This window comes from Haliotis asinina, chromosome 6, assembly GCF_037392515.1.
Source record: "Haliotis asinina isolate JCU_RB_2024 chromosome 6, JCU_Hal_asi_v2, whole genome shotgun sequence".
NCBI classification, from domain to species: domain Eukaryota; kingdom Metazoa; phylum Mollusca; class Gastropoda; order Lepetellida; family Haliotidae; genus Haliotis; species Haliotis asinina.
In genome coordinates this window covers 47230456-47291403 of record NC_090285.1, presented here as the reverse complement: position 1 = coordinate 47291403, position 60948 = coordinate 47230456, and the positions used below count along the sequence as shown (strand labels likewise).

Sequence of the window (60948 nt, the reverse complement as noted above, 5' to 3'; positions counted from 1 at the left end):
TCATTCGTTTTACCGTGGCTATCAAACACACCACCAGTATTGTCGGCTCTGTCCTTTCATCGTAGCTCTTAAACACACCACTAATATTGGATCAGATGTACCTAGTGTAGCAGATTGTGGTAGAGTGTTGGTATATGTCACTTACCGAATACTAGACAAAAGACGCAGCAGTCTACAAGCGGTATTTTTGCATAAGGCAGCTAAGCGAACACCAAAACCATTTCCAGGCAAGTCCCATCTAGTATAAAAAGATGTGCACTGTCTTGGACAGTATCACAGTCAGTCAGTCAGTCAGTCAGTCAGTCAGTATTACAAATATACATTGCTCCTATACATCTACTATACAGACATATTTCCAGTCATCCTATGAAGGCCCGGGTTAGAATATTGGCCTTCAGTAACCCATGCATGTCGTAAGAGGCGACTAACGGAATCGAATGATCAGCCTCTCTGACTTGGCTGGCACATGTTATGAATTCCAAATGCGCAGGTCGATGCTCATGCTGTTGATCACTGGATTTTCTGGCCCAGACCCAAATCTTTACAGGCCGCCGTCATAATAGCGGGACTATTGCTGAGTGCGATTTAAAACTAAACTCACTATTTTCAGACAGTGTGTAACGTGGGTAAATCGGTTACGTCCATATTACATATTATTAAGGTGATGACACTCACTCCAGTATTAATATGACATGATAAAATCGACAACAAAATTCATTCATTTGTGTACTCAATAATTCACATGTTATATTGTATTATTCACATCCGGGTAAATTCAAAGGTATGCATTGTTTCAGTACGATGGCATATCTTCTAAATGGCTTTCATCAATTTAACTACTCCCGGTGGATATAAAAACCAATGCACTCCAATCTACGATCCAGTAGCAGGTGATCCCAATGCGGAAGCATCCATGAACGAACTTCCGGTTGTGATTGACGTAATATCCTATAGAGCGCAATCGGATTCCCTCGAGAGTCATTCAGAACTCGCCGTAAAAATTGCACGTCGTCTATCTCGAACGACTTGTTAGAGAAAAGTACGTTTTCCATTCACAGATTTCAGATGACTGATCAAAGGGTTCGATCCGTACCGGTGTATTTCCGTGTAGGATTTTAATAGATGGCTCTCAGGAAGAAAATTATTTAACCGCTGACCATTAGCAGGTAGTAGGGCATTACCATACCTTTGATAAAGCCATTGTCAGAGTTGTTTGATAAGCGAAGTAGAAGAACTATATTTAGATATTAATGCTTGTGAAATAACCTTACCTTATCTGCAGAATCGTGAATTATATAAATGGACAAAAGGGAGAGTTTTATAGTTCTCTTATCGTTTACAATATTTTGTTTTTATAATGAGCACGTTACTTGTATTTACATATCGTGACCACAATGTACTTGGGATATTGCTCAGTGTGACGTCAACAGCAAACGGGAAAAAAACCATAAGGTGAAAATGTATGGTTTGAATTTTCCATTTAAAGATTAAAGTCTCGATGGTGCATTTGCTTGATAATGTTAAATGCACTGTCAATGTGCCGTCATGCGGTAATGGTGACTTTATTCACGTACCAGCTGCAATTCTATGACAATAGCAATCACAATGAGTCATATTAATTTCTTCACATAATGCCATCTTCTGTCCATTTATGGGCAGGGTAGCTTAGAGGTCCCTCGTCACGTCGAGGAGCCGGGTTCAATTCCCCACATGCGCTCAATGTGTGAAGACCACTTCAGGCTTCCATGCCACGTGAAACTTAACTCACTCACCTTTACGAGCGAAACATCGATAACGAAGGACTACATCCTGGCTACATCTGAGCAGCATTTCGAGTCAAAATAATTAAGTTAAGATTACATCATCTTTGTCGCCAGAGCTAAATAAAATGGGGAATGGGTTGTCAGTGACTTGCGTAATATCATTGTACTTCGTTGATCATTCCTGTGAAATGCATAATTCCTTTGAAGGACCGCCTATGTCTTGTCACGCGTTTCCGTGTTAATTCAGATGACTCTCAGTGTGACTTGTGTGAGTTTGTGACGGTGTCACTGACGGGGGCAGGATGCCCTCACAAGTTCGCGAACACCCGTATCTGCATTGTTTGATACTGTTACATAAATACAGTGTTCCCAGAAATTATTGAGAAAATCTTTGTTTTTTTCTAATGATGCTAAGATTGGAAAAAGGGCTTTCACTATGCACTAAGCATACTAAATAAGGGAGACAACTCTTGAAGGCTTAGAAGGCAGCTCATTACGTCAAGAGTTATCTCCCTTGTCTGAGCAGACAGCTTCCTGTGATGACATGGCAGAATTTACAGCAAGAGAGAAAAGAAAGCTCATTCTAGATGATTTTGAAAGGGGTGAGGCTGATGCTAAAGTGTTAGCTTGTAGACATGGTATTCCTCTGTCTACAGTATACAGAACTTTGAAGAATATTCAAACAGGAACCGGGATAGAGCACAAAGCAGGGGCAGGTCGGCCTAGGAAATTCAGTGTTGTGGATCGCAGAAGACTTGGGCAGATTGTGAGTAGGGGCAAATTGAAAAGTGTTGAGAACATCAGAAATGAAATGATTAGCAGAGGAAGTCCTCAGGTATGCAATGAAACAGTTAGACAGGAATTACAGAGACTTAATTGGGTGAAAAAACGTGGAATTCCCTCGCCGTTGATGAAAGATGCACAAAAGGAAAAACGTTTAAACTGGTGTCGGGCTCATGAAAATCAAGATTGGGATAATGTTTTCTTTTCGGATGAAAGTTCTGTTTGGCTTTTCCCTAATTGTGTGAAAATTTGGACCAAAGATACTGTCAAACCTATCTACCAGCGACCAAAACATAGCCCGAAGTTTCACATGTGGGGTGGCATATCGGCTCGCGGAGTGACGCCATTGTGTGTTTTCACGGGAAACTTGACAAAAGAAAGATACGTTGACATTCTAAATGGTCACCTTCTTCCGACAGCACAAACATTGTATGAAGATGATTGGATTTTCCAGCATGATAATGACCCAAAACACACTGCGCGCTACACAAAACAGTGGTTGTCGGGCGAAAATGTTCAAGTTTTAGACTGGCCCAGTTACAGCCCAGACCTAAACCCAATTGAGAATGTGTGGGGAGTCATGAAGGACAGAATAAACCAAAAGGGACTGAGAAATATTGACGATATGAAGGCCGAGGTGGTCCAATATTGGAATACCCTGTCACACGATTACCTACAAACTTTGATGGGTAGTGTGCCTAGGCGTATTCAGGCATGCATTGCTGAGCAAGGAGGTCTAACAAAGTACTGAAACAAGACTGCGACTGTAAAAGGATGATGTTTTAACATGTTTATGTAAGTAAAACGCCGGAAGTTAATAAACGTAATGAGTTACATGACGCAACATGATTCTCAATAATTTCTGGGAATAGTATAAGTACAATGTACATATGCTACGGAAGGATGGATACGGATGTGGATCCATGACTTGAGCGGACACGTCGTAAGAATATGGAAGAAATCGCGAAAATATGTAAGAGTAATAGCAAAACCGGCCAAGTTGCCAACACCTGCATAAAATGTCAGTCCCATCCGAGGCTTGTACATTTATCGACCCGTGAAGGTCCCGGGGTAGAATAGGCCTTCAGCAACCCATGCTTGCCATAAAAGGCGACTCAGTTTGTCGTAAGAGGCGACTAATGGGATCGGGTGGTCAGGCTCGCTGACTTGGCTGACTCATGTCATCGGTTCCCAAGTGCGCAGATCGATGCTCATGTTGTTGCTCACTGGACTGTCTGGTCCAGACTCGATTATTTACAGACCGCCGCCATATAGCTGGAATACCGCTGAGTGCGGCGACAAACTAAACTCACCCACTCACTCACTTGTACATTTATCATCAGCTCTGCAATCCGTCACATCGTCTAAACCGGATTATTTCTTCAGTTCCAGTGAATGCCTGTTCAGACAGCGTCCACAGGAGTGTGGAGTCAACGAATGTTTTTTTGTAATGTATGTATGAAAAAGTGCATGTATCCTGTGTCTAACTCATACCTTAACTTCAATCAGTCAATACAAATCATTATTTACTACAAATGTGAGTGAGTGAGTTTAGTTTTACACCCCATTCAGCAATATTCTAGCTGTATGGTTGTTGTAAATAATTGAGTCTGGCACACACAATCCAGAGATCAACAGTATGAGCATCGATCTACGCAACTGAGATACGATGACGAGTCAACCCGTTAGTCGCCTCGTAGGACAACAATGGGCTACTGAAGATCAGTTCTGCCCTGGTACACTACCTCAAAGTTGTTTCCCTTTGGGGCACCAGAATCCGGTGATCATCTGTTCGCTCCATTATGTTCCTCGGTTTTTGAGCTTCATCAAATAGGCGAATGTCTTGGACCCAAATTACTTCGTACTTTCCTGGCGCATTCACCTGCATAAGGCGACGTTAAACCTATACGCACCGTAGAAACATCGCTTGATGACTTCCGTTCCATATACATAAGCGACAACGCGGAAACTTTTGATTATTGTTATTAGTTTGATGAAAGGACGATGCCTACTCGATGAACCCACGTCGAGGATGCACAATTGATACTCCCCCGCATTTACATCTTGCAGTTCTTCATCTCTAGCAGACTCTTCAGATGTCGGACTCTTTGAAGATGAGTATGTTAAGTTAGATAGCAGTCAAGACGCAGCGATTTAGACATCAAAATATTCCTGCATTATTTCTTTTCTATGAGCGATAAAAAGAAACACCAATAAATTCTTCGTTGATTCGTAGTTCGCAGTTTGATAAAAGGACCTGATGAAAAACCAGCGACGTATGAAAATATGAAAGCAGTGGTAGGTTTTGAGTGTGTGGCATCGCGGTGTGAAAAGTGTGGATACTTCTTAATAAATGTACCGGCATCAAAGACTCATGTTAGAGGCGGATATTTGATGAATGATTGAGCTTTTTCTCCTGTTACACCATCCACGTTATGAGGTAATATTTTTCTGAAAGAGTTAATGTAACCGGTGATGCGTTTTTCTCTAAGATGAAATGTGTTGAATATGAAGCAAATTTAAACTAATATCTTTCAGAGAATTCAAAGCCAGGGAATAATGATTCGTAGATTCCAGGAGACCAAGACAAACAGAACACATGATGAGGTGTGTCACTGGTTTCCTCCGGGTTATGGGCAATTCAACGAATTTCATTAAAACAGAAATGTCATGTTTTAAACAAAAGGTTAACCGATAAATCTAAACGTTGCAACAGCTGAGGCAGACCAGTCACACCCGAGGAAACGAAACGAAGTGAAACAAACAAAAACCAGTTATGAACAAATAGTGTATTTATTAGTATCACTGTCAGTGGTAGTGATAGATGTTTGGTTTTCATGACGGATACTAAGCAGTAGCTCTGGCTTTGTCAGGTTTTTAAACACAAGACATAAACATGTACGCTTACGTTTATGACAATTCATTTTTCGATACTTGCGTTTCGCTTGATGTTCAGTATAGTTCAGTAGCGCTAGTGGGTTAAGTGGTTATCACCGCTTCGCACAGTCCACAGGCACTGCTACCGACACGTTTAGGCACTGCTACCGACATGTTAAGGAGGGACACACATTGTAAATTGTTATGGATCACACATCTGTGTTACTCGTTCCATCATCTGCCTAAATCAGTCAGTCAATCAATCTTTGTTTTATTTATTTATTTTATTTTTTTCTGCAGTGACAACTGACTAAGAAGGAGTGTAGACAATATACAATATTAACAATAACATACGGTTCTGTTGTGTTACAATATGTACAAATGACATCTGCTTGTAGGGAACAATGTAGATTCCAACACAGTCTGTTGTTAGAGTGAGTGAGTATGGTTTTAAGCCGCTTTCAGCAATATTCAAGCAATATCACTGCTCGAAACACCAGCAATGTGCTTCACACATTAAACTCATGTGGGGAATTGACCCGGCCTTCGTCGTGACGAGCCAAAGTCTTTACCACTAAGCCACCCTACCGCCCTTTATTGTTGGAACGTTGCGATCCTTTGTGTGGATTTAACAATATTGCTGACGTCTTATTTGACTTGCAGTAGGACGTTTGTGCAAACATGGCCTTCCTTTGGACCCTGAAACATTGAATTGGTTTGTTTTGTTTATTGTTTATTTTGTTTGTTGTTTATTTAAAATTACACTCAGTAATATTCAAGCTATATGACAGCGGTGTGTAAATAATCGAGTCTGGAATGTGATATATATCGCGTTTACATTAGTTTGAAAAGTGGTTAAAGTGTCATGGTGATCTTGAAATTAAGGCCAAGATCACCCGAATCAATTGGTGTCTGTGTAATCAATCAGTGTACACTGTCACCAAATTTGACGGTATTGGCACAACCGTTCGTAAAGACTTGCGTAAAGAAGACTCGGAACGTGCCTAAGTACGGACGTAGGGAAGGCACTTTATACTTAGTCCCCAGTTCCTCGTTGATGCAGGGTACAATTATATCTATATGCAGAGCGTTTGTCTAAAAACACAACCGACGATTTATTTAGGGTCCTCGTTGAAATAGTACCCCTCAGAGACGTGATCCATACTGGGACATGAATATCAACCGAGTGGAAGAAATATGGATGCTTTCATTTCACCGTATGGAGAGTCTGAATGATAATGCGTGAGCTGTCAGACAACAGACTGATTTGTCATCTTGAAATAGAATTATTTAACACTCATACTTATGCGCCAGACGCTGACAAGTGTAACGATTTACGAAGTTAATGCGGTATGCCTATTGGTTAAAAGGGTTCGATGGGTACCACAGATTCGTACATATACTGAACAGCAAAAGAAACACAAGTTTCGAAAAAAGAAACCTGGTGAAATTTCACGTTTATGTTGTGTTTCTTTTGCTGTAAAGTATATGTCAAACCCATTACTGTATCCCCCAGCGTAACAGAAATAGTAACAATAGTAAAACACGTTCGACTGGTTACAGTTTAATCAGTCAATGAGTTGAATTTTCCCCTGCAATATCAGATCCCCAGCAGACATTTTCGTGGAACTATCACTTACGGAGTATAGGTAGTTCATTGTCAATATCTCATAGAAATTAGATAGTTCTTTGGCAATATCACATCCGACACATCACATCCGGCAACATCACATCCAGCAAAATCACATCCGGCAACGTCACATCCAGCAAAATCACATTCGGCAACATCACATCCGGCAACATCACATCCGGCAACATCACATCCGGCAACATCACATCCGGCAAAATCACATCCGGCAACATCACATCCAGCAACATCACATCCGGCAATATCACATCCGGCAACATCACATCCAGCAAAATCACATTCGGCAATATTACAACCGGCAATATCACATCCGGCAATATGGGGACGGAGAGGTAACCCAGTGTCTGAAGCTTTCCCTGGTTACACTAAAGATCCGGGTTCGATTCCCCACATGGAAATAACCATTTCTGGTGTCCCCCGCTGTGATTTTGCTGGAATATAGTTACAAGCGACGTAAAACTAAACTAACTCACTCAATAAATATCTTAGATTGTCGTATGATATGTGCACATTTGATCTTCATTTGTTCAATCGAAATTCACACCGGCATTAGGGAGTTCGCTGGCAATATCAAATCCACAATAGACATTTCGGTGCAATATCACTTCGACATTAAACAGTTCACAGGCAATATCACACCGTCATTAGGTAATTCGATGGCAATATCACATAAGCCATAGCCATTTAGTTGGTAATATCACCTCGACATTAAGCAGTTCACTGCCAATATCACACCTTCATTAGGTAATGTATTGCGACAGAAGAGTAGGTATAGTTGGAACTTCTCAAGGTAGTGTTCATAGATGGCTGGAGTCGCGTCTCTACACCATTTTCAAATTTCATGCAGATGATCAAACCGATGATGTACATGTTGATTAAACAATAAGCACAGAGATGCCCATACGATCTGGTTTTGTTATACACCAAGAAGATGCCCATACGATCTGGTTTTGTTATACACCAAGAAGATACACATACGATCTTGTTTTGTTATACACCAAGAAGATACACATACGATCTGGTTTTGTTATACACCAAGAAGATACACATACGATCTGGTTTTGTTATACACCAAGAAGATACACATACGATCTGGTTTTGTTATACACCAAGAAGATACACATACGATCTGGTTTTGTTATACACCAAGAAGATGCTCATACGATCTGGTTTTGTTATACACCAAGAAGATACACATACGATCTGGTTTTGTTATACACCAAGAAGATACACATACGATCTGGTTTTGTTATACACCAAGAAGATGCTCATACGATCTGGTTTTGTTATACACCAAGAAGATGCACATACGATCTGGTTTTGTTATACACCAAGAAGATACACATACGATCTGGTTTTGTTATACACCAAGAAGATACACATACGATCTGGTTTTGTTATACACCAAGAAGATACACATACGATCTGGTTTTGTTATACACCAAGAAGATACACATACGATCTGGTTTTGTTATACACCAAGAAGATACACATACGATCTGGTTTTGTTATACACCAAGAAGATACACATACGATCTGGTTTTGTTATACACCAAGAAGATACACATACGATCTGGTTTTGTTATACACCAAGAAGATACACATACGATCAAAAAGAAACAGTAGGGAGGGGCGTGTCGGGGACGCATTAACGCAATCACTTGGGAATCAGCCAACATGTAATGAACGTGCAACAAGAATTGATTAGGATTTGGGAACAGTGGGTTTTCATTTGTCAGCCATCACAGTAGTTCCACAGCAAATGAAGAATTAGATACATGCCGAGACAGATGATCACAGCCCCGGGTGGACTGCAGACAGGCGACTCAGATTCAGCTGTAACCATGTATGTTCGCGTATCTGAAAGCACCATTACAAGACAATGGAACCGTCATCAAACGTTAGGTCAACACGTACCTGCCCAGATCCTGCCGACCACGTGTCAAAACTGCAAGTCCGGTCAAGGTCGTATGGGTTAGTCACTTACGTGATAGGGACCCTACTTTCTTCTCTTCAGTTGCAGCAACAACGGGGTTGCGCAGGATTTCAGCCCAGATAGTAAAGACTCCTCTACGCGCCGCAGCTATTTATCTGTTACGTCGAGACGTTATCTGATACATCAGCATTGTCAGTTGCGACGCCAATGGTATCAACAAGAAACAGACTATTGCCATATCAGCGACGGAGACGTGTTTCGTTGCTAGTCCGTTTGGCTCAAAAGTGGAATGCTGAACTGCAATCTAACTCGAAAACCAATAAAAATATAATACTATATAAAACCCTGGCCATAACTGATAGTAAGATAGTTTGTTAAACAACCATTTTTTATTTTCATGACATGAATTCTACAAACAAAAACACAGAGTTTGATTATGATCAGCGTTTCACTGAGTATTTAGGAGATAAACATCATGTGTTGGCCAATTTTCGGGTGTTATTGAGTATTTGAAGCACGGGAATGCATTTGGAACCGACGGCGTCAGCCGGAGGTTTGAAATGAAATATTCCCGTGCTTCAAATACTCAATAACACCCGGAAATTGGCCAACACATGATGTTTACCGACATTGTAAACACAAAAGTAAACCAAAGGGGTTTTAGTGTCTGCACTCGTTTACATCGAATACGGACACAGCAATGAAGTGTCATCAGCTGGCCGTTTCAGCTGGTTCTCATGGTAGAATCTGGAGTTGCTCATTTGTGACGTCATTCTAACTTTACGTCACAATATGATTTGAATGACGTCACCACTGTTGATGACACAACAAAACAATTGTTTACGTGTCAATACGCGGTGAATAGTCTTTCAGTTTCCGGGAATCTAATACCATTTAATCGTGTTTTTCAACCAATCAGATTACAGAACACAGTAACTTTTGGTTTACAATATATGTTTAATAGTTTTTTACTTCCATTGTAATTCATCGGTCCGCTTTTGAGCCAAATGGACTGTAGTTAAGAGTCATATAAGCGACTTTATAAGTTTCTCCATACAGGCGGAAGACATCGTTGTAAACGTTTGCTCGGAACAGCATTCTGAATGTTGACTGGTTTTTGTAAGGTCAGTGTAATTGTGTGGGCTGCCATCTCCCATACCGGGTGAACGGATTTGGTACACTGTCATGGAAATTCTACTACACAACGATACAGATGAACTTCATTGGCCAACAGTCTCCCCATTCTGAATAATCCCTAGGACAGGACACAAAACGTAATCTGATTAGCTCCATAGGAGACGGTGTCAATCATTTCTGGACAACACAAGACACTGAGAACAGAAGACATTCACCTTCACAGTGGATTGCTTCATGCCTGTCATGATGTACTTCGGTCAATGACAATGACTTCAGCCGAATTTGAACAATATATTATGATCTCATGATTATTTTGTACGCTACATAAAGTAATAATCTATATGACGCTTTTGCATTTCGTTTTGGCAGAATACACATTGAAAACAATACTCACGCGTATAACTTTTGCACGTTTTTGCGTAATTCATCTTAAAGGGACAAAACCTTTGTCATCAACCAACATATATTAAAAGAGGTTATGAACATGTTGCATTGTTAACTGCGAAATGGTCGATACTATATCACTATTTATGATCAGCTGAAATGCTCATTGAAGTGTTTTACACTGTATTCACCATTCTGACATAGGTGCTGCTAATGTCACTCTCAGAAGACTTCCGGGTCGATACTCCCACGCGTATTTCATAGCAATGAGTTACACGTGCACATGAACAAATGCACATTTAAAGGCGTTAAGATTTCATGTTTAATTACATATGATTATAGATATCTATAGTTCCCGCCTTTTGAAGTTTGAAGCAGTATCAAGAATTTCACAAAGAAACTTCCGTGTGTGTTAGCACTTAACAGTGAGAGCAGGATATTTTGGTAAGATAGAATATTGCTTATAATGACAAAAATATCGAATGTGTGTTTTTGAAGATTTTTTCTTGCATTTTGGTTGTTGAGTTTTCATCGAGTGATTACTATCTGGATAATATTTGACAGCCACGTGACAGGGAGCGGTTATATCTAACAATGAGTTTCCTTAACAACGCTTCAAACACTGCATCTGCACATCCTTTCTTTTCAGATTGGAGTAATTTAGGCATACTGCACTTTTCAAAAAAAAAAAGAAACGCATAACCAAAATATCAATGAAAATTTGGTGTTATTCAAAGACGTGTAGATCAGCGGAAAAGATACATGAATGAAATTTTGTGGGGCAGTGCATTGCTATCTTGTCCATATTTCATATAACAGATTAACAGGCATCACAATCATTATTGCTGTCCACCAGGTGGTGTTGAAGGCAGTACCTCGTATGACCACCTCCGGCTGCTACCTCTGTCCGACACCTCCTGGGTACAGATCGAATCAGTCGTTGGATGTTTTGTTGTGGAATCCTTCTCCATTGCTCCTGCCGCATGTGGAACAAGTGTGACGATTCTGTGGTATATTCCGACGTCGACGTACCCGTCTATCAATCTCATCCCAAAGGTGTTCGATTGGGTTTAGATCCGGGGATCTGGAGGGCCAGGGGACGTTATTGATGTTATTGGCCAGGTAGTCCACGGTGGCACATGCTGTATTGGGTCTGGCGTTGTCCTGTTGGAAGAACTGCAGTTGACGGTCAACAAGGTTAAGGTCGTGCGGACGGAGAATCTGGTCAATGTATCGATTTGCCGTCAACTTGCCTTGGACAAGCACAAGTTCCGATCTGCAACTGTATGTGATCTCTCCCCACTCCATAACACTGCACCTGTCTGATGCATTTAGGAGCAAAACGTTCATGACGTCTGTAGACACGGTCTCTACCATCTACCATCTACCATCTACCATTACCTAAGGAGATAACGGGATTCATGAACCATATGTGCGATGGCAGCACCGCGTTACACCATCTTACTACCGATGTCAATGCAGTAGTGTCAAGGAGGGGGCAACTTTTGAACGTTTGGAACTTATTCCTACTTCTCGGTGACGGTTCCTGATTGTCCGATCGGACACTCTTCGGGCTCCAAACTCTTCTTGTGCTGTGTCCCGGGCGGTACGATGGGGGCGACGTAGGTACCGATCCTGGGCAGCTGTGGTGACTCTAGGTCTTCCTGATCTTGGACGGTCATTTGTCGAATTTGTTTGACGAAATCGATTTCGCAATCGAGTTATTGTGCTGGGATGGACGTTGAAGATCCTTGCCACCTCACTCTTTGATTCGCCAGCTTGCAATCGTGCATTGTGTGATTTCAAAAGGCAGCGTTGAGACGTCCAATTTGTACATAGCTTGCAAAGATCGTGGATGAACTTGTGAGATTCATTTGGGTATTTTATAGTCACATGCTGTATTCATGCTTTGCACGTGAGAAACAATCATTGTGCCTAATATTTTGTGCTGCATGACATCCACGCACATCATGACAATCCTGATTGATAAAACCGTTCAAAATCATTTTAGGTTGCATTTGATCAAGCATTATTTCCTAAAACATTCCAGAAACAATGTGCAACCCTAAAAATGTTTGAGCTTACATATGTGTACCAAACTGTAAGTATCATTTCTTAATTTCATTTGCCTTTCTTTTTTTGAAAAGTGTACATTCGTCATTATATATAGCTATTGGCAGTCCCTATGGTCCCGTATGGTATCCATGTCAACTGGAGATGTTTTCTCGTGATATACGTGAGTGACTGAATATGACTTTACGCCGCTTTTAACGAATTTTTGGCAGTATCACCGTGTGGAACAAGATATGGCTACACGCATTATATGGATATACAGAATCGAACCTGTTCCTTTTGAGTACCGGGTGAACACGTTACCCACATACCTACTCCACAGTCCACATTTACTAGCATAGAACGTGTAAATGACGGTGTCCAAAATCGAAATATATGTCAACTGTTCTTTTAATGGTGATGTATTTGATCCGAGTATTTAATTTGGGTGTTTGGGACGTTTCGTTGCAGTGTTCTGTTCTTTAACATGGCAGTGTTTCGGTCTTACATCAGTAACACTGTGATATTTTGGGGGTAAATCCATTTTCACGTGAAATCTCTAACCTGAGACTTAATATCGACCCGGGAGCAGGATTTGTTGCAATGTATCGATATATCGATCGCTACATACACACTGTCGCTTGGGTGTTGAGTTTACTTAACGCCATGACAACATTTCCTGCAATATGACCCCGATATGTAAAATGATCAAGTAATGGGCCAGATAATCCAGTGATTGTAAGAGTCGAACAGTTCCACCGCGATAGATTCCATGGAGTCAGTAAACTTTCCAAGCTTGACCACCCGATCCATGTAATCGCAAGCAAGGACAAGCCATGGTTTCTTGGCGCCTACACTGTGCCGGAATCCCAGTAGCTTTTCATGAATATATTGGCCGGTGTGGTAGCCTAAGTGTTAAAGCGTTCGCTTTTCACCGTTGCATACTACCGTTATGCAAGTTATTCAATTTCAACAGAACAGGACACGTGTAGCTTTTGTCTCATGTGTGTGTATAAGAAACAATACTGAACGGCACTGAACTGTGTTCCGGATTTAAGATCGTACGTGCGATCGATCGTACTTACGTGCGGACGACCTTCGCCAAACGGCGATTATAGATAACTGGTTGAATAAGGGGAGGCTAGTGGTTAAAGCGTCCGCCCATCACGTTGGAGACCCGGGTTCCATTCCCCACATTTGTACAATGTGTGAATCCCGTTTCTGGTGTCCACCGTCGTAATATTGGTGGAATATTGCTAGAAGCTGTGTAAAACTAAACTCACACTCCACTTGTCCCTCATACAGATCCTACAGGAAATATATCCAAGAAAGTCACCGTCGGTCTACAAAATGCGTCAAGTCAAGATTTCTATCGCAAAGAAGAAGGTCTCATAGGTCCTTTTCATAGTATTATATCTTTTTCACTATCAACTTATTCTTTCTGTAAAATGTGTTCATTCACAGATAGCACTCAGAGTTGGGCCAACATTGGCAGACACTGGCCCAATGTTGGTTAACGCTGGGCCAACGTCTGAATGTTATCTGGGTTTCAGAGACTACTCTACGTCGATATAGAGTCCACATAATTCAGCTACATGTAGCATTGGCTGTTTCAGCAGCAGGTTATTCACATCATAATGCCAGCCTCGAGATAACGAAGGAATATGAAGATATATGAATGTGTGTGCATGCAATACCTAACACGATGGTTACTTCAGCCTACCGCGGTGATTAGGCATAAGAGAGTGTGTGTGTACTGTGTGTGGTGTCAAGTCACAACGGAGATGGGTCTTATAAATCTGATCCATATGCATCACAGTTATATTCATTAGCTGTTATCACCTTGGAGTCATTGGCCAACGCTGTGTGGGCGCTGTGATGCTCACTGCTGTTGCACGTCCACTACGGGAGCGGCAGACTGTAGGTGTGGGTTTGGATCAATAGTTGGTTGTATTGTGTTGGGAGGGACTGGCTTTACAAGGCATTTCCTGGGGTCGAGATGGTGGTACGGTTGAGGTATGGGAAGCTTTAGGTTAATTAGGTGTTAGGGGAGGACTTCGGGTAAGGTAGGATATAGTAAGTGAGTATGGTTTTACGTCGCTGTTATAAATATTCCAGGAATATCACGGCGGGGAACCCCAGAATGTACCCATGTGGAGAATCGAACCCGGATCTTTAGCGTGACGAGCAGGTGCTTCACCCACTAAACTACCCCACCGCCCCTAAGAGGATAAAGCTAAAGTGAAAGTGGTCTAAAACACCACCATTACAACACTACCATGTTATTTCAAAGAGACAATATTGCATATCTCGATTTCCAAACAAAAAGAAAACTGATTAATTACACAACAACAGGAAGTGCCTAAGGGACGGACAGATATAACTCGTATATGCAACAAGTTTCCAATTGTTACCGCTCAGCAAAATCAACGAAGCTAAATTGTGTACAAGAGAAAATAATCACCACGGGCTTGCGCGTCATACACCCACACCATCGGGAGGAAGCCAGGAACGACCTATGTCTGAGAGAAACCTAGATCGTAATGTACAAACCGTGCTGCCTGCGTTTACCATGGCACAGATGGGCAAATATAAACCATATCAATGAAACAGTCCCAAGCGACGGCTTCCTGCTTACGTAACCAATGTCGTCAGTGACATCCCCGACACGTACACATCCTCGCACACCCATCAACAATCAAATCTGACGTCTTGCCCCTTGTGGAGATCCCCCACACTACCTCTTCCCCCTGCAGCCGAACCGACCCTCCCCTCGGCCGACGTCTGGAACAGGATTGGAGGAAGTTAAACACTTCCACTCCTGTGTGGCTTAGGCAAATAGAAGGTGACACTCACCAGCCAATCAGCGTCCACTTCCGGTTCACTTGTAGAGTCCATGCGACGGCGTGATGTTGGAGGTTGCTTCTGGCGTGTTGTAAACGAGAACATAGTTGACTGTGAATCTTCTCTAATAAGACTGGACGCCACTTAGCAGCTAAAGCAGAAAATGAAAAAGGTAAGCCTGCGATATTTTTCTTCTGTTTCTGTGAACTATTCGATGAACAAACACATTATGTATGTTATTTATATGTTTATTATATTTTTAATGGGCATATTTGTAATGCGCACAATCTTTACCATGAAACAAAGCTAAAGGCGGAATATAACATAAAAATACTGTATATTTGTACAATACAAAAAGAAACATGTAATAGATCGATGGAGGTGGGTCAGTTTATATCAAAGATGGTGATATTGAATTTTCTTACATATAATCCATTTGTTTATCAAATTTGGTCTCAGTACTACTGCCTCGTACCTACTCTGAGTAGGTCTGAGGGAGGGACATTGATTGATCAATTTTTCTGCACAGGATTTTCATTTCGATATTTTTATCGAAACATAGATTGGCATGCTTTAGATGCTTGACGGGCATTTGAGCAAACGTGATTTTTAAAACATACAGTGTGAAATTGTTATCCCTCCCTTGTACTGTGGAGGAGCACGAGAAGTGCTTGTGATTCTTGCCTCGTGGATTTCTCGTCACGTGTTTTGCATATGTGAATAAATTTCAAGATGTTGTAGACACAGTTGTGAAACAGCATTAAAGGTGTGGCGGGATACCCTTGCAGTTTAAGCATCCTCTCGTCGAGCCAAAGTCCCCTGTTCGATTCTCAGTTTGAACATGAACATATGAGATGCCCATCTGTTGGGTCCCCCCCCCCCCCCCAGTGATATTGTTGATATGTTTAACGGTGGTATACGAAACTCACATACCCACTCACATACTGGGTACTTATTGTTTCCCTTCCTTGATAGGCATGACTCTGAGTTAGCATATTTTAAGTGTGTGAGTGGGTATCAGTGACAAATTTGCGGCAGTATATAACACTGGTCCGGATTGCCTAGTACAAGCAGACACACGCACGCACGCACAAGAATACACGTGCACGTCACCGTGCAAACGCTACACTCCTGAAGACATCCAATTTCGCTATCAAAACATCACTCAAAGTTTAGTTACTCCTCTGTTTTTTCCCCAATTTGTGGGGCGGTGGGTAGCCAGGTGGTTAAAGCGTTCGCTCGTCAAGCCGAAGGTCCTGGTTCGATTCGGTTAAGAATTCTTAACTCCCACCGTGACGTTGCTGGAATATTGCTAAAAGCGGCGTAAAACCATCCTCACTCACTCCACGAAAGGGTGTTGGTTTAATGTTTCACAACGTTATTGATGTTCCTGATGCCCCTCCTCTTCATCCTGCACGACCATTGACCTGTAGCTGACCAGTTATCGTTTAATTCATCAATTATATGATCAGTCACGTACGCATGGTAACGGACGCGACATTACACTCCCCCAATGCATAGCTGTACACATAATCTGAATTTCATGTTTTCCTGAACAAGAAACGGATTAAACGCATGTTTTTTATCTCCTTTCGCCACCAGACGTAATTTACAGGCTCGGACTAAGTGATTCGTTCACTGAGTTCGCGTGATAACTGAATCATAAATCCTACTGCTGATACACAATGCAGTCAGGTTGTGTTTTAATGTCCTCACGGGGATTTTTGTTTATCTACTGCATCAACACATATAAATGCTTGGATGAGATCTCGGGTCTAAGGGGTTCAATTTTCGATGTAAATATTTGAAAATCACCACAAAACATTATAGATTTTATATTTATTATATTCATGTTTACCCAGGGGTGGTGGGTAGCTCAGTCAGGTAAGACGAAGCAATGCCGAGATACATGGCGTAGTTGTTCTAGAATCTGATGATCGTGCTTTCGGCGTCTAGATTCGCCCTGTTTATGATGACTTAGGGTACGGTCGCCAAGTCCTCAACTGACATAATGGAATATGACTAAAATGCGATGCTATTCCAAACTGCGATGTACCCAGTCCTCTTGCTGACCTTTGTAAATTCCAGGAGCGAGTAAGTATGGTTTACGTCGCTTTTAGCAATATTCCAGTAATATCACTGAAGGGAAACACTGGAAATGGGCTTCACAAATTGCATTCAGGTGGGGAATCGAACCTGGATCTTCAGCGTGAAGAGCGAACACTTTAACCACTGTGCTACCCACCGACCCCCATCGATCTAGGAAGACACACAACCATTCAAATCACCCGATTCCCATTATGTTTGACTCACTGAATATGCCAGTGTACTCACAGTGAAAACTATGAAACGTTTGATGAACATGATGAAATGCGGCTATCATGATTAATTATTGACATACATTTTCCACAGTGAAAAAAGTATGACACGTCTGGTTACCGGGTTGAACATGATGAAATGCGGTTGTCGTGGTGAATTACTGGCCTAGATTTTTCACAGTGAAAAAAATATGACACGTTTGGTTACCGGGTTGAACATGATGAAATGCAGTTGTCATGGTGATTTACTGGCCTAGATTTTCACAGTGAAAAACGTATGACACGTTTGGTTACCGGGTTGAACATGATGAAATGCGGTTGTCATGGTGAATTACTGGCCTAGATTTTTCACAGTGAAAAAAATATGACACGTTTGGTTACCGGGTTGAACATGATGAAATGCGGTTGTCATGGTGATTTACTGGCCTAGATTTTCAGAGTGAAAAACGTATGACACGTTTGGTTACCGGGTTGAACATGATGAAATGCGGTTGTCATGGTGAATTACTGGCCTAGACTTTTCACAGTGAAAAACGTATGACACGTTTGGTTACCGGGTTGAACATGATGAAATGCGGTTGTCATAGTGAATTGCTGACCTAGATTTTTCACAGTGAAAAAAATATGACACGTTTGGTTACCGGGTTGAACATGATGAAATGCGGTTGTCATGGTGAATTACCGGCCTAGATTTTTCACAGTGAAAAACGTATGACACGTTTGGTTACCGGGTTGAACATGATGAAATGCGGTTGTCATGGTGAATTACTGGCCTAGACTTTTCACAGTGAAAAACGTATGACACGTTTGCTTACCGGGTTGAACATGATGAAATGCGGTTGTCGTGGTGAATTACTGGCCTAGATTTTTCACAGTGAAAAACGTATGACACGTTTGGTTACCGGGTTGAACATGATGAAATGCGGTTGTCGTGGTGAATTACCGGCCTAGATTTTTCACAGTGAAAAACGTATGACACGATTGGTTACCGGGTTGAACATGATGAAATGCGGTTGTCGTGGTGAATTACTGGCCTAGATTTTTCACAGTGAAAAACGTATGACACGTTTGGTTACCGGGTTGAACATGATGAAATGCGGTTGTCATGGTGAATTACCGGCCTAGATTTTCACAGTGAAAAACGTATGACACGTTTGGTTACCGGGTTGAACATGATGAAATGCGGTTGTCATGGTGAATTACCGGCCTAGATTTTTCACAGTGAAAAACGTATGACACGATTGGTTACCGGGTTGAACATGATGAAATGCGGTGGTCATGGTGATTTACTGGCCTAGATTTTCACAGTGAAAAACGTATGACACGTTTGGTTACCGGGTTGAACATGATGAAATGCGGTTGTCGTGGTGAATTACCGGCCTAGATTTTCACAGTGAAAAAAGTATGACACGTTTGAGTCTGTATTTGCTGATGGTTCGTAAGGATACATGTGTGAATAAGGATGCAGGTGTGGATAGGCTCTAGAAGTCTCACATGCAGACATGGCGTTGATGGTTGATGTGACAGTGTTTCATGTAAACCTTCTAGAAGCTCACAGCCGTATTCTTTATTGGAATGTACAGATGCTAAATTTCTGTTCATCATTAAAGTATTTATGGTTATTGTCTCTTGAATATATTTATCATGTACATCAGCCTTAGTCATTTGTATTATGCTATTTGTACTAAACATTAGTTTCAGTGGCTTTAGGTACTAAAAAGAGAAGTACGTCTCTGTCAGTCGACACATTCAACATTCATTCTCATACATTCATATATATTAAGATAATTCACTTAATGCTTCGTAAATGGGAACAAATATCCGAAAGTCATTATTCTATCCTTGATTTCGCGTGTGAGCAGAAATGTCAAAGAGGCCCCTTTTATCCAGGGGTGAGGATGAAGTTTATTACAGTCTGTGCTCTGGTCGATTGCGTTCGTCTTATGCATGATTGTCTGATCAGTGTCTGCTATCTAGAGAAGAACACTATGTATATATGTAACTGGAACATTGCTGAGTGAGGCGTAAACACCAAAAAAACAAAACGATCAAAACCTGCGTCTTATCTCATACTTAACACTGAAGATCCGATGTAGAATAGGCCTTCAGCAACCCATGCTTGCCATAAAAGACGACTATGTTTGTCGTAAGAGGCGACTAACGGGATCGGGTGGTCAGACTCGCTGACTTGCTTGACACATGTCATCGGTTCCCAGATTGATGCTCATGTTGTTGATCACTGGATTGTCTGGTCCAGACCCGATTATCTACAGACCGCCGCCATATATCTGGAATGTTGCTGAGTTCGGCGTAAAAATAAACTCACTCACCCACTCACTGACAAAGCTGACATCCTGAGAATACTGTACTGGAATACTCTCCAGAACAGCGTCAAAACAAATCTCTCACTCTCTATTTCGAGGTCGCACAATAGTTGTGAGAGCAGAAAACCGCGCCTATCGATCTGTCTTCAGTGGCAGGTTTTGCCCTTAACAAAAGCAAACAATAGTATAGACACATCCAGGTGTATAATTGTATTGTTTGGCCTCTCCCTCCGTCCCTGACGGGCGAAAGGAGGCGTTGATTCAGTGCATTATTGTAGTGGTAGATCCAGAATCAATGCACCGGGGATCTGTTGGACAAGGCTCAGTCGGTTTTCAAGATATGTTGTATTAATGTTAATATAATGCTATTCTCTAATGATACCCTAAAACCCGTTATGTACCTTGGGAGTTTTATTGAAATGGTATAGCTGTAATTCTATAGAAGGCAGATTATCATTTGCATATATTAAATAAAACAATGCCATCGTGGTGATACGTGCAAAATCAAGGAGGATAAAGCTGGGCGTTGTCGCCGGTTCGTTTCATGTCTTGAGTTCAATTCTCTCACTTGACAATGAACTATACATTGAACGCTTGGCAAATTGCAATGACATACACACACTTATCGTGATAGTTCCACGGTAATTGAGTCAGTCGTTATTTTGTGAATGTTTAACACCACTTCAAGCTATATTGCGTAAGTAAGTCTGACTTAGTCAAACCAGTGACTAAAGTTATGAGCACCGAGCCCTGATGTCTTGAAAACGTGACACTGTCGGTCAAGTCAAGGCACCCTACCACCGCTTCCGAAGTGTAGTCGACGTTAGTCGCCTCTTCTTGACGTATTAAGACCCGAATCTTCCCACATGGGAAATTTTTAAACCCTGATCGTTTGAGCATCATTATTCCTTCGTCTTGAGGGATTTCACAGAGAAAGAATTCACAAGGAACGAAACACTTTCTGGTTCAGAAGAATGGTGATATTTATGGATTTACAACGTCTTGATTCTGTGAAAGGCGACGTTTCGACATGGATTCAAATGTCGTTAGAATCGGTTAGAATCTATGTTAAGACGTCGCCTTTCACGATTTAATGATTTCATGCTTATATATCTTTCAGCTACGTATTATATCTTACATGTATGTTACTGTCAGCAAACAAAACCAATTACGGCGTCCGCTCATCACCCGAAGACGTCCATGTCTGGAATCCTCCACCTGGATATTGAGGAAGTACAAGCGGCGCAAAACCACACTTTTGTTTGGGGTCAAATCGAATTTCCCTTTGACCTGCAGTCCTAGTCCTTGTCATGTGAGAGGCGATGAGGTTGTCTAATATTTTAAGCGTTTTCTCGTTACGACAAAGACTCGGGTTTGAACCATTTTCTCTTGTCGACCATCGTGATATTACTGGAATATTGCTAAAAGCGTCGTAAAACAAAACTCACTCGCTCACTTCGTGCCATGTTTGTTCTGGATAATGTGATGACATTACATCTAAAGCGAAAATGATAACCTTACACGGAATGTAAATCAATTTTAAAAAGTTCAGTCGATTCATTTTGATACAAACTCAAAGAAAAGCATAGAAATCGTACTTCCGGTGACACAATTACACATGATTCAGTGATGTTGAAGATGTTCAACGTTGCCACTGACGGCCCAGATCAAATCTGGACCAGTCATCTATTTCAGTCCGTTTCCCCAGATGTCTAAGATAACCAATTAGTCGGCCCACGAACACGGGACACATTACCGTGAGGCAAAGTTTAATCTGATTAATACGGTAACAATCTCATTTCACGCGTTATTGGTCTCACGATTAGAGTGATATCCTGTTCGATCACGACTGTCAACCTGGTCGCTGAACAGATTCAGGCAGTCATACCTTGAACGCGGGGGTGGGGGCGATCGGGGCAGGGGAGATAATTCATGGTAATTCGGTACGTAATGTAGATATCACGGGAGTAAGGCAACTCTCATTACGTTACGATTCTACAAAATTAATGAATAATCTCATCACAGAAAGATCTTATATCATCAAGATTTCGAAATCTGATCAGTCGTGAGCAATATTCACCTTTACTGCAACTACGCCATGACTTGATGCCATGGTGGAACTTCAATAATGGTATTTGACGGAATTATTGGATTGACATCGATGACAAGATGATTTCTGGTACTGGTATCTGACGCCAACAGTGATTTCTCCTAGTGGTTAAAGTGTTCGCTCTTCACACTGAAGACCAGAGTTCGATTCCCCGCATGGGTACAAGCCCATTTCTGGTGTCCACCGCTGTGATATTGTTAGAATATAACAAGACGTGGCGTAAAACCACTCACTCACTCTCCGACTTTATTGTTGCAATTGTTGCCATCAGTGTGCAGAGTGCGTAAGTTTGATTTCATGAATGTGAAGAATTACTGGGAAGTGAATTCATGGTCAGGACTACACTGGAATAACAGTCCGACGTTACTCGCTATTAAAATCTATTTTAATGAAAACTCCTACTAGGTTAAAATTAAAGGTAAACCGTTAAAACAGCCTAGATTTCTTACTAGCATGATCATTATAAATTGATGAGCTAAGGCAGTCGCCGTGTAAACAATAAGTATATTTACTTCCATTTCATCTTGCCTTTAAATCAACTTTAAGGATAGAAACACCTGAATACTAATCATAACAAAAACACAGAGTTATTTCAAACGTGCATAAAGAACTTCTGCTTTGATATGCAAAACCAAAATGGAATCTAATCTCTTGCTCATTTATGACACCAGTCTACGTGAACACCACCGTAGATGTTTGTATGTGAAGCAGAATGCGTGGGTTCCTGAGAAAATCAAATATCAATTTTCTAAAATGAAAAACTGAAAAGATCGGCTTCATTTTATTACTGCCTAGATTCGGATTAGGTTTAACGTCTTTAGCAAACAGCATCAGAACGCAAATATACCCTCCACGTTAACCCTTTCGTTTGTAGATGCTATAGTCCTTACTAACAAGATGCATCTATTGTAAAGGAGCAAAACTCGTATTACATATGGATTTAATCGGATTCTGTTCGTTTTCGAGTTACAATAATCAGATATTCTTATATGAATGGTGAATAATTTAGAAGCCTGATTTGCTGATTTGAAAGTTCACCTCGAGTCGATATTTAGAACTCGGCCCACGAAACATCTTATCGGATTCAAACGTCTTATTTAAGTGACACTGCTTTGGAATGAGAAATTTTAGTAGATATTAAAAATGCATCTCGTGACAGTGCCATCTTTCTGAGATCTAAGAAATCAGAAACCGGAAAAGGATAAATACGTTTTCCACAAATAGCACTTTCTCTCTAACAAAACAAATTAAATGGATATCGCTAAGGCCACACCAGTGCACTGAAGATTACTGAAACGTCTTCAATATCAGTGTTCAGATTGTAATAATTCCTGTCACAGTCGAAAAGACTGGGCCAGGTTCGTAGAGGACATCATTGACACTATTTCAGAATCAGATCCGACTTGTGCCAACCAGTGCATTCCATGGTGGCTGGAATTGCAAGGTCTGTATTGGACCGACTTCAATAGCTAAGCGTCCATCGGGAACCGAGTACAATTGTGTCTAAGCCAGGATGTATCTGATAATGTCGTCTTGCGATCACATCGACTACGACGGTCTTTACCGGGCTGTTCGATCAGCACTGTCATGGGAACGCTAAATGTGATTGTATCGATTGCAATAATATTTGCTTGGTTTTCTGGTTTGTCAATGAAGATTTAGAGGTATACATACAAAAAGATAAGAAGAAAACATAACAACAATTTCATTATATCAGAAGTCCTGTCCATGACAGTGTCCATGTGACAGAATAACTATAGTTATTTGAAGAAATTGAGTTTTGTTTAATTTTGTATTTATGTCTGGTCAATATTCAACACGTTTGATCAGTCACAGGAAAGTGTTTTGTTTGGTTGTTGTTTTAACCCCGCACTCATTAGTATTCCATCTATATGGCGGCGGTCTGTAAATAGTCGTGTCTAGACCAGACAATCCAGTGACTCACAGCATCAGCATTGATCTCGGTCAATGACACAATGACGGGTGTCAGCCAAGTCAGCGAGCCTGACCACCCAATTCCGTTACTCAACTTTTACGACAAGCTTGATCTATTGGTGACCAATTCTAGCCAGGATTCCTGACCATCATTTAGGTAATTCATGCCAAATATTTCTATAATACTCGTAGTCTGTAAATCTGGGTCAGAAAATCACGTGATCAAAATCATGAGTACTGATATATGCTGCTAGGATACCATCTCATGAGTCAAAACCCAAGTCAGCGAACCTGACCACCCTATCCCGTTCGTCGCCTCGTACGAGAAGCATGTGTTACTGGATCATCAATTCTAACTCGGATCATAACGGATTAGACAGGGTAGGGATCCGAGCGGTGTTTTGATATCCGAGGGGTGGCTAAATAGTGATGGAGTTGCGGGAGTATGAAACATGTGGGTTAAGGTTTGGATTAGGATTCGACCATCAGAACTTGCTCTAGAATGCAAACGTCACACGGCACCACCTCTGGTCATGACCTGCAAGACTAAAGAACACGGAACATGTTCCGAGATTAAAACATTCAACCTTTGGATAATTGCCCACTGTTCTGAAAATAGAATACACGATTGATAGAAGGGTTCGGATCTTCACGGGTCACAGGAATGTGAGCTACGAACCTTTACTGGCCACAAGCTACCCATGTTTAGCGTGCTATAAATCTACTTAGAGGCACAGCCTCTGTTTCGCTCAGTCGGTTACAGACAACATGGAACAGAGGTTCAATAACAGTCGTCCTTGATGCTAGGTAACCTGTTATAGGAGACTAACGCGCGCAATTTTATATGCTGATGAAACTGATAACCATAGTGATGACCACTCTAAATGATAACGACATAATTACACAACAGATGTGTTAGTATTCTCAGTTACTGCTGCCTCGCTACAAAATCCTATGCGGCTGTTTGGAACACATTCAGAGCCGAGCGACTGAAGATATGAGAATCCAAATGGAAAAACAGATTGAGCTTTCGTCAAATTTCAGCTTTTTATTACACAGTACTTTATCAAATAGGACAATTTGGAATCTGAATTTAAATAAAATTCCGTTTCATCCTAACAACTGTAATCCATTTTATAGAATAAAGTTAATTACGGGTCTCATAAATCTCCCTTGTGAATACATTTGACTAACTTGCAAGTGCAAGGGTTCACTTTTGAACACTGAACGCAGCGTCGGGATTAAATGTCTGTTACAATTTCACAGATTTGGAAAGTAAATGAAATTAATGATTCTGTCTTACATAAGCGTGGGCGGGTATCAATTCCAGACACGACCCTTGTCTGTTTGCCCCTATTTCTAGAAGCACGAAATGTATCTGTCGTTTAGATATGCCACTGCGCTGTATCGCTGCTCTCCGATATTGCCTTGTCAGTTATACAGCATCGGAATGGCTCGTCCAGAGTTATTCGGGGTCTTTCGGCTAATTCCGTCATAGACGTCCAGTAGCATTTGAGAAAGGATAATATTTTGTTTTTCACACACAACCAAACACAAAAGCGCTATTTCTCATCTTATTTTTCATTCTTTGTAATGTTTGTAGTTTTGTGGCTCCACTTGAATGATACATAAGAGGGACAGTTGGAGTCTTTGAAACCGTCCAGATGGATTGGATTCTGTCAGATCCACATGTCACGTGACTGTCATTCATATGTCATTATCACGTGACTTTCAGTGCCCTTTATGACTGAGACAGTCACTCCATGGTTAGTCATGGTGTGCATAATGTATAATTTCTGTATTATTTTGTATAATGACCTGTATTTACTCCAGCTTTATAGGTTTAGAATGAACACAAAAACAATGGCCTGATGACAAAATGACTTGAACTGTGTTGCATTTGGATCTAGTGTCCTTTGTGCATCGATCGATGACGTCCTTTGTCTCTGCGAAATTCCGTGTTGAATATAAGCATTTATTGAATGCTATGGGTTTTATCGGGATATCTGAAGCATTTTGAACATAGCCATGTAATAGTATCCCCTCCAGTCGTATGGATAAAAATGCCTGCAACAACGTTGTGTTTTGCAACGTTTCGATATGTAAACTAGGTCCAAGTGGAATTCGCAGCCTTAATTTCACCTGTTTCAAAAATGGTTGTTTCTTAATCAGAGGTAAACGTTTTTAAGGTCGTAATGTATGGTTTTCTCGTTCACGTTTCTTGTAGAATTTTTCATCTTTTCAATGTTTTTTCTCTATTTTTTAAAGGTTTGACATCATCAGTTCCAAGTTCCACTAACATGCACTACATATGTATGTATTTAAAGATATTTCGAATATCGTAGTCGTTGGCTGAAGTCTGAACGCCGAAGGCCCGCATTTGAATCCATACAATGAGTGCAGCCATCCGTAAATCCGTTATAAAAACGGCGTTAAACCACTTCACTCACGAAACAATCGTTGTGGTTAAATCCCGATAGCCCGAGGTATGTTAGTCCGTTGTTTTATAAATACAGTTAATTATCGAGCCACGGGTAGGGGAGAAATAATATCAATGTAATTACAATTGTTGATTTGTTTGTCAAGACGATGCGTCCAGGCACTTCCTTGTATCTGCGGTAAGTGATTGTTGTAGAGTGGGTCAGCTAGCGGTCAGCAGTGGCAATTAGCTCTCTCTGGACATGGGATATATTTAAATAATCCCAGTTACTTTCTTACAGTGTCATCTATATCTCACGGGCAGGATCAGTTTCGGCGATATGAGAGATGGTCGATTGATATAAAATCTCTGATTATCTGTAGTTTATACGATCGATAAATGTGATATATATTTTTATACGATATGGTATGGTATATATTAATGTAGAGTAATACAGACCCTGAAACAAGTTCGCCCAGAGAAGATCATACAAGTCTAAAATGTGCAGCAAGTCTACATTACCACAGTGTAAGGAACGATGAAAGTCTCTAGCCTTTTGTAATATCGTTTAAATTAATTTTCGGAGAGTTCTTTTCTGTAAAATACTTTTTTGAAACGAGATGTAAATCTACAAAGTGACAGTATGATATACAACCTAAGTGACCTCAAATCTAACGCCGCTATGATTTGAAAAGGACGAAGTCTTAAACCGAACTCTCAAAAAAAAAACCCAACAAGTAGGATTTAAGTTAAAATCAAAATCTCCGAATACCGTTTAGAAAATTCATGGGCGTGTACGCACACACGCTCACATCTTGAAAGGACAGTTACAGCACGACCTGGCGGTCAAACGTGTTACAGAATAATAGATCCAGCGGATCCTGCCTCGGTTAAGGGGGACAAGTCGCTGAGGGGTAATAGACCAGTGGTTTATCTGTCATAATGAGTTGAGCTGAAGTATATATTTCTGTGTTCTACAGATGGGTGGAGAGTTAAAGGTCTGATTAAAGGGGAGATATGTATGAACGGGAGGATGGAATGAATATCCTTTTGATAGATGACTTACATGGATGAAAGTAATGGCTGAATTATACATGAATGAAATAAATGATAATGAAAAACAGGGGTTTTCTCAGTTACTGAGCATGGGGTTTCGTAACTTTTTTCAATATTAACAGCGGTCGGCACCGGAAATACGCTTCGCATTTTGCACTCATATGGAGATTCGAGCTCGGACAATCAACGTTACGCTACTCCGTGCGTGGTTGATGAGCGGTCTTTATTTTGAGTTTTGTACTGTCGAGTGGAGCTCAGTTTTTCTACAATTGAGTGAAGGCGACATTCAGTCAACTATATCACCGAAACGGACCACCCGATCCATCGACAATAACCTCGTTTGACAATATGTCAATCATAGTTCATGGAGGTGGGGTAGCCTAGTGGTTAAAGCGTTCACTCGTCTCGCCGAAGACCCGAGTTCCATTCCCCGCATGGGTACAATGCATAAAGCCCATTTGTGGTGTCACCCGCAACGATATTGCTAAACAGTGCTATAAGGCGGCGTAAAACTAAACTAGACTTACCAGACCTTTCCCGGATGTCCTTATCTTCTTTTGAGCTGTATAGGGAGATTAGTGCGCGGGATTGAACAGGATGAATCCGACCGTTATAAATTCGACTCCGACGTATGAGTCTTATTACGCCTCCTGGTGCCCACGATAACCCCGGCAAAATGAGCTTTATTGTATTCCCATGCGTTATTCGTCTGAGAAGCTCAACGCGGAGACTAATGGTGTTAGGTCGTGCACACGATCCGATTTAATGGATGTAGGTATATACTGATATACATAACCACCATTCCCAAGCGTCTGTCGATCGTGTGTGAGTTTATTTTCAGAACAGTGGGCAATTGTCCTAAGGTGGAATGTTTTAATCGCAGAATATGCCCAATATTGTTCAGTTTTGCAGGACATGACCACAGGTTGTGGTTTATTTTTGAACAACCCGAATCTTAATCCAAGGTCCGATTGTCACCTTAATCAGACCTAAACCCACATGATTCATGCCCACTCAACTCCACCCCAATTTAGCCACAACACGGATATCAAACCACCGCTCAGACCCCTACCCTGTCTAACCCGTTAAGATCCGAGTTGGAATTGATCTTCCGTAACCCACCCACGGGATCTTGTGGTCAGGCTCGCTGACTTGGATAACACATGTCATCGTACCCCAGTTACGAAGATCGATGCTCATGCTGTTGACCACTGGCCGTTTCTGGTCCAGATTCGACTATTTAGACACCGCCCCCTATAACTGGGGTGTAAAATGAGGCGTAAAATTGTGACTCACTCACTCACTCACTCACCTTTTCCGACAGCTTTTCCTCGCCTCACTCCCTTCAACTACAGCTGGAGTCACCACACCCTCCAGCTGCCGTTCGCCACCTTACCCCTCCAGGTACAACTAGCCCCCTACAACCACTGCTTTAACGAACAACCCCACGCCATCAGTCACCGGTTGGACCACTATCCCCATGCCCCTGGCACCGCTTCGATCTCCAAGTGGCCATAACAGTCACGTGTAGAGTCAACGTCAGTTCAGAACACGTGGGCGGGGGTAGAGTAGTTTCCCTTTTTGCCCTCCTTGGGTTCAAACCCAGTCTAAGGACAAGATCAGTTCTTTCCCCAAACGCCAATCGTAAACAAGTCTCAGAAACAATCGCTGTTCCAGTCCGAGTGCATTCCTAGTTTTGCCGTGACAGTGGGTTTAAAAAGAACTGCATCTTCCTCGCGTACAAACCCACGTCGTGATGTGACGAAAACGCTGATCACAGCGCCGCAAACACACATTCGCTCATACAATACCGTCTGGAAAACATCTCATCGAACTGGCAACACGATTGATTGCTGTAACTAAAACGTGCTCTGAGAATCACGACTTTCCGGCAAATACCACAGGGAAGAGTTTCCAATCATATTTTAGATATATAAACTACCTTACATGGCGGTGGTTTTCAGTCATGGTGAAAATGAAACTCGAACCATTTTCGTTAATCTGTCATGTAAGCAAGGACCGAATATAAACTCCAAGCGAGTCCGTGCTTTGCTAGAAATACCGGCAGTGACTGACAGTTCTTGTCTCAGGCTACAGTGTGTATTCTCGACTGTCACGTTCATCCCTTATATTACGCTCCAACAATAAACCTACAAGCGTCTCGCAAGTCATCCACAAACACCACTGATATATTTGTACGATTTACAGTGCAATAAGCTGCATTACCACCATACATATGTTTGTCAACAATGCAAGACAAACGTGTGGTCAATAGTGTGAGCATCAAAAATAGCCTTTGATATAGGCGGCACTAAATTTGTATGCTGTTGAACTCCGCGCTCATAAATGTTCCAGCTATGTGTAAATCTGTAAATGATCGATTCTAGAACAAACAATCTTGTGATGAATAGCATGAACATCGATTTACACAACTGGGATACGACATATTTCAATGAAGTCTGAACACCCAATCTCGTTAGTCGCCTCTTACGACACGCATGAGTTGCTGAAGATCTATTCTAACACGGATCTTATGATCTTATGATTTATTTATTTATTTATGAAAATCCAAAATTACACAACTAGCAGATGGTTATGACCTATGAAACCTACAAAATTTGGGATTCGACACAGTTTCAGCGGATCCTGGGACGACTGAACGACGCAAATCTGAATAGCGTCATGAAAGCCTCAGAAAAAGCATGATGCCCTTGCGGGGAAGGTCCCCCGATGATGTATTAGTTTCAGTCGCTGACATCAGTATGGCTGAGAAGATTAACCCCAGTTCCAACATAGTGCATATTTATTTGTTTTATTATGAATATTTCAATACATAGCACCTCCTATAACACGAACTCCACGAGATCGGCGACATATCCGCGAAACACAACATCAATCCTAATGCGAACTAATTAAATCTGTATTGGGCTCAGAGGAACAGTCTGTCTGGAACTGTTCTCGAGTAAGCAGATTAATTGGGTTAAATCGGGCCGAAGAGCCTTCAAACTGCTGCAGTGATATCGTACGTGTTCCTGAATATGTTCTCATATTTCATACGCGATTCCCTTCATCGCGAACCCGACAGGATATTTGGACCATTTCGCTCCAGATTCCCGTCGCCATGGAATCAATTAATCTGAGTTTTTGACACTGATGATATTGTGTGTTTACTGATATCCATCACACTGATTAGATGGTTAACTCTATAAACGGGAGTAATCCACTTAGATCGGTGTGACGGTACGGATACAACCGTTCTCATTGCGCTGTCAGCCCAAAACAATGTTCACGACCTTATATTCCAATTTCAATCAACTTTATTTTGAAATGGTTGTATTATTCCATAATTCGATAATTTGGTTGATAAAGGTGGTTCAGCAGATAAGTGAGTGAGTATGGTTTTACGCCGCTTTTAGCAATATTCCTGCACTATCATGGCACCAGAAATGAGCTTCTGATACTGTGCCCGTTCAGTAAATAAGTGGGGTAAGGGAGTCTGGGTAGGTGGTAAAGGGGACTAAGAAATAGACCCAGATTCGATTCCTCAAATGGGTACAGCAGTACCGCGAATTACCTATAACACCATAGTTGGATTCTCATTATTTTTCGCACACATTTGCTGTGTGTTTCTGTTGTTGTTGCTGCTGCTATTGTTGTTTACCGAAGCAGCCAGCAATACTGTCTAGTTATTTAGATTTGGTATTTAATAATCGATCCAGGAGCAGACAATCAAATGGCTGACATCATGAACACAACTACCATACCGGCTAGTCTTTTGTTACAAGCAAGGATTGCTGAGGACCAGTTATAACGAATCTTATAACAGGTCCTTGCAAGATCGCAGGGTGACCAGCACGGCAAATTGTCCCTGGTGGTAGCGACAGCATGCAGAACTCCACAAACGAGATATCTGATCACCTTATGATCGGAATCGATCAGTCAATTTTGCTTTAGCACAGATAACGCCGGATTATTGGTTAAGGCGGGATGGGGTGATGCAATACATTATCTACAAGGGTTTTAGTGCTCTTAGTGCAGCTCCATCCTCATCTCAGGTTAAAGGTGGTGTAAAAGCAGCCAGGTACTCAAAACATGGTGCAAATATCTTAAATAGTAGTCGCATCGAAATACATGCATAATGTTAAATAATTTCGGCACGAGTATGTAACCATGTACCTGTGCAGGTTGTGGCAATGTGTAAGGTGATTACTGGTTACAAGGCGTGGTCAGATTCACTGCATATCAACCTTTAAAGACTGGAGAGGCAGCTTTAAATAACACACAGCAAACACCATTTGAGACTTTAAATAAGGTATAACGTCCAAATAATGCTGACACAGAACCGTGAGAATCGTTGGTGTACCAGACTGGGTCGATCTGTTTCCTGGTTGACCGTAGTATGTTGTTTAACGCTGCACTCAGCAATATTCCAGCTCTACGGCAGCAGTCTGTAAATGATCGAGTCTGGACCAGATGATCAACATCATGGGTATCGATCTACGCAACTGGGATACGATGACATCTGTCAATTAAGTCAGGGAGCCTGAACTCCCGATCCCGTTAGTCGCCTCTTACGACAAGTATGGGTTGTTAAAGACCACCAGATCCCGTTAGTCGCCTCTTACGACAAGCATGGGTTGCTGAAGACCACTGGATCCCGTTAGTCGCCTCTTACGACATGTATGGGTTGCTAAAGACCACCAGATCCCGTTAGTGGCCTCTTACGACAAGTATGGGTTGCTGAAGATCACACGATCCCAATAGTCGCCTCTTACGCCAAGCATGGGTTGCTGAAGATCACCAGATCCCGTTAGTCGCCTCTTACGACAAGCATGGGTTGCTGAAGAGCACCTCTTACCCGAATCTTCATGGGTGAACCTTGTTTTAGATTCAGCACGTACGGAACATTTTGTAAAGAACTGAAATACGTGTTTTGTTTTATAGAATCATCGTATTAAGAGTGTGTCCAACTAAGTACTGCCTACCGGTTATGTTTCAGTAACAAATGATCAAATCTCCCCAGCTAGAAACCATTCGGGTCTGGAGACACATGATAATTTGCCATCAAGTGTTACACGCCTTTGGGTCAGATAAACAAGCAGTTGCCTCGGAAAACGTTATTTTGACGTCAGTCGAATAGATTTAGGAAGACAGTGTCTAGATTCGCTCAAGTTGTGCGTAGGCTCTTCTTGTCTACAACATAACCTGTCTATATTTGATATCTGGTTCCGCCTTGGGGTGCATGGCAGGATCTGATTGAAGGTCAGTACCCACAGGAAGTTGTCACTAGAATTATTCGTGATTCCTGACTGCAATATCTATTGACACAAAAGATATGCAAGCATTTCATAATATACAAAAATGTGGAAAATGTGGATGCTTACATACTCAATTATACACGAGCCCTGTTTCACAATTTTACTGTTGTTGGGTTTTGGGTTGCATTTTTCTGGTATCGATTCCTCTTTTTGATGCTCGAATTCGTTTTCCATAAACTGTTCGAAACGGAATGATCCGAATGGATCACGTGATCCTGTCATAGAAACATTTGGCGCACATTTACACTGCGAACGATATAGAAATACTTGGAAAAAAGCAATAGAACGTTACATTTCGTAATTTTCCGTCTTAATTATGATCACGATGGGACGGAATTCAAAACGGTGAACTCAAAAGTGCCAAATGCAAATTTTATTTTCGAAAGGATTCGTCTTTTGCTTAAATAACCAACATAAAAAGCCAAAATTCAATATATTGATCATTTGGGGAAAATCATCGTTCCCTCCATGATACATAAATCACAATCACTAATGAAGTGGGGAGGCTGAGGCGATTAAATACAGCAAAAACCTGTCTCTTAATGCCACCTCTAAATGAACCGTTGCCCGGAGCAGCAATACATGTCCTACATGAATACAGAACAGTTTCCTTTGGTGCCATAAAAAACAAAAGTAGCGGCATAATGGGACAACGGGTATATCGCATTGGAAACGAAAGTTAAATAAAGAAAGAGACCGATCAAAATCAAAGTACTTCTGATTCCTGGGGAAAGTTGTGGATGAAACGTCATCTGTTAATGAAATATTCATGAGGAGATGAAGTAGTGCATAATTCATATTCATGACACGGCACTATACTTTTTCATGGCAAATTGAAGTGGTTGGTTGAAATGCAATGTACATCTCTCCACCTCTCTCTCTCTCTGTCTCTCTCTCTCCCTCTCTCTCCCTCTCACGTCATATTCAATAGCGGATATTATTGCCTTATCAAAAGACTTATGAAGTCTCTGTTCTACTGATAAGACTGAGATCAAACAAAAACGGCTCACTGAAAAGGTTTTACTGATTACATTGCTTTCGCCGTTGTCATCAAACGCGTTATTGGTATGATGGATTGTCATCTGGTTTGTCTTTCGTTTCTCTATCACGAACGAAATGTCAAAGTAGAGTTATTGTGTGGTGTGTCAATACCAAAATTATGTGACCACTGCAGAGTGTTAAGTGAGCGTTTTAATTTGAGACTTACACTCTGGAGTGCCCAAAGGCCATACCACTTAAAGTTTCGAATGATTAGTTAGTTCACTCTGTTGAGGAATCAGGTGATCATATCGGGGTGCATGGGTTCGAATCCCATATTTCTCCCTAAAGCGCCACTTTCTGTCCATTTATGCTGGGGAGGTGAAGTAGCCTAGTAGTTAAAGCGTTTGCTCGTCACGCCTAAGACTTCCAACACTGGTACGGTGTGAAGCCCATTTCTGGTGTCCCCGTCATGATATTGCTGGAATAATGCTAAAAGCGGCGTAAAACTAAACTCACTCACTTCCACTCATTCATGCTGGATTATCTATTTAAAGGTTGGAGCAACCAGTGGAACATTACACAGACATTCAAATATTTATTCATTGATTCATACATGCTGCCAAGACAAAATAATATTTCATTTTCTCTGAAGTCTCAAGCAGGGACATTTGTTACTAACGGCTTATCCGTACGTTCTGCGTGCAGTCATTACACCGTGTTTTTACACTTCTAGCCAATGTTTGCACGCAATTACTTCACTTCCCGAAAAAAGTTCTTTCTCGCAAGAGCTGTTTACCGTAATCGCCTCCGCCGTCCGACATTTGTTATTTCAAAGGCGTTTATCTACCGCAGCATTCTTCTGCGCAGCCATGGCTTCTGTTTAGAACATCAAACAAAAACCTTTGTGTGATCACGAAATAAAGTTATAAATAGTTTACATCAAAGGTGAAAACAGATGAAAATATATCACCGTGACAAGTGCCCCTTGCAAGTATTTTCGTTCTATCATGACCTTTTTACAGCTCAGCATGGTGTTTATGGCCTGAGATGGAACCAAAATGTCAGTTTACATACAGGTGTCCATTCCTCGTAAACATAGAAACCCGTGAACATCCGGGGTAGAACAGGCCTTCAGCAACCCATGCTTGCCATAAAAGGCGACTATGCTTGTCGTAAAAGGCGACTAACGGGATCGGGAGGTCAGGCAATTGCGCAGATCGATGCTCATGCTGTTGATCACTGGATTGTCAGGTCCAGGCGCGATTGTTTACCGACCGCCGCCATACTGCTGGAATATTGATGAGTGGGGCGTAATACTTAACTCATTCACTCACTCGTAAACAAAGGGCCTCAGTTTGATTGCGGCACCAGATTGTCTGCAAGGAACTGCATGGGTTTCTCCGTGCTGCATGTGCAACAAGATTTAGGCTAGGTTACGATATATTTGACGCAGAACTGCTAACTTTGTGTGTTTTGTTTGTTTTATGACACAGGAATTAGAAATTTTACAGATAAACGGCGGGCATCTGTAAATATTTAGTTCAGGACCCAACAGTCCGATGACTGACATTAAGACTATCGACCAACGAAATCAGCTTGTCTGACAACGAGATTCCGTTTGAAACAGAAAAGGAACCGACAATCCAGTGACAGAGATAAAGACTATCGCCAACGAAATCAGAGAGTCTGACCAAGAGATCCCGTTTAAACCCCTTAATTAAAGCTTGTCGAAGGCGATTCCTAACCGTGGTCATAATAGCGATTGAGTGAGTTACGTTTTACGCCGCACGCAGGAACTATTCCAGCTGTATGGCGACGGTCTGTAAACAACCAAGTCTGGACCAGACAATCCAGTGACCAACAGCATGAGCATCGATCTGTGCTACTGGGAATCGATGACATGTGTTAATCAAGTCAGCGAGCCTGACCACCCGATCCCATCAGTCGCGTCTTACGACAGGCATGGGTCGCTTTTTTGCGACAGGCTTGGGTTGCTGATCGGACCTATTTTATCGGATCTTCACGGACCGTGATAATAATAGGTGGCGTACTTTGTGACGCCAGTTGTAACGAGCACTTTCAGTGCCTAGGTGAAATAACCTAAGATAATTGATTAAAGAATTATTTTCTTTGTACTATGATTAATATGTTATGATCGTCAGACGCTAGACCGAACACAACAACATGAAATGCTAACGGCCTCTATCTGCACATCTTTGGTAGTAGCATAAATATATCCACACCCTAACGTTATTAATTTCATATGCTAATCTCCTTGTACTTAGTGAACTAAGGATTGGCCCTAATTCACATGTGTCGACTAATTCGTGTCTATTGCACAAATGGAACAACAGCGAACTCGATAAACTGGCCTGTTTTCGCGGAAAAGCGAGCACCTTCAATCTGTCTGCACGCCCTGCCTACTACGTGCTGCAACAGACACACCTGATGACCCCTTTATCCAGCGGCTGGGTGAATGAGGAGTGTTACGCCACGCGCTTTGACAGCCGCAGATCGCGATAGCGAGCGGGAAGGTTATCGGTCGGAACTTCAGTGTAAGAAATGAAAGAACAAATACAACTCTCCCTACTAATTGTTAATCTGGAATTTTATCTGAAGTGGAACGCTGTTGAAACGTGACTTGTGTGCGCGTAATGCGTTATTGAAGCTCGGGCACATGTTTTAATGGTTCTGCAATATTTCAATGCAGTCCGCACGCCTAATGAGATTTGTCAACCGTATCTTTCTGAAACACCTCTTAGACAAGTCGGATGTTTGTGCAAAAAAGCATTTAACTCATTATAAGCTTATTACAGCAGAGAATTGTGATATATTACATGTCAGCTGGCACTCCATGGAGTGAGTGAGTTTAATTTTAGGCCGCTTTAAAAATTTTCCAGCAATATCACGGAGGACGACACCAGAAACGGACTTCACACACTGCACCCATGTGGGGAATCGAACCCAGGTCTTCTACCTGACGAGTGAACACTTTAGCTACTAAGCTGTCCCGCCGCCCCCCTCGGTGATATATTGGAACTGCACTCGAAGCAGCATAAAAGTTCTTCGAGGCTCTCTTAGCACTAAAATAGTCGTAAGTACCATACATTACCGACAACTTACGACTATCTTAGCGCTAAAAGAGTTTCGAAAATATAACCCTGGAGCCCCTCTCACGAAGCAACCTTTACTGAGTTTAATCTTAACTCACTTAACTCGCATTCTTTCACATTACCTTAAGTTTACCTCAGATCGCCGAGGCGCTTTGTCAAAGGAGACCATGTTCGCTGTTTGCTTCAATGCATGTAATTTGTCTAGGAGCCGTGGGGTAGCCTAGTGGTTAAAGCGTTCGCTCGTCACTCCGAAGACTCGGGTTCGACTCCCCACATGGGTACAATGTGTGAGGCCCATTCTTTCTGGTGTCCCCCGCCGTGATATCGCTGGAATATTGCTAAAAGCGGCGTAAAACCAAACTCACTCACTACTTTGTTTAGGTGCAAGAGGGGCTTAATTAAATCTCACCCCATCCCAGACACACGCATTCCCCTCCCAGATTTAATAACGCAAATCATATGGCTGCGCCCGAAATAGTAGTGGGCAAGTACTGCTTACCGACTCGATTAGCTCCCAAAATGGACAAATTGCTACCTTGGTTTTAAAGCAGCATTTACAAAATTAGTCCTGCAAGGAAAAACGTGTGTTGTATCACGGAAGGACGACGTATGTAATAATAGTGCGTAGGAGTGTAGGAGTGGGTTGAAATCATTGCCAATATGGCCGATATCGATAAACGATGAGCCGGCATTTTATTCTGTTTGACATGATACACAGACAAATAGATGATGTGCTGTTTGATAAATAGCATATTACAGCAAATCAGACTTGACAACTTACGCATTATCGCATTTCGGAATAAAATGGAAAGTCATTTAGACTGCATTTTTCTTCTCTACGCATTCAGCCCCTTCCAAAATGGTAGAATTTAAATCATTTATCATGTGAACCAGTAATTTGCACCGTTTACAAAATCTTTCCCAAGCCTTCCGTAAATCAATAATTTCACATTCCTTTGAACACAAGATATCCCACGGATGTGATCGCGAGTAGAGCTCTATTTTCTCGTTGAAGGTGTCGTCTGAAGCATAAATTATCAATGAAAAATGAAAAATTTAGTTTCAAAGTCTCGACACAAATCGTAAGTTCCTTGGAGTACTTTGGATCTGCGTTCCAATCGTACAATCTCTCTTTCTCTCCCTCTCTCTCCCTCTCTGTGTGTGTGTGTGTGTGTGTGTGTGTGTGTGTGTGTGTGTGTGTGTGTGTGTGTGTGTGTGTGTGTGTGTGTGTGTGTGTGTGTGTGTGTGTGTGTGTGTGTGTGTCGCAGCCATAACTGCATCCTCGGTATCTGCAGGGTATGCGTTCCGACAAAAACATTAACTACACCCTGGAAGCATCTACGGCTAAGTCTAATAATTTTATTACCCCCCTTTGCTGGCTCCGCTTTCTGACAGTAGCCAATCAGCTAAGTCGTCGTTACAACGAGCTTGATAATTTTAATCGGTTAGAAAGTGTATAAAGCGAAAGTGAGTTGTAATTGGTACGCTCATGATCAATTTCACAGCGTAGACAGCTGATTGCCAAGGAAGGTAATAAATTCATCGGGCTGAGCCGTAGATGCATCCAGGGGATTGTGGAGAACGTGTACCCAGGAGCTATCGAGGATTCCGTAACTGTCGTTCGGAATACATGGAGTTACGTTTTTGAGTTTATATGATCAGAAAACACATTCCGACTGCCACTTTCCTGGCCTGGTTAGAAATCTTGTTGAGTGGTAATGAGAACTGAGATTTAACGTTTAATAATATAGGACTGAGGCGTATGGCAGCATTAAACATGATAAACCACTCAAGGAAACTGTGAGGTAGGCATCACTACGAACAGTGTATAGTACTGTTTACACGGAACCGTAACGGGTAATCAGAATAGCAGGGCCTTGAGCATCAAAGGGACGGTAGCTTTAAGACGGCCATAGCTCACATTTTAAGTGCGTGAGTGAGTGTGGTTTCACAACGCCTGAGCAATATCACGGCGGGGGACACGAAAAATTGGCTTCACACATTGTATCCATTGTGGAATCAAACCCAATTGTTCGGCGAGACAAGGGCACGCTTTAACCACTAGGCTACCCCACCGCTCCTTTTAAAACAGACTTCTATATCGCAGCCACCTTGGCTCAGTCTGGAGTCTTTTGTTCAGGAGTTGCATGGTATCTCAGTATCGAGTAAGACTTGCCATCAGTGTAATTCTAGAGTTAAACGACGGTTAATTGTGGGAGCGGAGCTCGAAGTAATGGTGCGTTGGACAGGCATCCGCTACCCAACACACAGGGTAGGACAGTTATGCCAGAGTAAAATGTCCGAATTTCTCAAGATAAAAACCCCGTGGGGACTCAGAAAGAACCATATGGATAGTCTGTTAGTGCTGAAGTAGACAACGATTTTGACTGAGTAGCCACACTCTGCGACCAAGCTGATAAATAATTTCAGGAAAGTGAACATGAAGTCACCAGGCCCGTATATTCCCCCAAAGGACATATCAAACGGGCTTGATGGTATGGTCCAGACTGGTTCTCTTAACGTAGGACCCTTAGTTACGGTGCGCTACACTTACATCACTGCTGATGACACGCTCACTTGGCAGAACCGACCACGGGGAGACATGAATGTAAAATGTGTAAGTTGAGAGGTGGTGATTTCCGTTTACACCTGTCTGGGCTATGAGCTGCACCGCGTCCGTGACATATGCTTGAAGTGTAATGAACTTAACTAACCAGCACGCTGATGGCAAACAGTGCAGACAGGGCACTTAACTAACCCCAAACCCATTCGGAAACTGCCAGGTCTAAATTGCTTTTGAGTTTAATCAAATTTCCAGACGATTAAGAAAGAACACACTACTTTCCTCACGTTCCGCCATCTTAGGGATTATATCAGATTGCAGACGTGTTTTTCTTTTCAGTTTTGTAATTTGAATTTTGAATTCCACTTTAGCTTTAAATTTGTATAATGACAACGATGACGTGTTAGTAGCTCTATAGTTTTGCATCAAAGATGTTTTGAAATCTGCTTCCACTTTTGAAAGGAACCCCAGACTGCAGTGTGCAGTTACATAATGGCTACTTCGTGGAAAGGGATTGGCTTTTATGTAAGTTTCAACCACTCCGAAAAACAGGAAATACAATTTAAACAGCAGCAGACGCTGGAGGTCTGGTCGCGTGCGAGGTCAAACGGAAAAGGATGGTTCTCACTGACGCGTTTCACAGAAGTAACAGCAACATAAAGGACAATTCTATCCATCGCCACGTTCTTGGGATTAGTGGTCTCTTTGTTGTCAAAGCCAAGAACATCCGGGTTATAATTGGTCTTCACTAGCCATTGCTTGTGGTAAGAGGTGACTAACAGGATCGGGTGGACTGACTTGGTTGAAACATGTCATCGTACCCCAACTACGTAGATCGAAGCTCATGATGTTGATCACTGGATTGTCTGGTCAGACTCGACTATTTACAGACCGCCGCCATATCGATGGAATATTGTTAAACAATAAACCGACCAAACTAATCTTATGCTGCGATAGCTTGGGCGACTAGGAGTGCTGGTGTTGCATTAGTGGAATAATCTATTATGTGTCATCCAGAGCCTATTTATATTCGTGCCATAGATATGGTACAGTGTTAAAGAGGTGTCATATTCTCCTAACATTTATCTGTTGAAAGGCGTTAATGTTGCTGGGGGATATAGGTTTATCTACTGTTCTGGATCAGACAACGTTGACGTTGATAAAAGCTTGACGGCTGTGGGGTAGCCTAGTGGTTAAAGCGTCCGTTCGTCACGTCGAAGACCTGGGTTCGATTACCCACATGGGTACAATGTGTGAAACCCATTTCTGCTGTCCCCCGCCGTAATATTGCTGGATTATTGCTAAAACCAAACTCAACTCACTGATACAAGTTTGTACCGCATCCCTAAGTGTCCCTCCGTTGAATACCAGGCCTTTCAGTGATTCATCCAGATGATTTCCATCCCTGTTCTACCAGTGACGTGTTGAAGTTGGGCCGAAACTGGTCGATGTTCAAGGGTACCCACTGGTTAACGAGGATGAGAACATTCGTAACTACTCGTGTCATTCTGGCAAGCAAGATGGCGACTCGTACCCCTCTCGTGGCCATGTTTTATACTGGGCCCTGTCTAAGCGAAAACGGACACGGAGATGGAAATAGTCTGGTACTATTATCAGTGGAAGATAACTCTGACTTTCCAAACATGGCTATTCCTGAAATATCCTACATGCCGTGGGTAAAACGAACAATGCAGTTTCAAAGTTCAACGGCCACTTTCATGCTTCGAACTGAGTTTCACTGCATATGATTTGGTTTGCCACGATTCTTGACAGTGAAGTGCGATAGAGGTAGGTGTTTCTTAAAGGTCACCGAAAGAGCTAGTAGTTACTGTACGAGTGAGTGAGTGAGTGAGTTTAGTTTTACGCCGCTTTTAGCAATATTCCAGCAATATCACGGCGGGGGACACCAGAAAATGGGCTTCACTCATTGTGCCCATGGGGGGAATCGAGCCCGGGTCTTCGGCGTGACGAGCGAACGCTTTAACCACTAGGCTACCCCAACGCCCCAGTTACTGTACGAATGTTTGGAGAAGTGATTGGGTTGAGTTTAAGTAATCCACAGTAGGTTGTCACGATATGCCAGCTAAAGCGAAGTAAGTGTTCGGAGCTCAGGGATCGTGACCTCATGGATAGAACATCTGCCTAGACAGCGGGAGGCCGTTGGTTCGATCTCTGCTCGCATGCGATCAAAACCCTTCCTGCCTCGGAATAGGACTTGGACTGGTCAGCTCGGAGTTTGTATACTAAGTTTCAATGGGTCAATAATGTTAAACTTTCTCGTGGTGTCCTAGGACGATAAACCGCGCGCAGTCCCCTGTACACGGGCAAATAGTATATGTGTGTGTGCGTGCGTGCGTTTGTGTATCTGTAACTCTTTGTTTGACGAACCTACGATCCAACATCAACAACAAATATACGATCAGTTCCTAACTGGGGCGGTGGGGTAGCCTAGTCGTTAAAGCGTTCGCTCGTCACGCCGAATGCGCGGGAATTCCCCACATGGATACAATGTGAAGCCAATATCTGGCGTCCCCCGCCGTGATGCTGCAGGAATATTGCTAAAAGCGGCATAAAACTAAACCCACTCACTCACAAAATCAACCTAACTGTGGGAGTACCCTTTCTTACGTTTTCCCATAGAATGGCCAAAGTTTGCAGTCGACCCCCTTTAAGTTGTCTATAATATGATTCCGTATACATTACAGCTTTTCTATGAGCGCAAGGAGTGCTTGACAGTAACAGTAGTCCATAGTAGCGGCGAAGAAAATGTTGTAAAAATCTTTACTAAACACATACGTTAAAGATCTTTAATATGTGTGAGGGGATATCTTTTGTAGCGATGACTGAATACACAATTTCATAAATATCCCTAAAATATTCATCATCCCTTTCCCTGTCTATTTCCGTGTATAATAATTTTTTATCCTCGATCTAGTCTTCCATGTCGAATACTCGTGGGAGTGCATGCTAATGCCGGTAGCTTTTAATTTTTCAATGTCTTGTGTCTAAGTACGGCTCTACATCTGGTGTGCCGTGACAGAGGGATACGATGGGAAGTAAGTGACTTCAATAATTCAAACGTTACCCTAAAAATGTCAAAGTTGCTGACGCATTTACAGAAAATGTCCATTAATGCCTCCGATCTCCACCTCTATCGCCATGAATAATATGTGTTAGTGGCAACTAGTTATAACCCACGCCCATTAATAATCAATAATCTTCATTAATATAAACATTATTCATATAAAATGAATCTATTTCTGTAAACATCCAACGATACTGATCACCGCCTGAGCGAAACTGGAAATATTTTCGCTCGCTTGGAGCGGCCATCCAATAATACAGTCGGATGAGAACAAATGAAATTTGGAACTGTAGAGGGATTAGATGGAAATCACCCAGTAGCAGATGAAGACGTTGGCAGCGTGGGAGGATAGGGAGCTGTTCTGATTGATGAGCTTGCGTCCTTATCTGGTTTTAGCAATTATCTGTGGGCCCAAAGTTGCCTTTTGTAGATTGTCATAAATGCCATAATTTGGCGATTCCTTTGAACCAGACGTCTACTGGAAAAGACTTGCCTCGCGCTTCGGTATAGACTCTTGCAGTAACCTCCACTGTAAGGGGACTGTATTCAGCAATGTGTACAGTTCCGTCTGTGTCGATGTCTTGGTATTGTCTCCGCCCTTAGGGGTATTGTCTAGACTTGAGACGACTTTAGGTGTAGTGTACATGGTATGTGCTGACGTGGCAGAAAATACTGATATATTTGGTTCCAGCTCGATTATTTACAACCACTGCGTGATATCTATAAGAACCATGCTGAATATATGATGTTTATTATTTATACAGTAATGCCTACATATGCGTACTGTTCAAACCCTTTCAAACCCGTGAAGATCTGGTAATCCATGCTTGTTGTAAGAGGCGACTAACGGGATCGGGTGGTCAGGCTCACTGACTTGGTTGACACATGTCATCGTACCACAACTGCGTAGGTTGATGCTCATACTGTTGATCGTTGGTTTGTGTGGTCCAGACTCGATTACTTACAAGCTGTCGCCATATTGCTAGACAATTGCTGAATGCAGCGTCAAACAACAAAACAACAAGCATCTTTCCATGTGTAAAGATATTTAGCCGCACGACTGTTGTTCAGGTGTTGTTCAACACCGTGAACGAGAGGAAAGGGATCTGTCTCCACTGAACGCACTGAACATATGTAATGCCAGGCTTCTGTAATATACGTACTTCACGTGTATGTAACAGAAAACGTACAGGTGCGTGGATATTGCAGGCTAGAGCTACTGAACCAGTGTGCGAATTAACCACTGGCCCACCAGCCCGTGGCTAGTAAACATCCAGTTTGGCCAGTAAATCTCCACAGTCACTGACTCGACTGGCTACTGAATTTTCATAGAGTCAAATAAATAACTCTTTCCGACTTTTAATTGAAGCAAGATTATAGTCTGATACACATGTTTATCACATTAGCATGACTTATAAATTAAAACCGGCCAGTAAACTTTGGAAACAATTTGGCATACCGTACTGAACAATATATACGCTCGTGGATATGTCTGCTTTACACTTACTGAATATACGAGTTTGAAACTTTAAAACAAAGAAAGGTTGTATGAAATATTATGATATACTTATTCCAGTTTCAGACTCTGCTATGTATAGCTATAAACAGAAATGGGAAGATGAGCTTGAAACAGCTATAACTGAAACAAAAAGGAAATCCCATCAAAAGATTATATTCCGAGCTCATACAAACTCACATTGCAGATGGTTCCAATATTCTTTGGTGCACAGAATCTTGTCAACAAACCTACATTTGTTTAAGATTGTGTAAAAATGCACCAGAAAGCGAATTCATCCCATTTACGACTGTCCAAAATTTAAAACATATGGAGTCAATTTTCTAATCGGATAAGAACAAACCCAGATATCACACTGAATATCAGTAGGAAGCAAAAATTAATTGTATTTCGATTCTTGGAAATATGAAACGATGTCCTTAATCTCCTGATACCAGTTGTCAAATTTATTCATTTTAAAATCCAAACATATACTTGCAAACCAAACTTCGATAAGATCAGAAATGAAAATTTCATATATAGGGTGTACAATATCGAGAGAACTCATGCTATCTCTTCTTGTGATTTTACCAATTTTTTTTTATTTTGGTCTGATTTCACCAAATGTTTACTTAACATGTAAGTTCATGGATATATCTGTTAAGTTCGGGGATATATCTGTTAAGTTCATGGATATATCTGTTAAGTTCATGGATATATCTGTTAGGTTCAGGGATATATCTGTTAAGTTCAGGGATATACCTGTGATTAATCCACTGTGTTGGTTCTGCGATGAACTTACTGTCTATCCTGTAATAGAAAAGTAGAAAATACTGAACATATACATGTATATTCGCTGATATCTTAGTCTGCCTAGCATTCTGAACATATATATGTAAGTGGTGTGTGTAATCGTACTGAACATGCCTGTATGTCTGTGTACTGGAGTCGGTGTCTCGTGTTGTAGAGCTGGTGGAAGGTGTCGCTGCTGCAGCTGTCTGGTGTCCTCTATGTCCTCCTGCTGCTGCTGGTCCCCGCGTCCTCCCAGTACGACAGAGGTAAGGTGAGTCTCCTCGCTCTCCTGCCAGTACTCTCATCTTTGTCTCCTAGTATTAAGAGGCGGTCGGGTAGCCCAGTGGTTAAAGCGTTCGCTCGTCACGCCGAAAACCCGGGTTCGATTCCCCACATGGGAACAGGGTGTGAAGCCCATTTCTGGTCTCCTCCGCCGTGATATTGCTGTGATATTGCTTAAAGCGGCGTAAAACTACATTCGCTCACTCCTAGTATTAATGCCATCTATGCACTAAAGAGTCGATGTGACTCTGCAAGACATTTCTCTCCTATAGTTTTCTAATATGACTATTCATTGTACATCGTGCGTTTTACATGTTACGAATTGCGAAGTTACTGTGCAGTGCGTGTTTCTGGAAGGTGGAAACTAATGTGATATGAGAGTGGCCTTTTAGACCACTTTGGCCTTTTTAATGCACGGAATTCATCTTGTGGGTCATCCAGTGGGTCAGCCTTGTGGTAAAAAGGTTCGTCGGCAAGTTAGACCAATAACGTTTGGAAACCGACTAACACTGCGATATTCCCGAAATCCAGCTCAAAACAGTGTTAAAGCAAACTCACGCAACCGGGCGGGTTAGCACAGTGGTTAAGGCGATGGTCCTACTTGTTGACTGAGTGAGTTAGTTGAATTTAATTTTTACACTGATATTTGTATAGTAGACCAATAATAAGGCGGGAGACACGAGATGTTGGGTTCACACATGGGTCCCATGTGGGAAATCGAACTCGATTCTTCGGCATGACGAACGAACGCTTTAACCTCAAGGCTACCCCATCGCCCCAGGTAGTAAGTGATCGTATATTTGTTGTTGATGTTGGATCGTAGGTTCGTCAAAGAAAGAGCTGGAAACGCACGCAAGCACGCACGCACGCACGCACGCACGCTCTCACGTAAATACTACTTGCTCGAGCTCGAGCTTGGGGCGCGACATTAGTCTGGAGGGGTATATACGGTTTATGGTCCTGAGAATTGGCGTAAAGCCAAACCCCATTTACTCACTCACTCACTCACTCACTCACTCACTCACTCACTCACTCACTCTTCAGACACGTCAAAAACTTATCTGTCTACATGTATAACAGTTCTGGTTATGATTGTGGTTGTGGACAGACAGAATAACAATCACATAAGCATAATCCTTAAATCTGGTTTGTTGGAATTCTGCTACATAATGTCTGCAACCGTAATCACTTTCCAGCTGCTTCACATCACATCGTTTATATGATATTAAGACCAAAGATACAGGAAATGTTATTCTTAAACAACATGAAATGATTGCACTATTTACGAACGTGTTTACATTAATCGGTCATCTTGTGAAAACAACGATTGTTTTAACGCCAACCATTACTATGTTTGACAATTCCTGTCGCTTTCATATTTTCTGTCAGATGATTTGAATGGCGTCAGTATTGATGTAGCTGGATAAACCATCAAAATGCTCAGTCGATAAAAGCAAACCATATCATTCTGAGGAACGTATTATTTCTGTATCGTTATGATAGTGTAATCATTCGTTTTTTAAACTCCCTTTGGATGGATATGGTCGGCTATTGCTATCGATGTAGCGTGCGTCGCTCACAGTATCCGAACATAACAACGCATATTCATGAAAGTACCATGTAATGTACCACTTTATAGGGGAACATTGTTTTAGAATGCTCTTCCTACTATCCTAAACTGCTGGCGTACCTGGGGAGCTCTGGGATGGTACTGGTATTCGGTAACTGATATTTGTGAGAAACCAACCAACTGGCCAGTCTTGCCAGCTTGGTTGATACATCACACCATATCCCAATTGCTTAAACTGACCGTGTTTCGATGTTTCGAATCACTGGATTGTCCGGTTGTGATTCGATTATATACAGACCATATAGTAAACAAAATTAAATATTCACAAATATGTAAAAATTGTGTTGTGACGGAATTGTAATGGTTAGTAGGAGATCTGTGCGTCATTGAAACACCGAACACGTGACACTTGTAATCCTTCAACTCTGGATTCGTGGACTATTTGTAAAGTGAATGAACAGACAAGTGAAACTACAAGTTTCCTCTTCAGACAAAGATATTTAGCTTGGAGAGGCAGTTACACCTTGGAGCACTAAGAAAGAATGATATATCTATGCAAGAAGAACTCTTTTTCACAATTAGGAGCGACGTTTCGGCCTCAGTTCTAACGCGCTTGACAACGGTGTCAGTACCAAGAGTGAGCTATCGCTCCTTGTGTAACAGAGACATGGTTCTTCCATACATTTTAGCCTTCCTCAAAAACTAATTTAGTAGTAAATTCGAAAATGACAAGACGGCATCTGCAGCAACAATCACACCGTCCAACACGACGATACGAACTTCCAAAAGCGGCACCACCATCTGAACCAAGTCATCTCTGACCGTTGCTGACCATCGATTCTGGGACGTCTTGACGGCGACAACGGGATGTGAGAGATTGTTGTAAGGATGATTAAAGAGATGAACTTCAGTTGGGGGTCAGGGTGGAGAAATCGGCTTGTGTGGGAGGATTCAGTGATAGGTCAGGGGAGGGGCGAACTAAGCTGACTTCTATTGATCGGATGACCCGCTACTTCTTCATCGTGGAATGCAAACACCAAACACTGGAGTGATTATACAGCACGGGTGTTAGTATATTGATTACAGCAATGGAACCAAGGCGTTCCGCAAGAGGCATTTCATCTGTATGAATGACCTGCGAATTTATGGCTCACAATGGTTGTCAAGAATCGATATTATGATCTATGTGCGAGAAATACGTTTGGTATAATTACTCCGATATCCGCACCATTAAGCACGTCCGTTGCTAACGACCCTCATTACGAGATGTAACTGATCAGATAATCTAGCTCCATGGTTGAGATACTAATTCAGAACTCATTTTGGCAAGAGATGTCACAAGTACGATAGCATTCTGTTATAAATCACTCACTTAATGAGCTAGTTGTAGCGAAATAATTTAGTGGTGTGGGAAGTTGTTGTAGCTGAGAGACAATTGTATCATCCAAAACTGAGTTCCTCTGTAGTCCGGGTACACGTCGCAAGTGAGTGGGTTTAGTTTTAGGCCACTTTCAGCAATATTCTAGCACTATCGCTACAGTGGACACCAGAAACTGGCTACACATGATGTACCCATGTTGAAAATAAAACCCGGATCTTCGGCGTGACGAACAAACGTTTTAATCTTTAGGCTACATTCCAAGATCTGGTAATTGCAAGTAATCTGGTTATTTTTTTTTTTTCGGAAACTCTTGAACGGTATCCAATATGTAAAATTGTACCTTTACATCACCGTTTGGTGTAACGGACGGTGGGTCGCCTTGTGGTCAAGGCGTTCGATCGTCACGCCGAAGGCCCGGGATCGATTTCCCACATGGGTACAGTGTGTGAAGCCCATTTCCGATGTCCGTGATATTGCAGCACTATAAAGCTTAAAGCGGCGTAAAACTAAACTCACACTCACTCGTGGTGTAACGTGTTATATTTGGGGCTAGACTTTTACCCGAATAGGATTCCACTTCCCAAACTCTCAGGTACTCACAAATATAACACGTGTCCACCTTTACAAACATTGTCTAGTCATCGTTTTCAGTAGTGTCTCACACAATTCCTCTGCATTTATTAATGTCGACTATATGAACCTAGCCTGTTACCCAACTGTTTTTGTATACATACTCCTAAAGCTGAAAGGTGGAATTCCCATGGACGTGTTGGGAATTTCAGGTGATGGCGTGGTTCTTACTGAACATGGCTCTTCGAATATCTACTCCACAATTGTCAATGTGTTCATCCACACTGAGGATGATGTAGATTGCCTACAGAGTAGTGTCTTCTGTAACATACTCTCGTTTAAAGCTATAATCTCATCTTGCAAATATTCGAGGAGTATCAAACAACTGAACAGCCTCAAATTTATGTTTCATTAAACAAAAGTAGGTGATATTGCACTTTATGAGCATACCACTAGCCAATACCAGTGCATATGAGAAAAAGTAATATGAATCCATAACGATGAAACATGAAACTTTTTTCATGGTACATAATCTCACTTTGCAAATATTGCAGGAATACCGAGAAGCTGTAAGAGCTCAAATCTGTATATTAATGACGGTAAACACTAGTGATTACTACCACGTATGTGGTATATTATATCTATTTACACCCACTTATTCCAACCACTGGAACAGTTACATATGTCTACAGAGTGTGCCATTAGTCAGTTGATTCTATACTGAAGAGCAAAAGAAAAGCATGTTTGGAAGAAATGAAAGACTTAGTTCATAAAATGTAAGCGTTCATGTTTATGTCTCCTATATGGGTTTCTTTTGCTGTTCAGAATATTGTTTGTACTGTGTACGTGCATATTCATCAGCCAGTTCTTAACATTACCATCTGCAATTAAATATGAGATCAGATACACATGTGACACACAGAAAGAGCCCGATGTCAGTTTGATGTCTCCTCGATGTACAAGCTTCAAATAGACTGAAAGGAGATCAATTTCTACATATCTACCACTCAGTCGTAAACAAGTGGCTGCTTCATATATTTTCGTATAAATATTACCTGCGTTCAAGATATTTACATACAAAGCACATTCAGTTTTTCATGACATCGAGTGTTGCGTTGCCATTCTTGTTATCTCCGAACTGATTTATTTCTATCGAGGAGCGGTGGAGTAGCCTAGTTGTTAAAGCGTTTGCACGTCAGGCCGAACACCCGGGTTCTATTCCTCACCACAAGTATTGATGCTGTGTTCACTGTGTATGGCAGTGTTCCTCACAGTTTACGATTGCATGCTGGTTTGCTGGCACACGTACACACTTATAGAGGTGCTAGTAGATTAATATTGGTTTATCATATTGCAGTTTAACATGGATGCCTCACCCAGACACTCCAAACTCACTCGTTGTTATATCCCCTCAATGCCGAGCGCCAGGCAGGGCACTAACAACTACCATTTTGGTATGATGCGGTCGGAGTTCGAACTACCGACTCTCTGCCCACAGGAAAACTCCTAACCTATAAAGCATGGATATGTACCGGACAATCACCAGAGTGCGAGCTCGCTATTCCTGAAAGTTACTAGCCCACAAAATAATTCACTAGCCCGAAATCTGAATGAAGAAACTAATCAAAGCTTCACAAAAAAAGATGAGGATAAGATGTTGTCAGCATGACATGGGTTTTGTCATTTAGCTGCTAATACCATGAGCAATTTTATCAGGCTATAGTCTTGCATGCTTTAAAAGTGCATTATAACGTACGAGAGTTATGGATTAACAAAATGACATGAAAATTCATTAGCCAGGTGGGACCAGTAACTATGGGATTTACTGGTCCGATTGAATTTTTACTAGCCATTTCGCGCACTTGGATCTCAGTAAACTACTGCTATTGCCAAGACAAATGCGAAGTCCCTTAAAATGTAGAAAGTTTACAGAAACAAAGAATTCGAGGAAAATTAAGAGGAATCTCCAGTGTGTCGGAACATTTTACCTACGTCGTGGGTCAAATCTATATTAGGCTAAATGAAAAAAGTTAAATGTTTCTCGGGCAACTACCATTCACTTTTATTTTATTTTTTTATTGCCATTTAAAAAAAATAATTTTGACTTGGCCGCGTCCAGTTCATACATTTGTCCACTATAAGAATGAATTCGATTGTCTGTAAGAACGAGTGTGACTGAATCTACAACCCATGTTAAACTTCCCAAGGCGTATTTCTGAGAGAAAAACTAATAACGTGTTGGTCCCTCGTCACTTTCTTTTTTATAAAACATTAAAAATAAAGTCCTACCGCCCTCGTTACTTTTGACAAAAAACGTGCCCGAGAAGCATTTAATTTTTATGCAGACTTATACAACCCCGCATACATTGAATAAAGAGAGAAATTAAGAAAATAACAACTCAGAGGATCCGTCCTAAGTTACCATGAATCAGCGAGTGTCGGCTTATACGGCTCAGTCTTCTTTCGGGGCGGTGGTTAAAGCGTTCGCTCGTCACGCCGAAGACCCAGGTTCGATTCCCCACATGGGTACAATGTGTGGGGCCCATTTTCTGGTGTCCCCCGCCGTGAAATCGCTGGAATATTGCTAAAAGCGGCGTAAAATCAAACTCACTCACTCACTCACTCACTTCCTAACTGGGGCGGTGGGGTAGCCTAGTGGTTAAAGCGTTCGTTCGTCACGCAGAGACTCGAGTTCGATTCCCAAAATGGATACAATGTGAAGCCAATTTCTGGCATCCCCCTGCCGTGATATTGCAGGAATGTTGCTAAAAACTAAACCCCTAACTGTAGGAATACCCTTTCTAACCTTTTCCCATAGAATGGCCAGAGTGTGCAGTCGACCCCTTTTAAGTCGTCTATAATATGATTCTGTATATTATTACAGTTTTTCTATGAGCGTGGGCGATTTACCCTGCAGGTAGCATCAATCATAGTTTGAAAAACGTTATATAGAATTTCCAGATTTCCCATTATTATTGATCTGTTCGCTTCCTGGGTTCGGGTTTCATGCTTGTTTCAGTATTCCCAATTATATAGATGTATTCACACACGAGAACAATACATTAAAATGGAAACACTGCTTAATGTCTCCCTTATCACCCATAATGTTCTGTGTGCTCTGGTTGTCATGTGTATGGTTACAACCGTTACGTGCCAGTTTGGTTGGAATTAGGGAGGATGTTGTAATGGAGATTTGAACCATTGTAGTTGAATTGCTGACATGTCCCAATCCCGCCTTGTCATCAACCAGAAGATGCTAATATACACCTTGCACTATAATCAAGCGTTTATTTGCGATACGAATGCCTTAGGCTCTTATACAATGCAAAATATATACAGTAATTCATACAATAGAAAAATTGCAATGTTGCCTTAGTTTGTGTATATAACATATTAATTGATGAGTCAAGATATTTCCTCTTGCAAAACCTGCTTCATAATGAGATATAAAGATATCAAGATATAAAGACTGATATAAAGATATAAAGGAGCTTTTGTAAGAAGAAATATCTGGACTCATCCCATATATGGTGAACAAAGACTGTATATATAATGTCTATCATCTTGAGTTTTACACATATTCTCTCTTAATTCAATTTATATGCACGCCATAAAGATTTACTGTATCTTTTTAAAACTAGTAATGATCCTCTGAATGATCTAATTCTGGTATTTTGTTGTTTCAGACTTAATAAACAGACAAAGAAGGAACGATGAAGCGCTACAGCAACTTAGGAGTATAAAAAGGTTGGGAACCATGGAAACCTATCTATGCTTGGGGAAACATCCCGTATTCTAAGGTCATATGTATGAAGCCGTTGGCAAACATAGCATCAACTGTTATTAAGCCGTGTCCCGAGGGTTTGTACTGGGATCACCCTTTGTGTGTAAAACCAAGGTTTCCTCCATAGATGATGAAGATCTGACGAATCAGATTGTGGTTTCGCAATGCTCTTAAGGTCACGGTCACCATTTGACCTTTTCGGGGTTCTTGCAAATTTGGATTATTCTCTTAATTCTGAGTTGATCAGATTGTTTTCATAATTTGTTCGTTTTGCTTTATTTTACTCGTCACTCGGCGTTATTGTAGTGAGACGGCCAGTTAGTCGGGTCGGGACCAGACAGTCCTGTGACTGATAGGGGGAATGAGCCATACTGTCGGGTGTGATGTCATGTTATCCACCAAATCCCCCGAATCTGGCCGTCCCCCACGACAACCATAGGCTGCCAGAGGTCTGAATCACATTTATGTCGCATGGAGTGAGTGAGTGAGTTTGGTTTTACGTACCAGCAATATCCCAGCTGTATGGCGGCGGTCTCTATATAATCGAGCCTGGACCAGACAATCCAGTCATTTTAAGCATAAGCAGCGATCTGCGCAATTGGGAACCAATGTTCGAACCCGGATCTTCACGGCTCTCGCTCACATATCGAAGTGTACACGTATGTATGTGTGGCTGGTTGTACTAGCCCCCACCTAAGTTAATTTCATGGCGCTAGCTCACTGAGATACCATGCCACAGTTAAGCATGAATACCCCACTCAGACACATTATACTGACTCCGAGCAGACCAGTCTTCTTTGAGCTCATTAATGCCTTACAACCCTATCAAACATATAGTGAGTGAGTAGGTGTCACCCCGCTTTGAGCAATAATGAAGCAATATCACGACTGGGAACACCAGATATGGGCTCCACACATTGTATTCACACGGGAATGAAACCGAACCCTTCGTAGAGACGAGCGACCGCTTTAAACACTAAGGTACCCTTCAGCCTCCATAGATACAGGTTGCAATGGATGTATACATGTAGGCTGCTTGTGATCGATTTTGACCCGGAATTTCCATGAAAGACATGTATTTAAACGTGATCAAATTTCAACGAGTTAGTTACACATCGTGGGCGAATTGTTTGCTTTTCTTATTGAATTGCGAGGTGGTTTCACAGTTAATGCAAAATCGATAAACGTGAAAGAAAAAGCTTTTTCCTGAAAATATAAAGGAACAAAACTTTTCCGTGATCTTAAGCAATTTTAGGCTAAGTGGAATCCATTTTACTTTCACGTGTGTTTAAGATCACTATCGAACGGTAACGTGGATGAGTGAGTTTAGTTTTACGCCGCTTTTAGCAATATTCCAGCAGTATCACGGCGGTGGACACCAGAAAATGGGCTTCACACATTGTACCCATGTGGGAAATCGAACCCGGGTCTTCGACGTGAAGAGCGAACGCTTTAACCACTAGGCTACGTTACCATCTCGAACGGTAACGACAAGTGAGCACGAACAGGGTGTGTGAGTGGGTTTTACGCCGCATTTAGCAATATTCCAGCTGTATGGCGGCGATCTGTAAACAATCAAGTCTGAAATAGATAATCCAGTGATCAACAGCATGAGCACCGATCTGCGCAACTGGGAACCTATGACATGGGTCTACCGCGTCTGACCACCCGATCGCGTTAGTCGTTGTAACCCTTGATAAAGACAGAGCTAACCCAGGTTTTGCTATATAAATCTGACCATCAGTGATATATACGTAGCCACAATTCACGGGAGCAGACCAATGTGGCGGGCAGCTATGCTGCAGCTGAGCAACGCAGGCAAGACAGGAAAAGCAGCGCCTCCAAGACTCCGGCAGCAGCCTTTCCCTGTCCACACTGCACTGGGAGTGTTTTAGAACTGTCATTCCCTATACTACTGCACTAGAACCTTTCGAGCGCGGACTGGACTCGTAAATCATCTCCGCACCCATAGGGACAGACTCGGGCAGCCCCAGGATGAATAGATGGTCCCCGTGGAATTGACGGACGAACAACAACAGATTCTTGTACTTCTTTGTATCTGATAGCTGGTGTAAAGTGAAACCGACACATCGAAAACCTTCAGAGTTTGTGTGTTTACGTACAAGAAAGGGTCGTGTTTCATTATTCCACGCTACTGAAGTGATTGTCGTTTGATGTAGTTTCCCTTAATCAGATTACCAAAGTCAAAAACATCACTAAAACAAGAAAATCCTGTGTTGTGAAGAATCCTTATGTATAATTACATTCTAGATTCATCTTACAAATGTCAACATCGATACGAATTTAAACATTTGATGCAGCGATATGTTTCGTGTTTGAAACAGATGACAGACTAGTTTGAGTGAGTTTGGTTTTACGCCGCACTCAGCAGTAATCCAGCTGTATGATGGCGGTCTGTACAAGATCGAGTCTGGGCCAGACAATCCAGTTATCAACATCAAGAACATCGATCTACACACTTGAGATGGGTCAACTAAATCGGGAAGCCTGATCACCCGGATCTTTTATGGGTGCCAGTTTGGAGAGACAACAACAAATCTATTCCTTGTTGGACTTATCCATGCTGTTCGAGAGGGAACTTACCCATGAAGGTCCGGGGTAGGATAGGCCTTCAGCAACCCACACTTGCCATAAAAAGCGACTATGCTTGTTGTAAGAGGCGACTAACGGGTTAGGTGGTCATGCTCGCTGACTTGACTTACACATGTCATCGGTTCCCAATTGTGCAGATCCTTGCTCATGATGATGAGCAGTGGATTGTCTGGTCCAGACTTGTTTATATACAGACCGCCGCCATTTAACTGGAATGTTGCGTAGTGCGGTGTAAAACTAAACTCACTCTGGAAGTGACCTTACTACCCATTGTGGTAGCAGCGATGTGTATAACACTGGATCTGGTCGTTTTTGCGCCTGAGCGGCGAGGGTCGGGGTTTGTCTGATCAAATCCTGATGTATTCAGGGTATTGCCTGGAAAACGACGACTTGGGCGTTGAGGTCATCACCGTTGTTGTTAATGGAAATGACTTCGCTTACGAAATGTGTTGTTGTAATTCTGTTGGAAGTACCCCTTTACAAATATGGAAATTGTTGCTAGCACTCAGTGTGTTCTAAAGTGAGAAGCAAGGGTAATATAGTTTTGTGAAAACAACAAACACATTATTTGTGTGGTTACTTTTTACAATGATATGTAGGTATCATTTTGAAAACCGTAATGGAGAATCATGATTACAGGTGTATACTCAGTATGTATAAGCGTATTGTTCTCCATGTGTAGGGGCGTATTGCACTCCATGAGTAGGGGCGTATTGCACTCCATGAGTAGGGGCGTATTGCACTCCATGTGTAGGGGCGTATTGTTCTCCATGTGTAGGGGCGTATTGCACTGCATGTGTAGGGGCGTATTGCACTGCATGTGTAGGGGCGTATTGTACTGCATGTGTAGGGGCGTATTGCACTCCATGTGTAGGGGCGTATTGTTCTCCATGTGTAGGGGCGTATTGCACTCCATGAGTAGGGGCGTATTGCACTCCATGAGTATCGGGTTATTGCAGTTCATTTGTACGGGTATATTGTACTAAATGTATCGCACTCGGATTAGAACCACAGACCTCCGTACAGGAGGTCTATCTACTGGACTAATTAAATGTCGACGATGTAGAGATATAACGGTGGAGTGTATAACCAGTGGTTAGAATATGAACGGGAATCCTGGGAAAGGTCGTCTTCTTTGGCCCAGTGCCACGGTGATAGAGGAATCCGCTAAATTGCTATTGCGCAAGAATTAACAAACTGTCTCCCTTTTCCAGGCGTGTGTCCTACAGATACGTGAGCAAGCGCCGGAAGACCCTCGAGTGCCGAGAGTGGAACCAGTTCTGTGTCCCTTGGTCCTCAGAGTACGAGGAGACGTGCTGCAACCCTCGCAGACTGGTCTGTAGATGCAACCTCTGGATGCAGAACTGCAGATGCGTGTCGAGAACGTGGGGGAAGTGATGTCACTCGCTAGGACCTTCATTTCAACCAATCCGCTCAAAGATTGTCAGTCTTGCGTGGGCTGTCACGTGACTTCCTGTCGTCTGCGAAGGTGTTGGAGAGGGCGTTAAAGAAATAGACCAATGTCAGTTATTTTGTATATTTCACATGTAAGGTTATTGAGAAAACCGACTGTGTTCAAGCAGTTTCTATCGTCTTTGTTTGTTGTGCTCCTTCTGTACATATTAGCAACTATATAGCATTAAATTTGTTTTACACGCAGCTACAGGTATGTGTCTTGTGTAAACATTCAGCTTTAAGTCTTGTATGCTATGCTAAAATACGGAAGGTACGATCCACACGGTACACATCATAGAACGTGCCCTTACCGTGGATAACAAGGGAGCAAGCATCTAAAATATTTTACCAGTATTAAATAAACATGACACACAAAGAATCACAACTACCACATACACTCATGCATCCAATTAACCTTTCTTGCTTCATTTATTTAGTCACCATTAAACTTGACCGTATAGTTTCTATTACCCGTCAGTATACGTTGTATGAAGCTTCAATATTGGCCCCCTGGCCCATCCGTCAGTCAGTCTCTAATATTTGCCGGAGCACACTTGCCAGGGTGTAAACACAAGTAGGGGTGAAAATCATATTAATATTGGAAATCAGTAATGACACCAGGTGTTCCGAAATCGCGAAGCATGTCCTACCTGTAGCATTCCTTACCAACTCAACTAACATACATATATAGACCGTCATACTAGTGCATTTGGGTGTTTTCCTATTGAAATAGAAGATGTCATGGAAGTAGACAAGCGACGAGTTCAAATATATATTATACACCCTCTTATCTTGCATTAATCTGTTACTTAATATAACAAATCATAGAGTAGCGGCAGGTCTTCCATACGGTTGCAAAACGGAATTTGAGCACGTCATCCGTATTATATTACTATAAGTTTACATGGGTATATAATACAAACGAGTATTACAGTGCCACAGTGTTAAACAGTTTCCAAATTTTGCTAGCCATTCCAGCTCGCTATATCTGAAAATTGCTAGCCCACAAAATCATTCTGTAGCCCGAAATCTGAAAGTAGAAACTAAGCTAACAGATTAAAACAAATCTCATATTGTCCTCAACCTTTGCAGTGCAGTATCCTGCTTAGCACCGAACCTGAAGACGATGTCAGAATGCGTGAGTGATTTGGGTTTGTCACCGTATCACGAACAGGAGAATTAAGAGAACAGACAAACTATGCTCTGCACTAGAATCAGCATATTTAAAAACTAACAGTACTTCTGGAATAACGGTAATTTTGGAGGAACCAAACTCTGTAATTATAAGCCTAGAGGCTGTAATAGACTAACGAACGTTTTACGGAATGGTATTTAAAGATGTTATCAGTAAGGTTTTGGAGGTATGTCAGTGAAGATACAATCTCCCATGACACCGATATATGATCGGTGTATAGCGGTGTCATGGGAGATTGTTCATCAAGCCCAGATGCACTGGACTAGAGCAAATAAGTAATCCGTATGAAAATCGTAACGTGTCAACAGCACCATCCATGGATGTGATGGGGAAAATCCCAGTGTCGTGATATGTTCTTGATATTCAGTCTATGACAGGGGCTGCAATCGTTGTGCCACGTAACCATCTGACTGAAGGGCTTCTTTCATTGAATCATAAATCGAAATAAATGATGGGAAAATGATCTCTTTGAATGAAACATATAACGTTACATAGAGCTGAGCAAAATAGCGTGATTTCAATCAGGCGATGGTTTAACCTTAATCAGAACGTCGATACATAACGTGAAATGAATGGCCAAGTTCATGCCTTTGGTTATAGGAATATATCGCTTAACTGGGAAATATACGTCGTATCTGGCATTGATTTATAATGGCAGATCTTCGTGATTCTGTGTATTCACCCCTTGCTTATAGCCTTACAGCCACGCATGAGTTCCTAGAGCTAAGTAAATGGGTTGTTTTGGCCCGATATAGGCGTCAGCGTTCGTTTGAACAACACTTTAATTTACGTCGAAACTATCGAACCGGGATGGAGTAATCATGGAGGTCAAGAGTCGGATGGAGGGATATGTATGATGTGCAGTACATCAGTGCTATTACACTTACATAGTGTGTGCCTGTGTGTGATGGTTATACTTGACCTAAGTCAGTTTTGTAGTGCTCACACAAATTACCCTACACAGACACATCATATTGACTCCGAGCTGAAATGTCTTTACTATATCCCCCTGGTGTCGGATGTTGTCCAATGGTTTCATTATTTTGGTATCACACGGGAAGAGGATCGAACCAACGGTATTCCGCTCAGACACTCTATCTACTTGGCCAAAGAGGAGTGTGTGAGTTTAGTTTTACGTCACACTCAGCAATATTCCAGCTATATGGCGACGATCTGTAAATAGTCGAGTCTGGTCCAGGCAATACAGTGGACAACATCGTGAAGATCGATCTATGCAGTTGGGATACGACGACACGTCAGCCAAATCGAGCCTCTTACGACAAGGATAGGTTGCTGAAGATCAATTCTAACCCGGATCTTCACGGGTCGGACCAAAGAGGATGCTTTTAGAGTGAGCGAGTGAGTATTTAGCAGCATCCGGCTATATCACAACAGTGAAACACAAGAAATGGGCTTCAAACATAGTATTCAAGTGAGGAATTGAACCCGGGCTTTTGGCGTGACGAGCGAATGCTTTAATCACTAGGTTTCAGGCTTTGTAGAAACAAAACAAAATGAAACAAAGATCTGTGTCCGTCACAGCATCGGTTCCCCATTTATTACCAGGAACCCCTTTCATCCCCACAATACGGCGTCATCCTCAGGGCGGTGACAAATCTCATGAAGTTCACGAGCAAGACCCAGTTTCGATTTATCAGGTGACCATACTCTTTTGAAGGCGTCAAACATCATTCAAGCTTATTCTGACATTGAAAAATATGATGTTGAAGAAAATTAAATTTATCCTGCAACTGAATGATTGAGTTTTCAATTTAATGACGACTTCTCTACGACCTGATTGGCAATTAACATGTCCCTGCATGTGAATTGACAGGGAACAGTTGAATGTTTCCGTGGTTGTCGGGATCATATTCTCAATTCTTACTAACAGCAAACTATTGTTTGGATATAAGGTGCTCTTGAAAGTCAACAACGTTTGGCGCTAAAGGAAGTCGCTATCTCAGTGATCATAATCACATAATATATTAGTCTTTATGGTACTTGAAGTCGTCTTCATCGTGCCAACTTTCATTACTGCCATGGTACGGTCGTCCATGCCAGCTTTCATTACTGCCATGGTACGGTCGTCCATGCCAGCTTTCATTACTGCCATGGTACGGTCGTCCACGCCAACTTTCATTACTGCCATGGTATGGTCGTCCATGCCAACTTTCATTACTGCCATGGTACGGTCGTCCACGCCAGCTTTCATTACTGCCATGGTACGGTCGTCCATGCCAACTTTCATTACTGCCATGGTACGGTCGTCCACGCCAACTTTCATTACTGCCATGGTACGGTCGTCCACGCCAACTTTCATTACAGCCATGGTACGGTCGTCCATGCCAACTTTCATTACTGCCATGGTATGGTCGTCCATGCCAACTTTCATTACTGCCATGGTACGGTCGTCCATGCCAACTTTCATTACAGCCATGGTACGGTCGTCCATGCCAACTTTCATTACTGCCATGGTACGGTCGTCCACGCCAACTTTCATTACTGCCATGGTACGGTCGTCCATGCCAACTTTCATTACTGCCATGGTACGGTCGTCCACGCCAACTTTCATTACTGCCATGGTACGGTCGTCCATGCCAACTTTCATTACTGCCATGGTACGGTCGTCCACGCCAACTTTCATTACTGCCATGGTATGGTCGTCCACGCCAACTTTCATTACTGCCATGGTACGGTCGTCCACGCCAGCTTTCATTACAGCCATGGTACGGTCGTCCACGCCAACTTTCATTACTGCCATGGTACGGTCGTCCATGCCAACTTTCATTACTGCCATGGTACGGTCGTCCACGCCAGCTTTCATTACTGCCATGGTACGGTCGTCCACGCCAACTTTCATTACTGCCATGGTAAGGTCGTCCACGCCAACTTTCATTACTGCCATGGTACGGTCGTCCACGCCAACTTTCATTACTGCCATGGTACGGTCGTCCATGCCAACTTTCATTACTGCCATGGCACGGTCGTCCATGCCAACTTTCATTACTGCCATGGTACGGTCGTCCACGCCAACTTTCATTACTGCCATGGTACGGTCGTCCACGCCAACTTTCATTACTGCCATGGTACGGCCGTCCATGCCAACTTTCATTACTGCCATGGTACGGTCGTCCATGCCAACTTTCATTACTGCCATGGTACGGT

The 60948-nt window shown here is 42.0% G+C and overlaps 1 protein-coding gene across 1 annotated transcript; it reads left to right on the top strand.

The window, feature by feature from the left end:
* The first annotated feature begins 15467 nt into the window (after positions 1 to 15467).
* On the top strand, positions 15468 to 56792 carry LOC137288095 (uncharacterized). Its single transcript, XM_067820473.1, has 4 exons — positions 15468 to 15596; positions 45109 to 45199; positions 52423 to 52483; positions 56348 to 56792. Exons 1-4 carry the CDS (start codon positions 15588 to 15590, stop codon positions 56529 to 56531), a joined length of 345 nt encoding a protein of 114 aa, XP_067676574.1. The 5' UTR covers positions 15468 to 15587; the 3' UTR covers positions 56532 to 56792.
* Positions 56793 to 60948: the final 4156 nt, after the last annotated feature.

Excerpts from the sequence above, each read along its gene's own strand:
- LOC137288095 (XM_067820473.1), top strand. Across the intron at positions 45,200-52,422 it reads GTCCTCCCAGTACGACAGAG|ACTTAATAAACAGACAAAGA; the intron begins GTAAGGTGAGTC and ends TTGTTGTTTCAG. Across the intron at positions 52,484-56,347 it reads CAACTTAGGAGTATAAAAAG|GCGTGTGTCCTACAGATACG; the intron begins GTTGGGAACCAT and ends TCCCTTTTCCAG.